The sequence below is a fragment of the Hibiscus syriacus genome, unplaced genomic scaffold (genome assembly GCF_006381635.1).
Source record: "Hibiscus syriacus cultivar Baekdansim isolate YM2019G1 unplaced genomic scaffold, ASM638163v2 tig00110944_pilon, whole genome shotgun sequence".
Lineage (NCBI taxonomy): Eukaryota > Viridiplantae > Streptophyta > Magnoliopsida > Malvales > Malvaceae > Hibiscus > Hibiscus syriacus.
In genome coordinates this window covers 121,518-193,606 of record NW_024062925.1, presented here as the reverse complement: position 1 = coordinate 193,606, position 72,089 = coordinate 121,518, and the positions used below count along the sequence as shown (strand labels likewise).

General features: G+C 33.2%; 1 protein-coding gene and 1 pseudogene across 1 annotated transcript; one reads left to right on the top strand and one right to left on the bottom strand.

Annotated features, from left to right (window-relative positions):
• Positions 1-42,047: 42,047 nt before the first annotated feature.
• Positions 42,048-48,551, top strand: LOC120147832 (annotated as a pseudogene).
• Positions 48,552-49,415: 864 nt separating this feature from the next.
• LOC120147845 lies at positions 49,416-50,873 on the bottom strand. Its single transcript, XM_039161121.1, has 5 exons — positions 50,759-50,873; positions 50,438-50,537; positions 50,233-50,308; positions 50,054-50,146; positions 49,416-49,748 (listed from the first exon to the last, which is right to left on the bottom strand). The coding sequence occupies exons 1-5, from the start codon at positions 50,871-50,873 to the stop codon at positions 49,416-49,418; spliced, it is 717 nt and encodes a 238-aa protein (XP_039017052.1).
• Positions 50,874-72,089: the final 21,216 nt, after the last annotated feature.

The window sequence follows — 72,089 nt, the reverse complement described above, 5'->3', positions numbered from 1 at the left end:
CGAACGTCAAACAGAATGCGATGAATCGCATAAACAGAAGTGATGATCGTTAAAATTCAAGAAAAAAAATTGTGAAAATCGTATAACGATTACACCACCAGAAACAGTAATTTGCTAAAACAAGAACGAGGAATACTAAACTTTCTCTTTCACATCCCAACCCATAAAATCAGACAAGTGTGACATGTTTATACCGATTACATGATAATGCAAGGCATTTGATACAGAAATCAAATTTCTTTTTAGAAACATGTATAATTATAGACAACCATAATACATAATACACGTTCGAACATCTTATAGGTAATTCAAAATTTTGTGGTGTAAACATTTCATAGGTAATTCAGAAACATGTTTGATAACCAATCAATATGTAGTTCAGAATACAAATCACACTAGCATAGACAGACATATAGAGATTTAGATATCCCACCACGATATTGATCTTAATTCAATTATTTCATATCCAACATTAAAATGATTATACAAAATTAAAACGGTTGTAGTATGGTAAGACATACTCCTTAAATCGTATAACAACAAATACTATCAAAAGCAAATGCTTTTGCGGTCGGAATCTTGATTCGAATGCTTAGTGGAGAGAGACTACACAATTGTAGGAAAGCTAAATAAATTAATAGTTGCATAATTTGAAATGAAATAGAAAGGGAAAAATGAATTTGTTTCTTTGTCCTGTTAATATATAGGGTTATGGGAAAAATATTTTTCAGATCGATAAAATCAAATTCAACTAAACTAAAGATAAAACTAAAAGTTGTTTTTAAAAATCAACTCTAAAATAAGCAGTTTACGGAATAAATTTTAGAATTAAAATGAAAAATTAATAATATAAAATAAACATTGAAAAAAGTCTTAGAGTTAAGCTGAAAATTAAATTTCAAATTCACTTGTGGGTTATACCATGAAAAGTGCCTGAAATTTATAAGATTGTCTCAAAAGTTTCAACATCTTTAGAACATATTTCTAAAATTAATATTTATTCAATTTATTCATAAAATCAAAATTAAAACAATATAAAAATAAATTATCTAGACTAAAATACTAACATCGATTTTTAATAAATCTCCAAATTTTTTGTCAGATTTGGAGAAAAAAATGAGGGTACGGCAGTGAAAGCAAAAAATGATTAAAGTATTTATTGAATGGAATATTCAAATGTATAAAAGTAGTATAAATCAAATGATTTTAGCGGTTAAATAGAATGTTATTATTTTTTGATATTTTGAGTTTGAGCACGATATTTATAGAAATGTATAAACGATAATTGTTAAATGATTGAGAGTCTTTTGAACATATAGTACCTTTTAATCGTATAAAACTAATAAAAAAGTATGAAAGTATCAAATTAGAAAACTCATCAAATTCAAATGCGTTATTATATTAAAAAGCCCCATTAATTTTTTTGAATAATAACCCCTTAGCAGATATGTTAGAAAAGTGCCCTCAAAATACACACGTATAACTAACTCGCATCCTACCCAACGAGTGAACATGTCTCGCGTTTTACATGACGTGAGATACTATGCACTTTTTAGATTATACGCTTTAATATGATTATTTAATATCTAGCGTTTCCCATAACATGAGGTCCACGAGATATTGGGAAATTATCGTTCGCATAAGTTTTGAAATTTAAAATTTGAAAAGATTCTCCAAACCTCATGCTTCATAGAATGTGAGACACCATTAACCTCGCTTTGGGGGCTGTGTGAGGACGGCTATAAATACGAGACCCCTTCTGAATTCCCCACACCTTCATTAAAAAAACAATATCTCTCTCAAATATTATCTCTATGATATTATTATGGCGGGACTACTGAGGGCTGATCTTCTGCATGTATGCGACTATTGGCGAAATAATCCAGCGATAATTTTTATTTATTTATTTACATTAATTTTTTTGAATTATTTTTTTGAATTATTTATTTTTTTAATATTTTTTACAATTTAGGTATTTATTTATTTTGAATTTGTTTATTTATTTGAAGGGATATGAACGTTCGTTGATGTGTTTTATCAACTATTTCTCGACCCCTGATGACGATATTAATCCATACTTGCACGAAGCCAGTTTTGGTTACGTTGGCACTATAATTGATGGTACGAAGTTGCATCCTCCATTGATAAACGTGTTGCTAGAACGGTGAATACCAAAGACGCACATGTTTCATTTTCCTTGTGGGGAGTCGACTACTACCCTTGAATATGTCGCATACCATTTTGGGCTACCTATTGACGAAAATCCAATTACCGGTATTACTCATGGGAATAGAAAAAACTTGTGTAAAGAACTGCTCAGACTTACTCTGACACCGGACAATTTGGATTGAGGGAATATAAAACATCGGATAATTTGGATTGAGGGAATATTTACATTAAATTTTTTGACGACAATTTTATGCATCTCCCTGCCATGCTGCTACAGAAATTAAACATGTAATTTTTTAAATATATGCTTATTTATTTTTAATTTAGTTATTTATTTATAATATTTAAATTTTGTTTTAGTTTATGTTATTGTAATTTTTTTAACGATAAACTTTTAATCTATACGCACCATTTTTATTTTACTGCGATTTGTTTGTGATCATATTTTACAAGCTTTTGGGGATCTTGATGCCTGATAAATTCCGAAACAAAGTACATTTGATATGGTAGTATCATCCAAGCGAACTACGAGCTGCTAAAAATAAGGGTTGGCATTTTTGTTCCGGGTGCTATGTAAAGTTGTTCATCTGAACAAACAAGCAATTAAAGGTTGTTTTATATTGTTACAATTGTGGGTTTGGTTTTGAATGACGTTTTTAGCATCGATTCCTACACAACCAACCCCATTAGAATTTTTACAACTTCAGAGGTAATTACAAATAGTAATATACATTTATATATTTATTACTACACGTTTTTTTAGATTTACAAATAATTATATTTTATTATGAATGATAGGTGGATCGTCACACTTACTCACACCCATCTACCAAAAAGTCTGCGTGATTTTAGATTGAACGTCGATAAGAAGACAGACAATGAAATCAATTTTATAATTTTAATTTATAAATTAATTATCAATTTTTTATTTGATTTTTTCTAGCATAGTTTAAAAATATTTGTGCAGTTCATGTGGTTGGCGTATAATGACGATGTTATTAGAGTGTTCACTCTGGATGAGATACGTCACAGTTCGTACGTTTGGATGTCGGTGATCCATTGATAGTCTATTAGATAGTCGAGTGGCATCCTGATGATAACATGTTGCGGCAATTTAGCCTTGTCTAAACAATTCCAGAAGTACCAACAAACATCGACATGTTATTGCATCGCCTAACGCGATAGGGAAAGACAATGTTGATTAAGAGGTGTATCATGCATATTAGGTGATGCAGTGGATGATGAGGTTCATTAGGCAGCCTGTTTCTGAACCCATCTTGGCTTATGACGTTTCAAACGATTACATGCTATAGTACGAACAAAATGGGATTCCACATATACTAACCAAGGATGAGCGAGCACAAGAAATTTATGGGCCTCCCCCAAACCGTCCACCCACACAACATTCCTCGTCACAACGTGGTGCTAGTCTATAGGGATTTAAATTGCTGTTGCGGTCATATTTTTGGTTGCGTTGCATTTATTGCGGTTGTATATATAACGCATGCATTCTGAACAAAACATGCCATAATGCACAAACAATGACCTACATGTGGTATGAACAAGTTAGAATCGTGCTACCTTGATGCCAAGTGATTGAAAAACATCCTTGAATTACACCTAGTAACCAATTTCTATTTGCCTCTTACTTTAGAGCTCTCACCATTCTCTTTCACTAATCAAAACAAACATAATGAGTTGTTCAGTCATTTTGGAACTTAAGGGAGTATCAGGAACAATTTCTAAAACTTAAAACTCGCCTAAAACGAATTTGAACTTAAGTTTCATAAACCTCACTAAAACCCACTCTTGGGAAAACTAAGCCAAACTTACAAATGGGGGCTTGAATGAAAGCTCAGAAGATGAAGAATGTAAATATTACCTTGGAATTTTGAATGGATGTTTGAAACTTTTAAAGTTTAAAGCTTTGTGTGGTGCTTAGAGATAAAGAAAATGAAGATATGGTGGAGAAGAAAACAAGAAGATGGTGAAAAAGATGAGCAATGGTTAAGACGTGATATCATCTCAAATTAATGGGATTCAGCCTGTAGTTTAAAAAATTGGATAATTACTCCCCTAGTCTCCCCATATTTGGTTCATGATTAAAAACATCCCTTTTTAAGCTTGTTGGGCTTATCACAAGCCCAAACCAATTCCACATGGGCCACTTTCATCATACATTAAGGGTAATTTAGTGTAAGTTCTAATCGAATAAACTCGAAACTTCTAACCCATATTTTGAGGCATTACAACTCTCATCTTCTAAGAAACAATTTCATCCTCAAAAGTTACCTGGATAGAAGAGGCGTGGATACTGAAGATGCATATCCTCTTTAGGTTCTCATCTATACCATGGTTCCTCCATAAAACCTTTATTAGCAGTATTCTCTTATTCATCAATTTTATGATATATTTGGAAATGATTTTGATCAGTTTTTTCTCATAAGTCAGGTTTTGCCTCACTTCAACTTGCTCGAGGAGTATGACATGGGATAGATCATATTGGTATCTTCAAAATATAGATATGTGAAACACATTGTAAACACACTCTAACTTTGAAGGTAAAGCTAATTGATATGCCACTAGCCCAATTCTCTCTAAAATTTTATAAGGGTCAATGAATCGCGGGGTCAACTTACCCTTGCACCCAAATCGAAATACCTTTTTCCATGGGGAAACCTGAGAAATAACTTGTCTCCTACTGTGAATTATATATCCTTGTGCTTCATATTGACATATGACCTCTGTCAGTTAGAAGTTTTCTTCAAACGACCCTGAATCAACTGAACTTTTTTTTATTTTCTCGGATCAAGTCAAGACATACTATTTTGTCCTCGTCGAGCTCTGTCTAACACAATGGAGTTCTACACTTGTGCCTATACAAGGCTTTATACGGAGCCATTTGAATGTTTGTCTGAAAGTTGTTGTTATATGCGAACTCCACGAAAGGCAAATGGTCTTCCCAACTGCTTTCAATGTCCAAAACGATGCACCTAAGCATGTCTTCCAAAATTAGAATAACGCGCTCGGATTTTCCATATGTCTAAGGATAGAAGGTGGTGTTAAAGTACAGTTTAATACCCAAGGCTCCATGTAGAGCCTTTCAAAACCGTGAAGTAAAGCAAGGATCTATGTCAGATATGATCGAGATAGAAACTCCATACAACCTCACAATTTCTCGTATATACAACTGCGCTAATCTTTATAACGTGAAATACATCCAAACCGGGAGAAAATGAGCAGATTTGGTCAATCGATCCACTATCACCCACAAGGCATCATGCTTGAACCTAGTCATTGGCAATCCAGTTACTATGCCTATAGTCACTCTCTCTCATTTCTACTGTGGTATCTGAATCGGTTGCAGTAATCCCGAGGGAACCTGATGTTCCACATTAACTTGATGACACACTAAGCACTTAGCAACAAATTCATAAACTTATATCTTCATGCTCGACCACCAATACAATGGTCATAGCTTATGGTATATTTTGTTGCTACCCGGATAAACAAAAAAGGGACTACAATGTGCTTCGTGAAGGATCTTATCGTGAATCTATCTGTCGGTTGATACACATAACCGTCCTCGAAAGTACAATACATTCTCATCACATAACTCAAAACCTGGGGCCTCACCTCGAAAGACTTGTTATACTCAAGTCTTCAACCGATTGTCTAAACTTTGTGATCTCTTAACTTCACCCACTAACTAAGGTTCGAATCGTAATTTCCTAACTAATAACCCGAATCGATCAAACTCAAATAAACTAGAAAAGTTTGCAACTCCATTACGGTATTTATGCTCAAAGTGTCTGCAGCAACGTTCATTTTACCCAGATGATAGTCGATCACACAATCATAATCCTTTAGCAGCTTTGTCCATCTTCGCTGCCTCAAGCTCAACTCTTTCTGAGTAAGCATATACTTAAGGCTCTTGTGATTTGTGAAGATGTGACACTTCTCCCCGAACAAGTAGTGTCTCCAAATCTTCAATGCAAAAACCATTTTGGTAAGCTCCAAATCATGGGTAAGATAGTTCCTCTCGTGAGGCTTCGACTAACGGGGTGCGTATGCCACAATATTTATTTCTTGCATCAAAATGCATCCTAAACCATTTAGTGATGTATCGCTAAACACAGTGAAGTCTTTAATTGATTATGGTTTTGTCAAAATGGGGACTTTCTTGAGGATTTCTTTCAACCAATCAAAACTATATTAGCGTTTCTCGTTCCATACAAAAGGAATTTTTTTCTTAAGTAACTTGGTCAACAGTGTCACAATCATGGAGAAACCCTTGATGAAATGATAGTAGTATCTAGCTAGGTCTAAGAAAATACGCACATCGGTGACATTTTTAGGTGGTTCACACTTTAACATTACCTTAATCTTTTGGGAATCTACCCGGATGCCATCGGCTGCTACCACATGTCCCACAAATACCACTTTGATCCACCAAAACTCATGTAACATCCTCAATACCAGGTTAGTGACCAAATTAAAATATTTCAGAATTTGGTGATTAAAGTATAATAATTGAATAGTTCAATGATTTATCTGGAAATATTTCCTAAAAGTTTTTAGTAATTATTAAAGGAATTAAAGGGCAAAATGGTCATTTGACAAGGAAAATTTTTATATTCCTTTTATAAGATAAGGGAACTACGTGGGAAAGGAGAGAATTCTCCAGAGTTTTCTTTCTTCTTCTTCCTCCTCTCGTATCTCCAAGCTCAAAGTTGAGTTTTTTTGCTTGTGGATTAATTATTGATTTTAAGGTTGGGTTATGATCATTAGATGATAATTAAGCTTAGGGAAAACTTAATTTGTTATAAAACAACAAGATTAAATATATAAAAGAGATTAAAGAAAATAAATTTTTAGATGAATTTATGGAAAAAGCCTAATAAGTGAAATTTGAGAAGGAATTTGACTTGTCATCACTAAGAATAAGATATTTATGAAGTTAGAAATGATTAATAACAAAGTTAAAAGTTTAGTAAGATTCTTAATTTTAAGAATCATGATGAGATATGGAAGATAGAGATGGTTTATATGAATATAAGTTGGTTTAAGTAATGGTAGTTGAGTTTAATGACATGATAGGGGCTTAAAATAGAAGAATTGAAGGAAGAGTTAAGGATTTTTAGGTGTAAAATACAAATTCTGGGCATAGTGTATCGATGCACATTCAATGTGTATCGATGCACTTTCAAATAAATGAACATTGAATGCAATTAATGCATCGATGCATAAGGAGTGCATCAATGTATCCTAACATCGAAGGTGAATTGTGTACCGATACACAGGTAGTGCATCGATGCACACGTTAAGGAATGCATCGATACACTGTAGAGTGCATCGATGCGTACCTTTATTAAAAGATGAAAATAGCTTTCTTTTAGCCTAAGAAATGATAGATTAGAATACATCAATTGGATACTGATATGTATCAATGTATGATTATATAGATATCGAGCACGAACAAGTTCCAGAACGATTATCAAGTTAAGATTCGATCAAAAGAGAGGAAAATCATAAAAGGGGATTGGAACTTAGTGAGGCCAAGGTGAGTGCATACAAGTTAGTTTATGATGTTTAATGGAAATAAGACTTGCGACGAGTTTATTTCCTATATTAGAATGCATGAATTTATGATCATATGCATATGTTTGATTTGGGTATATATGATATATATTATAGTATGTATTAAATGATTTGTGTGAATACATGTAGTGTGATAAGTTATAGGAATTAATATGAATGATCTATATGATTACATGGGAATGGAAATAGGTTATATGATAGGTGACCATACATGTTATATAGTAAATGTGATCAATTATAAGAATCAATATAATAGATTTATATGACTACATGAGAAGGGTGATGAGTTAAATAAGATTAGACTATAGATTAATATGAGAATAATATATTAGTGAAGGGAATTGAGTATAAATGATGATGCCAAACTATAAGATAAGTTGTATAGAGAAGAAGTATACTTAAAGAGAATTATGGTATAGGAGTTATGTAAAATTTAACTAAATAAATAGATTAACTTATTATACAAAATAATATTAGATATGTGATATAAATTATATGTTATGGTATAAATAATTATGAGAATAAATGGAAAAATGAGACAAGATAAGTATTTACTTATAGGATAATATGAGATTATAAGAATATATAGTATAACTTTATGAGGAAGAATCAGGTGTTATATGATTTAGGTATGGAAATGATCTATGTGTAAGTAAATTACGTAATTATGTGACTATGTGTGAAATGGAGTACACTAGGTAATTATAAGGTATGTGAATATAGGTATATAAGATAAGCCACATGACTATGAATTAGGTGAAATTAAATGGTGAGAATGATATGACAGAAAGTTATAAGAGAATATGTTATGAGAAGATATAAGAACAAGTATAAGCTATGTGATATGTTTATGAAGATGTTCTACGTGTAAGTGATCTACGTGTATGTGTGATTTATATGGAAATAAACTACTTGACTACATGTGATCTTATAAAAATGTAATAATAAGACATGTGACAAGAGATGTGTGATTACATGAAGGTATGATATAAGCTATGTGAAAGGGATCTATATGCCTATTTGATACGAATGTGTGAATATGTGACAAACATAAATATTAATGCCCATGTTATGTGTCTTGAGAGCTAGAGGTATAGTTGGCATGCCAAGAGTCTAGGTTCTACGCGGTTCTTCGGGATATATATATATATTCCTTGGAACATGTGTGATGTCTTTTGAGACACATACTTGATCATTTGTATATGTGTATGATTCTTAAGGAATTTTCTACGTGGTCCTTAGGGACATTTTATATGGCACTTCGGTGCAATTCTACGCGGCACTTCGGTGCAATTCTACGTGGCACTTTGGTGCATTAATACGAGCTGTGGTGACAACATTAGTGCACAACCTCTAGAGACTCACATATCAATAGTTCTCACATATGTACATGGGCTAATCAAGAAATGATAACAAATATATATTGTGATATGATAAATTTTATAGCAAGGACATGATGAGGTATAGGTATAGTATATGATTAAGAAGGTTAGGTATATGTGTTATGTGATTAATGATAATTTATATGCATGCATGTACTTCTTATTAGATAATCTTATATGATTTATATCATGATGTTTGTATTGCTTGGTTAATTGAATAATATGTTGAGTAAGAAAAAAATAGATATAAAATGATATAATTATAAGATATAAATGATAAGAATATTGATAGTGAACTAAGGTTAGAGATTTAAAAATAATGTGTGATATGTATATGTTATATATATAATGTTATATTGTTTTGATGTGGTATTATAAGATGATATGTTCATGCATGTGTAAATAGTTAGAGTTCTTTTATAATTTAATGTCTCACTAAGTCATAGACTTAGCGTGTGATTGTTTCACACATAAGTTACAGAAGCGAGAAGAGAAGTGAAGAAGAGCAAGACATGTCAGCATCTCCCTTACAAAATTTCAGATCAGAAAATAGATGATTTAAATGTGTTTGGTTATTTTGAATATAGTTGGCATGTACTAATTGATTGAGTTAAATATGCTCTGATCTATTTTGGTTATTGTGGTCAATTTATGTAAATAAACCGTTTTTACTTTAATGAAAGTTTTAAATTTTCTTTGAATTTTGTCAAGAGTCAAAGTTTGAGAAGTCAATGTGACACCTCAGACTCATATTCGGGTCGGGTACAGGTCTGAGGGTGTTATATTTAATGGTATCAGAGCTAAGGTTTAGCCGATTCTCGGCATAAACCAAAGTCCAAAGTGTCATAAAATGTATACATGCCAACATAGAGTGAAAAATTTCTGATATGATAGTGTAAGGAGTATGTTGTCTTTCTAATAGAATAAGATTAGTTTAATATAGTAGAAATCTGATTATGAGAATTTCAAAGAAAGCGAGGGGTGAACCTGATGGTAGTAGCAATTCACCTGCCATGGCTAAGCAGGAGGAAGAGCGGACACCTCAGGAAGTGCCTCATAAGATCAAAGACTGATTTCAGAAAGTTGAAATCATATTAGAATAATGATATAAAGTTTTCACAGGTTTGAATCGGAAAAGTGATATGAAGTATTCTTATTATTTCATAGATACGATAGAATATGGTAAACAAGTGTCACCATAAGAAAGTTAAAAGATCTAAGGATGTGGTTAGAATTTGTAGAGAGTTCGAGAATAAATGCATCAGTGACAAGCGTATAAGATATATACAGCCAGAGTTTATGAGTTTGAAATAAATGAATAATACCATGTATAAGTAAGAATGTGGACAGAATAAGGGTTTGCATTTTAGATGGAAAAAGTTAGCATTGCTAACCAGTTTATGTGATGGAAAATATATATATAAATATAAAATTTTGAGATGTTGTCAGGATAAGACAACCAAAGATGAGGTGGATCGGGATACAGTTGTATATTTTGATCATAATAATGTGACATAGTGAAGAAGATGAGGATTCATATGTTTGAGTAAAACTAAGGATTGATAAGAAGAGTTTAAGAATGTGTACATCAGTGATCAGTTTATAAAATAAAGGAAGTTAGAATGTTGAGTTGGAACAACGTAAATTACGTGGTGTATGAGAATAAATATGGATTTGATAAGTTAAGTAAACTATCGCTGAGATAATTCTGACTGAAATGAATGTATATGAATGGTTCAATGAAGGTTTATGTTTTAGATTAGAATAATTGGTGCTGACTAACATAATTATGTGATGATAAGTGTATTAAGTTAAAGGATTAGAAGATGTTTCCAGGGTAAATTAACTAAGTATGTGTGAAATGAGACATGATTATGTATTTTGATCACAAAAATGTAAGGTAATGGAAGAGACAAGAGAATAATAATGTATATGAATAAGAGTGTGGGTTGGATAAGTGAGTAAATTGCACTGGTTGGATTTCAACTGAGAAGATGAATATGAGTAGTCTGATTAGTGCTTATGTCCTAAATTGAAACATTGTTATTGATTAATTGTAATAGTATGGATAATAAAGTTATAATATTTGAAGAAAATATAAAGTTAAGTTAATCAAGTATGATGTGGATTTGGATATGGTTTTGATCATATAGATATGATGTAGGCAAGGAAATAAGTATTTGTATGTTTAAAAATGGGGCTTTGAGGAAGGAAATACAAGTACAAGAAATGGTAAAGAATGAGGTTCTATATAATTAAAGTGGATTATCAAAGTTATGAAGATGCGATGAAGATTGAAAATGATAGTATGTGAACATTAAAGAAAAAGTATGATATGTATAAGAAGATTTTGATTTTGAAGAAAATAAAGGGATAGGAAAAGATTGTGTGTATAGTAATAAGAATGATTAAGAAATGAGCAATAAGCTTGATTAATGTGCAAAGCACATAGAGATTTGATGGAAAAATCAATTGATCCATAATAGAATGAGGATTTGGGGTTGTTGTCCATATATGAATTATATGGACTTATAAAGATGTGAAGGTATATGAAGAATTGAGTATGGGAAAATGGTAAGTTTGCTAGTGGTAACAGGAAAGATTAAGGGGAGCAACATGAAAATATTAGAAGTCAGGATATTATAAAGGTATACAATGAAAATTTGAGGACGAATTTTCTTTAAAGGAGGGGAGATTTGTAACATTCTCAATACCGGGTTAATGACCAAATTGAAATATTTTGGAATTTGGTGATTAAAGTATAATAATTGAATAGTTCAATGATTTATCTAGAAATATTTCCTAAAAGTTGTTAGTAATTATTAAAGGAATTAAAGGGTAAAATGGTCATTTAACAAGGAAAATTTTTATATTCCTTTTATAAGATAAGGGAACCATGTGGGAAATGAGAGAATTCTCCAGAGTTTTCTTTCTTCTTCTTTCTCCTCCCGTATCTCCAAGCTCAAAGGTGAGTTTCTTTGCTTGTGGATTAATTATTGATTTTAAGGTTGGGTTATGATCATTAGATGATAATTAAGCTTAAGGAAAGCTTAATTTGTTCTAAAACAACAAGATGAAAGATATAGAAGAGATTAAAGAAAATAAGTTTTTAGATGAATTTCTGGAAAAGAGTTAATAAGTGAAATTTGAGAAGCAATTTGACTTTTCATCACTAAGAATAAGAGATTTATGAAGTTAGAAAGGATTAATAACAAAGTTGAAAGTTTAATAAGATTCTTAATTTTAAGAATCATGATGAGATATGAAAGATAGAGATGGTTTATATGAATACAAGTTGGTTTAAGTAATAGTAGTTAAGTTTAATGACATGATAGGAGCTTAAAATAGAAGAATTGAAGGAAGAGTTAAGGATTTTCGGGTGTAAAATACAAATTCTGGGCAAAGTGTATCGATGCATATTCAATATGTATCGATGCACTTTCAAATAAATGAACATCAAATGCAATTAGTGCATCGATGCATAAGGAGTGCATCGATGCATCCTCTTAAGAATAAAACATCGAAGGTGAATTGTGTATCGATGCACAGGTAGTGCATCGATGCATACGTTAAGGAATGCAGCGATACACTGTAGAGTGCATCGATGCATACCTTTATTAAAAGATGAAAATAGCTTTGTTTTAGCCTAAGAAATGATATATTAGAATACATCAATTGGATACTGATATGTATCAATGTATGATTATATAGATATCGAGCACGAACAAGTTCCGGAACGATTATCAAGTTAAGATTCGATCGAAAGAGAAGAAAATCATAAAAGGGGATAAGAACTTAATGAGGCCAAGGTGAGTGCATACAAGTTAGTTTATGATGTTTAATATAAATAAGACTTGCGACGAGTCTATTTCCTATATTAGAATGCATGAATTTATGATCATATGCATATGTTTGATTTGGGTATATATGATATATATTATAGTATGTATTAAATGATTTGTGTGAATATATGTAGTGTGATTTAATATGAATGATCTATATGATTACATGGGAATGTGAAATAGGTTATATGATAGGTGACCATACATGTTACATAGTAAATATGATCAATTATAAAAATCAATATAATAGATTTATATGACTACATGAGAAGGGTGATGATTTAAATAAGATTATACTATAGAGTAATATGAGAATAATATATTAGTGAAGGAAATTGAGTATAAATGATGATGCCAAACTATCAGATAAGTGTTATAGAGAAAAAGTATACTTAAAGAGAATTATGGTATAGGAGTTATGTAAAATTTAACTAAATAAATAGATTAACTTATTATACAAATAATATTAGATATGTGATATAAATTATATGTTATGGTATAAATAATTATGAGAATAAATGGAAAAATGAGACAAGATAAGTATTTACTTATAGGATAATATGAGATTATAAGAATATATAGTATAACTTTATTAGGAAGAATCAGGTGTTATATGATTTAGGTATGGAAATGATCTATGTGTAAGTAAATTACGTAATTATGTGACTATGTGTGAAATGGAGTACACTAGGTAATTATAAGGTATGTGAATATAGGTATATAAGATAAGCCACATGACTATGAATTAAATGAAATTAAATGGTGATAATGATATGACAGAAAGTTATAAGAGAATATGTTATGAGAAGATATAAGAACAAGTATAAGCTATGTAATATGTGAGTATTATGAAGATGTTCTACGTGCAAGTGATCTACGTGTATGTGTGATTTATATGGAAATGAACTACTTGACTACTTGTGATCTTATAAAAATGTAATAATAAGACATGTGACAAGAGATGTGTGATTACATGAAGGTATGATATAAGCTATGTGAAAGGGATCTATATGCCTATTTGATACGAATGAGTGAATATGTGACAAACATAAATATTAATGCCCATGTTATGTGTCTTGAGAGCTAGAGGTATAGTTGGCATGCCAAGAGTCGAGGGTCTACGCGGTCCTTCGGGATATATATGTATTCCTTGGAACATGTGTGATGTCTTTTGAGACACATACTTGATCCTTTGTATATGTATATGATTCTTAAGGAATTTTCTACGTGGTCCTTAGGGACATTTTATATGGCACTTCGGTGCAATTCTACGCGACACTTCGGTGTAATTCTACATGGCACTTTTGTGCATTAATACGAGCTGTGATGACAACATTAGTTCACAACCTCTAGAGACTCACATATCAATAGTTCTCATATATGTACATGGGCTAATCAAGAAATGATAACAAATATATATTGTGATATGATAAATTTTATAGCAAGGACATGATGAGGTATATGTATAGTATATGATTAAGAAGGTTAGGTATATGTGCTATGTGATTAATGATGATTTATATGCATGCATGTACTTCTTATTAGATAATCTTATATGATTTATATCATGATGTTTGTATTGCTTGGTTAATTGAATAATATGTTGAGTAAGAAAAAAAAATAGATATAAGATGATATAATTATAAGATATAAATGCTAAGAATATTGATAGTGAACTAAGGTTAGAGATTTAAAATAATGTGTGATATGTATATGTTATATATAATGTTATATTGTTTTGATGTGGTAGTATAAGATGATATGTTCATGCATGTGTAAATAGTTAGAGTTCTTTTATAATTTAATGTCTAACTAAGTCATAGACTTAGCGTGTGATTGTTTCACACATAAGTTATAGAAGCGAGAAAAGAAGTAAAGAAGAGCAAGACATGTCAGCATCTCCCTTACAAAATTTCAGATCAGAAAATAGATGATTTAAATGTGTTTGGTTCTTTTGAATATAGTTGGCATGTACTAATTGATTGAGTTAAATATGCTCTGATCGATTTTGGTTATTGTGGTCAATTTATGTAAATAAACCGTTTTTACTTTAATGAAAGTTTTAAATTTTCTTTGAATTTTGTCAAGAGTCAAAGTTTGAGAAGTCAATGTGACACCTCAGACTCATATTCGGGTCGGGTACAGGTCTGAGGGTGTTACATTTAATGGTATCAGAGCTAAGGTTTAGCCGATTCTCGGCATAAATCGAAGTCCAAAGTGTCATAAAATGTGTACATGCCAACACAGAGTGAAAAATTTCTGATATGATAGTGTAAGGTGTATGTTGTCTTGCTAATAGAATAAGATTAGTTTAATATAGTAGAACTCTGATTATGAGAATTTCAAAGAAAACGAGGGGTGAACCTGATGGTAGTAGCAATTCACATGCCCTGGCCAGGTAGGAGGAAGAGCGAACACCTCAGGAAGTGCCTCATAAGATCAAAGACTGATTTCAAAAAGTTGAAATCATATTAGAATAATTATATAAATTTTTCACAGGTTTGAATCGGAAAAGTGATATGAAGTATTCTTATTATTTCATAGATACGATAGAATATGGTAAACAAGTGTCACCATAAGAAAGTTAAAAGATCTAAGGATGTGGTTAGAATTTGTAGAGAGTTCGAGAATAAATGCACCAGTGACAAGCGTATAAGATATATACAGCCAGAGTTTATGAGTTTCAAATAAAGGAATAGTACCATGTATAAGTAAAAATGTGGACAGAATAAGGGTTTGTATTTTAGATGGAAAGAGTTAGCATTGGCTAACCAGATTATGTGATGGAAAATATATATATAAATATAAAATTTTGAGATATTGTCAGGATAAGACAACCAAAGATGATGTGGATCGGGATACAGTTGTATATTTTGATCATAATAATGTGACATATTGAAGAAGATGAGGATTCGTATGTTTGAGTAAAGCTAAGGATTGATAAGAAGAGTTTAAGAATGCGTACATCTGTGATCAGTTTATAAAATAAAGGAAGTTAGAATGTTGAGTTGGAACAGCGTAAATTAAATGGTGTATGAGAATAAATGTGGATTTGATAAGTTAAGTAAACTATCGCTGAGATAATTCCGACTGAAATGAATTTATATGAATGGTTCAATGAAGGTTTATGTTTTAGATTGGAATAATTGGTACTGACTAACATAATTATGTGATGATACATGTATTAAGTTAAAGGATTAGAAGATGTTATCAGGGTAAATTAACTAAGTATGTGTGAAATGAGACATGATTATGTATTTTGATCACAAAAATGTAAGGTAATGGAAGAGACAAGAGAATAGTAATGTATATGAATAAGAGTGTGGGTTGGATAAGTGAGTAAATTGCACTGGTTGGATTTCAACTGAGAAGATGAATATGAGTAGTCTGATTAGTGCTTATGCCCTAAATTGAAACATTGTTATTGATTAATTGTAATAGTATGGATAATAAAGTTATAAGATTTAAAGAAAAGATAAAGTTAAGTTAATCAAGTATGATGTGGATTTGGATATGGTTTTGATCATATATATATGATGTAGGCAAGGAAATAAGTATTTGTATGTTTAAAATGGGGCTTTGAGGAAGGAAATACAAGTACAAGAAATGGTAAAGAATGAGGTTCTATATAATTAAAGTGGATTACCAAAGTTATGAAGATGCGATGAAGATCGCTAATCAGAGATGAGTATAAATGATAAGAAAATAGTATATGAACATTAAAGAAAAAGATATGATATGTATAAGAAGATTTTGATTTTGAAGGAAAGAAAGAATAAAGGGATAGGAAAAGATTGTGTGTATAGTAATACATACAAGGATTAAGAAATGAGCAAAAGCTTGATTAATGTGCAAAGCACATAGAGAATGATAGAAAAGATCAATTGATCCATAATATTGAGGAATAAGGATTTGGGGTTGTTGTCCATATAATGAATGATATTATATGGACTTATAAAGATGTGAAGGTATATGAAGAATTGAGTATGGGAAAATGGTAAGTTTACTAGTGGTAACAAGAAAGATTAAGGGGAGCAACATGAAAATATTAGAAGTCAAGATATTATAAAGGTATACAATGAAAATTTGAGGACGAATTTTCTTTAAAGGGGGGGAGATTTGTAACATCCTCAATACCGGGTTAGTAACCAAATTGAAATATTTCGGAATTTGTAACATCCTCAATACCGGATTAGTAACCAAATTGAAATATTCCTTTTATAAGATAAGGGAACCATGTAGGAAATGAGAGAATTCTCCAGAGTTTTCTTTCTTCTTCTTCCTCCTCCCGTATCTCCAAGCTCAAAGGTGAGTTTCTTTGCTTGTGGATTAATTATTGATTTTAAGGTTGGGTTATGATCATTAGATGATAATTAAGCTTAAGGAAAGCTTAATTTGTTCTAAAATAACAAGATGAAAGATATAGAAGAGATTAAAGAAAATAAGTTTTTAGATGAATTTCTGGAAAAGAGTTAATAAGTGAAATTTGAGAAGGAATTTGACTTGTCATCACTAAGAATAAGAGATTTATGAAGTTAGAAAGGATTAATAACAAAGTTGAAAGTTTAGTAAGATTCTGAATTTTAAGAATCATGATGAGATATGGAAGATAGAGATGGTTTATATGAATACAAGTTGGTTTAAGTAATGGTAGTTGAGTTTAATGACATGATAGGGGCTTAAAATAGAAGAATTGAATAAAGAGTTAAGGATTTTCGGGTGTAAAATACAAATTCTGGGCAAAGTGTATCGATGCATATGTATCGATGCACTTTCAAATAAATGAACATCAAATGCAATTAGTCCATCGATGCATAAGGAGTGCATCGATGCATCCTCTTAAGAATAAAACATCGAAGGTGAATTGTGTATCGATGCACAGGTAGTGCATCGATGCACACGTTAAGGAATGCATCGATACACTGTAGAGTGCATCGATGCATACCTTTATTAAAAGATGAAAATAGCTTTGTTTTAGCCTAAGAAATGATATATTAGAATACATCAATTGGATACTGATATGTATCAATGTATGATTATATAGATATCGAGCACGAACAAGTTCCGGAACGATTATCAAGTTAAGATTCGATCGAAAGAGAATAAAATCATAAAAGGGGATTGGAACTTAATGAGGCTAAGGTGAGTGCATACAAGTTCGTTTATGATGTTTAATATAAATAAGACTTGCAACGAGTCTATTTCCTATATTAGAATGCATGAATTTATGATCATATGCATATGTTTGATTTGGGTATATATGATATATATTATAGTATGTATTAAATGATTTGTGTGAATACATGTAGTGTGATAAGTTATAAGAATTAATATGAATGATCTATATGATTACATGGGAATGTGAAATAGGTTATATGATAGGTGACCATACATGTTACATAGTAAATGTGATCAATTATAAGAATCAATATAATAGATTTATATGACTACATGAGAAGGGTGATGAGTTAAATAAGATTAGACTATAGAGTAATATGAGAATAATATATTAGTGAAGGGAATTGAGTATAAATGATGATGCCAAACTATAAGATAAGTGTTATAGAGAAGAAGTATACTTAAAGAGAATTATGGTATAGGAGTTATGTAAAATTTAACTAAATAAATAGATTAACTTATTATACAAATAATATTAGTATGTGATATAAATTATATGTTATGGTATAAATAATTATGAGAATAAATGGAAAAATGAGACAAGATAAGTATTTACTTATAGGATAATATGAGATTATAAGAATATATAGTATAACTTTATGAGGAAGAATCAGGTGTTATATGATTTAGGTATGGAAATAATCTATGTGTAAGTAAATTACGTAATTATGTGACTATGTGTGAAATTGAGTACACTAGGTAATTATAAGGTATGTGAATATAGGTATATAAGATAAGCCACATGACTATGAATTAAATGAAATTAAATGGTGATAATGATATGACAGAAAGTTATAAGAGAATATGTTATGAGAAGATATAAGAACAAGTATAAGCTATGTAATATATGAGTATTATGAAGATGTTCTACGTGCAAGTGATCTACGTGTATGTGTGATTTATATGGAAATGAACTACTTGACTACTTGTGATCTTTAAAAAATGTAATAATAAGACATGTGACAAGAGATGTGTGATTACATGAAGGTATGATATAAGCTATGTGAAAGGGATCTATATGCCTATTAGATACGAATGAGTGAATATGTGACAAACATAAATATTAATGCCCATGTTATGTGTCTTGAGAGCTAGAGGTATAGTTGGCATGCTCGAGGGTCTACGCAGTCTTTTGGGACATATATGTATTCCTTGGAACATGTGTGATGTCTTTTGAGACACATACTTAATCCTTTGTATATGTATATGATTCTTAAGGAGTTTTCTACATGGTCCTTAGGGACATTTTATATGGCACTTTGGTGCAATTCTACGCGACACTTCAGTGCAATTCTACGTAGCAGTTTGGTACATTTATACGAGCTGTGGTGACAGAATTAGTGCACAACCTCTAAAGACTCACATATCAATAGTTCTCACATATATACATGGGCTAATCAAGAAATGATAACAAATATATATTGTGATATGATAAATTTTATAGCAAGGACATGATGAGGTATAGGTATAGTATATGATTAAGAAGGTTAGGTATATGTGCTATGTGATTAATGATGATTTATATGCATGCATGTACTTCTTATTAGATAATCTTATATTAGGAGGAACTCATAATTGTCGTACCTTATCCTGAAAGTGGTCTTGGTAATGTTAGCATCCTTGACTTTCAACTGATAATACCCAAATCTCAAGTCTATCTTAGAGAACACACAAGCTTCTTTGAGTTGGTTTAATAAATAATCAATCTTAGGAATAGGGTAGCGATTCTTGATAGTCAACTTTTTCAACTGCAATAGATATAATTTGGTTATTTAACTCTTTTAACTCTTCGATATAATTTGATAGGGTACAATAGACACCGGAGCTGAGCTTGGTAAAACTTCTATGCTGAACTCAACCTCACACTCAGGTGGTAACCCCGATAACTCCTCTAGAAACACATCGGAGAACTCTCGTTCTATACGAATATCCTCATGTGTCAGAATAAAAATCTACATATCCACAACATGAGCCAAGAAGGCTTCGCACCCTTGACTCAATAATCTCTAAGCTGTATTTCTGTCAAAACAACTTTGGTAGTGCAACTCATACTCCCACTGGTTATCACTACCTTGGTCTCACCGTCCTTGGGAAGTTTAAGTTGTCTTGCCTTGTACCTCAAATTTTTGTCGTGCTCGGTAAGCCAATCCATGCCTAAGATCACATCAAACTCTTGAAATAGTAACTCCATCAAATCTACTAAGAATACGTCACTTTAAAGTTTTATGGGGTAACGACGGTGAACCTTATCCACCAAAACGTATAATCTTAAGGGAATAAAAACTTTGACCCTATTTCTAAATCTTCAACCAAAATAATCCTCTCTCGGATAAGGTCATAGAAAACATAACAGTGGGTGGAATATTTCTTTCTCGCATGGCATACTGGCATGAGGCTACTCTAGACTCCTAACCAACCTCTGATCTGGTGATAAATGGCATCGCCACCCTTGGAGGACCCTCGACCTCGCTAAACAGATAGAGTAGATCTCTGCAATGATGCGAGGGTCGAACTCTGGGTTCGGGGATAGTCTTTAACAAAATGGTCCAAAGACCCATAGCTGAAGAAACCTTCTGTCACTCCTTAACACTCTCTAGGATGTTTACATCCACAAGTCAAGCACACTAGGTGAGATAGTGTCTGCTCTAATCTGCTGGTTCTCGATCCAAAAATTGATGATAAGGGTCTCCTACGAGAGTCAGACTTACCTCCACGGTCTGAACTCTGAGTTGCTCATCTAGATGACCCTGATGGTAGTCTCCCTAATCCCTGGTGGGCCCTACCCTCTTCGCCTATGACTGAGATGGCCTAGAAGTCTCTATAACCTTTCAGCTCTGACCTACTTAGTCCCTCGTCTCCCGAGCTTTTTTCACAAAACCCTCTCAATTGTCTTTTTCTGGCAAGTTAACTTCACGAAGACACAGGGAGGTTTGATAATTAATGGTGAAGAGACCCTTCCTGAACCTCCTACAATGATGATACTCGATCAAAACGAGCTCTAGCGCATATATACTAAGTCTAAGAAACTTCTTCTCGTACTTTAATATGGTCTTGTTGCCCTGAGTCAGGTGCTGAAATTGATCCCTTAAATAATCATTGTGAGATTCTCCAATATACTTCTCCCTAAACTCTATCTGGAAAAAATTCCAGGCGGGTCTATCTGGCTCAATCTCTAACTTAATGGTTTCCCACCAATCGATCGTGTCACCTTCAAAAGGACAGTGATGCACTTAAGCTTACTCTTGGGTGTGAGGTATAATTGATGAAAAGTACAGAGTGTATCTCTGAGCTATTGGTCTGTAGAGATGGGGTCGTCATCCCTAGATCCATAAAAATTGATTATCTTGTACCTAAGAGTCGTGGTCAGGTCATGAAAAATTATTACCTCGTCGAATCCTACGTCTGTAGGCATCTCGTGCTCTGAATCTTGGGCATACTCGTCATCGAAATCTCCAACCAATGAGGCATGACTCTCCTCATGGCCCTTATGACTAGGTATCGTATCGTCAGTCATAATCTAAGTTCTACAATTAGAAAGAAAAAAGAGGTCACTATCGTCATTCCAAAAACTTAAGTATTCTTGACACTCTAGGGGAATGTACTCACATAAACACTTACTGAATTTGACCCACGGTTCCTAGGAACGACTAAATCTGGACACTCTGATACCACTAAATATAACACGCTAATCCAGTTCGACCCAAAGATCCATGGATTATGATGCCATACGGAACCATCAAAGTGGTCAACCCAAAATTTTCTTTTAAAACATTTATAAATGTCAAAATAATTCATCATAATATAAGTGGAATCAAAATAAAGTTTACAAAATATGGGAACCTCCTAATACGTACAAATACAACCATAGTATAAATCAAAATAGAGTTATAACTTGATCATACAAAAAGGTTTATATAAATTATATGCCCTCTAAAATAAACTCAATACATACTCTACAAACGTATGATATGGAATATATAGATGCGATAGGCTCCTCGACGATCTTCTACTAATCCGCGCATAGAAACACATTTCCTATGTTGAGCTCACAAGCTCAGTGCGACAAAAATAACAATGCAATACTACATGTATTCATTTCATGAATATGCTAGTGTGCATAGTCATTAACATGTAAAAGTACATAACATCATGAGATAGGCCAAGTGTTGTGGTTGGAGAAATTTACGTGCATCTTGGATGACACACTAGTCTATCTAGAATGGGATAGATTTAGGGCAAGAATTAAAATTTATGCACATTGGAACTTGTAGCTTTAGTCTGTCTTGAATACTCAAGAGGTCGGGGTGAGGACCAAAATTTACGTGCATCGGAAGGTCATATTCCGGACCTATTCAAGCGTGGGGTATGATCTAAAATTTAGGTGCGTTGGATACGTACATATATGATCCATAATTTACATGCATCAGATACGTACCAAGTCAAACAATATTTGGATATTTTATAAACAGAGGACAATCTTCATAATGCTAGGGTAACTCGGGTGTCCTAACCGTTTCTCGAGTGAGTAGCTAATCTTATGACATTCTAACTTACTTGGTTTCTAGGTGATAATTTAGTTAACTTCATGGTTTTTACTTGTATCATATACTTGAAACTTGTACGAACTCAAAACACCTCAAAACACCCTAGCTCGCACCCTCGATCCAAACGAACTAAATTAGCCAAAAATTAGCAATGGAATCGATATTGTGTCAACAATATCGATATTGACCCTTGGGTATCGATACTCATGAGAGTATCGATGCCAAAAATAGCTTCGATGTTTTGAAAATGCCTTGGTATCGATACCCCCATGAGTATCGGTACCAAAAATGACCACTATAATCTAAAACTTGCCACCAGTATCTATACTACCGTCTAAGTATCGATACTGGATCCCGAGTATCGATACTCCTTGAGGGAGTATCGATACTACCCTTACAAGTTGCCTTGTTTAAGTATCGATACTTGCGACCTGAAGTTCCCTATTTTGGGCAGAAAAATGAATCCAAATCTCACCCATACATTTCCCTTAGACCAATAAAGCTTATTTAAGCGTTATTTGTGGTCTTAGAGGTCAAAATGTATCATCTTTCATGCTTACAAACAACAAATACATATTTCACCATAAAATTGCCTAGCATGCTTTCATGAACAAAAAAATATCATAATGCACATACAATGGCCTACATGTGGTATGGACAAGTTATAATTGTGTTAACTTGATGCTAGGTGATTGAAAAGGGTCCTTAAATCACCCTAGGACTAATTTTTGTTTGCCTCTTGCTTTAGAGCTCTCACCTTTCTCTTGCACTAATCAAAACAAACATAATGAGTTGTTAACTCATTTTGGAGCTTAAGAGAGTATCAAAAACAATTTCCATAATTTTAAACTAGCCCAAAACGGATTGGAACTTAAGATACATAAATCCCGCTAAAACCTACAATTGGGAAAACTAAGCCAAATCTTACAAATGGGGGCTTGAATGAAAGCTCGGAAGATGAAGATTGTAAATCTTACCTTGGAGTTTTGAATGGATGCTTGAAACTCTTAAAGTTCAAAGCTTTGTGTGGTCCTTGGAGAGAAAGAACAAGATATGTTAGAGAATAAAACAAGAAGATAGTGAAATAGAAGAACAATGGTTCAAACGTGATATCATCCCAAATTAATGAGATTCAGCCTTTAGTTTAAAAAATGGGATAATTACTCCCCTAATCCCTCCACATTTGGTTCATGATTAAAAGCATCCCCTTTTAAGCTTGTTGGGCTCATCACAAGCCCAAACCAATTCCACTTGAGCCACTCTCATCACACATTAAGGGTAATTTATTCAAAGGACCAATCGAATGAAACCGAAACTCTTAACCCATATTTTAGGGTGTTACAATGTTCCTACCACCAACTAGTGTGTAAGCCTTAAACATCTTCCGAAGGTCGCTTGTATTTGATAAGGTCAACATGTAATGTGTTTCCGTACCGGTATTGCCCACGAGAACTTTAACTTGGAACAAAGACATTTGTCATGTTGTAGTTTTTTAAGCTCCGTTGAAATCAAATCGTACAACTCATCTTTCTTAATCTTGGAATTGAAGGAAGTGTAAAATAAGTTCATGAATATAACACTGTTGAAAAAAATCACACCATTAATATTTGTTTTACGAAGGTATTTCATCCAAAATGGACACTAGTCTTGTTTTTATAGATATATTTTCTTTGAATCCTACTCTTTTTAGAATGCGAGACTTGCCATGTCAAATAGAAAGTTGCTTCAACGTCAGGAATCCTTGAGGAACTCGCATTTTATAGAGTGTGAGTTTCCTACCATGCCAGGAATCTATGCCACGTTAGAAATCTCTACAAAACTCATGTTTTGCACTGCACTAGATTATTGATTATAAATATCCCCCTTCTACTGATATTGTAAATTTTAACACAATCTATACTTATAAGAGACTTTTCTTCTAGTGGCACAACTTGTCACTAAACTTATTCCAATATTGGTGCTATAAGTTATGCCACCCGAAGAGAATGACTTTTATAAAAAAAACATGACATTCTTGACAAAATGCTTGTTTCATAAATTTCGCCTTTTCATCAAACCAACAATATTGATAAAAGACATTCTCTTCGGGTGGCCTCCTCTGCATATTGTCTTTTATACGATATATTTATAAAGTCGATTAAACATAAGAAACTCTACAAAGAAATCATCTTCTGGTGGATTCCTTTATGAATTTTCTCGCTTGTGACACTAATTTGACAAATGACACATCGCCAGTCGTCTTATCGCTCGAGAAACTAATCGTTTCTAAGAATATATCCTCTGCTGGTGGCATCATCGACTTATCGCTTGTGACGTGGATCTGCCAGTGGTGGGCATTGCTTCTAATTTCTATTTTTATATCCGATCCACTCTCCATCAAACCCACGATGTTTTTAAGAAGACATCATCTTCTGGTGGTATCCTCTACTTAAGGCATCAAGCCCACAAATGACACACTTCCACTCATTCTCTCAAACTTATTATGTATTTTCATTGTGCTACTTTTATTTCAAACAATTTTTAACATGATTATCACACCACTTAAAATGTATCATATGTGTCGATACTAGCTATGTCTATCAAGCCATTTTAGCTTGTTTTGTATGCACAAAACCAAGCATTGGATCCATTTTGAAAGCAATTTTTGTATCTTCTTATTGTTGCATAAAACAAGCTTTGGTACTATTTTCATCACAATTTTAAATCCGCCTACAATATCGCGTATATCTTTATATTAGCGTCAAATGGAAGGTAAATTCTAATACTACGCAAATAATCTTATAAATTACAAAAAAAATTAGATTAAATACCCGAACTTGACCACCGAACATGTCTATAAGCACTTTTGGTTTGCTAGAAAATCTAAATACCTCGTTTTTTGGAAAACGCAATGTGTATTAAAAACTTTTCAAAATAAATTTCTTGGGATTGTTCAATATCTTGTGGACCTCGCGTTTCTCAAAACGCGAGGTATTAAATAACCATATTAAAAAGTGCAGAGTATCTCGTGTCCTGTAAATGCGAGATATGTTCGCTCGTTGGGTAGGACGCGAGTTAATTCTACGTATGCATTTTAAAAATATTTTTCTAACAAATCTGTTAAATAGATTATTCTTAAAAAATAATTAATGGATATTTTTAATATAATAATGCTAAATTCAAGTACCACTTTATACAATAAACCATTGAATAAATAAATTAATAAGAAAAGAGAGAGAGAGAAAAAAGGATAGCATTCGGACCCAGGTGTCGGCTAGAGGTATAAACGAGCCGAGTCGAGCTCGAGTAGTGCTGAGCTCGACTCGAATTGAAAACTCACGAGGTTAAAATTTTCAAGCTCGACTCAAACTCAAAATCCTGAACTGAAGCTCGTGAGTAGCTCGAAAAGGCTCGAAATGAAGAAAAAATTTCTTAAACTTAACTCGATTGCAGCCTAGAACTCAAACTTGAACCTTAAATACATGAAAATCTTATTGTATTTTTAAAAACAAATCAATACATAAATGTTAATATTATTAATAATTTATTTTCTAAAAAATAAAATCTTAATATATTATGTTTTTGAGTTGCTCACGAGCTTTTCGAGTCGAATATCAAGTAGCTCGTTTCGGCTCGTTAAGAACTCGAGTCGAGTACATTCGATCCAATTATTTATTGAACCTTGATCGAGTCGATATCGAGCAGATCACGATCTGTGTCATCTCATTTACAGTCTTAGTATCGGCGGATGAGGAACATACTCTTTAGCCTTAATTCGGAAACTAGGGATGGGCACAGGTCGGGTTGGGTCGGGGTTTTTGGTCAACCCGACCTGACTCGAGAACAAAAGAGCCTCCACCCAAGACCCGACCCAACCTGACCAAAACAAGAGTTCACCTGACCCGAACCCGAACCCGATATATAAGTTAGAAACCCGACCCGAAATAATAAAAAAATATTATTTTTATTCAATAAAAACAATGACTTAATTGAAACAAAATTATATACAGAGAGGTATTATTGTAATTATTCCTAAATATATTCCTAAATATATAATGTAAAATTATATATTTTTTCGAGTCGGGTCGGATATTTTTCATCCTAAACCTGAACCCGACCCGAACATCACACTTAAAACAACGGACCCGACTCTGATTTTTTTTTAAAAAAATTAACTCGATCGGATCGAGTCAAAATCCGTCAGGTTGAGGTTCTATACCATCCCTACCGGAAACATTTGTTAACCTTCTAATTATTAAAAAAACTTTAAACTAATTTAAAACAAAAAAAAACAAATAAATTAAAAATAACAGAGGATGACTGCAATATTAACGGCGTCAAGGACGAGATGAGACAAATGACCTTCCCGAGGTAAAAATAGATATTAATAATCTTTTTGCAAAATAAATAAATGATTGATTGGATGCTTTTTTTTTCTTTAGCAGATTTATTAGCGGTCTTGTATAGGTGATTTTATCAAAAAAATCATCCTGACAAGAAATAATTACTTGTTAGAAATTCTTTTTAAAATTTTACATATCTAGCACAGTTATTGTCAAGGCGTAGATCATCATCCACATTTTTTGGGGTTTCGTCTGATGTGGCGTCGCTTCATGAAAAGCACTGATAATCATCCTCACCTTTCATTATTAGTTCTGAAAATATTAACCTTTCAATTCTTCCCTCGCCTATAAATAATGCACCTTCAACCTGAAACATTACCACATCAATTCTTTTATTTTTGCTTCACAAATTCCTTCGATTTTTGTTGTAAGGTAAAATAATTTTTTATTATATTATATTTTATTTTATATATGATTATTTAAAAAATTATTGTACTAATTATTTTATATTATTTTTGGGGTTTTAAAATTAGAAAGTGAAGATCATACGTTGAGATATTTTTTTCGATATAGTAACAATATAAAATCATATTACTTAAATTATTGTGAAAATTTTTAAATTTTTTTATTGAGTTATATTTTTATTCATATATTATTTATTTAATTAGGCGTATTTCAATTATTTTTTTCAGATATAATACTCTCAATATTTCAAAATGTCAGAATGATGTGTATTTCAATTATTTTTTACTATGATGAAGAAATTCAAGAAGATGAAATCCATGTTGTGTTATCATCAAATCATTATGTCAAAATATCCTTAAAGAGAAATGTAACTATTGAGGAGCTGAAAACGAATATTTCAAGGAAGATTCATGTTGAAAGTACTAAAAGACTATCCTCACTTCAGTACATATTTCTAACCACATTATTTTCATTAACTTATACTGCGTTTGAACTATCCAACGATGACGATGTTGCTATGATGGGTGATTCTCAAAATTATTATTCATACATCGATACAGAGATGTATGTGAAATTTGTTGAAGTGTGTGATGTTCGTGGTATGTCATTATACTCCCACTATGAGTTGACTGAACAAGCTGATCAAATTGATAGTCAAACTTAAGTAATATGTAATGATTTAACTCGATAATGGGAAATCCACATCATGATGTCATCCCATCAAGTTCAATGGTGAGACGTTCATCAGCAACTTCTTACAATCTGTGTCGAGATGGCTCCACAAACAATCCGTATGGCAACATCGTGTCTAATTCAAAAGAAAGACATTCATCTGCCAATTTCTTTGACATGAATATGAAAATGCCTAATTTTGTTATTTAAATACATACCTTTGTGACAACTTTCTGATCAATAAGTAGCCTAATTTCTTACAATTCATCAGGTAAATCCTGATGATCTTTTCTTGCAGTTGACCACCTATTAAATGAAATAAGTTTTATTATATACTAAATAAAATTATTAATATACGAAATCAGTATTGTAATTACCTCAATAATAACGGGAATACCAACAAGTTTTTCACCATCGGACATAGAAAAGGGCATACGATACCACACCCAAGACTGGAGCAGAATGAGACATCTGTCTATAACATTTTTTCTATAAATAGCTCGACACATTTCCCTATAAGGAAATACCAAAATTGTCAAGCCCCAACTCAGTGTGCCAACATGATGAAAATCAACGAGGTGACGCAACCACATACAATGAAATTGGTTACGCGATTTGTTCTGCATTAGAAAGACCAACAGGCGCGTGTCAAAAATCTCAGAAAAGAGCGGATCACACCCCACAAAGGCGCGGAATCAGAAAGTATACTAGATCGGTAAATTTTGAAAAAATAATGTCTGACAGATAATTATTACATGTGGATGATATTTTGTGAAAAAAAAGCTCCCAATATATTTACTTTTTTATTTTAATTCTTAATTCCGATTGATTTTACGGCAACAATCTAAATAAAAATCATATCAGAAAATATATAGTAATACCAACACGACGTAAACAGTGATTTAGGATATTCTGAAACACGTTTACCTTAATTGGAAAATTAACATATATACTACCATTTTACTATAAAGTAACACATATCAGTTAATGAAATTTATTAATTATCGTTATGTTTTGATATCTAAAATAATAATGTTTACAATGTTATGCATCTAAATGATTCAAATTTCTTTAAATATTTATTTAAGAAAACTGGTATACAATAGTGTTCACTATTAGGTTTTAATCGAATTAATCGATTCAACCTAGTTAGTTCGGTTAGTTTTGATCGACCATCGAATTAGTTCAATCGAAGAACGGTTAATAATTTTTTTAATATTCAGTTAACGGTTAATTCGGTTCGAAATCGGTTTAACCGAATTAACCGAAATTATTATATTATATATATATATATATATATATATATATATTATAAACATATTTTAAACTTAAACCCATTAAAAATTAATACTCAATTATTTTTTTAATCACACTAGATTTATTAAATTATTAATAACTAATTAAATTTTAACTCAAATAAAAAAATATGCATCTATTATATTTAAATTAATCCAATTATAAAAAGTTAAAAAAAAATTTGGTTAATTCGGTTAACGGTCCAAAATAACCGAATTTTATTCGGTTCGGTAAATATTTAAAAAAAACTTGATTCAATTAACGACTAAAGAAAAAAAATTCGATTAATGATAATTTGATTCGGTTAGTAATCAAATTAACTATTTGAACACCCCTATAATAATATAGTTTGTGTGCTTATTTTATAATTTACCAACTTGATATGAGATGAGCAGCAGTAAATTCTGGTTGAGTTTTTTTAACTGTTCTAATTTGATTAAATATTTTATTCTTTTATATGTAAATATAAGAAGATTTCATCCTATTTAAAGTTTAATTTGATTTTTTTCGTAAAATATTACACTTGATTTGATCTTACACTCGTATACATAATTTATTTTATTAGATGAAAAATATTAAAAGTTTTTTTATAATTTTTCTTAATATATATAAAATATAATTATATTATTTTCAGATCGAATTAGATATTTTTCATTTAAAACCTAAAAAATGATCTAGTCTTATCTTAAAAAACACAAGACCTCAACCTATTTCTTTTTCTTTTTTATTTATAGAAAGACATTAAACATATAGCAACAAGTGGAAGCTCGTTAAATTTGTCCCCATACAAGAATCAACGTATGATTATATATCAAATGGTGTAAACATAAAAAAAATTATATAGTGACAAATATTTTGAGGAAGAAAACTTGTAATCCATTTATTAGAGAATTCGTTTACGATGAATCACCAATGAATGTTGCAACTTTGATGCTACAAGAGTTCACTAAAATTCAGTAACTAAATCGTTCAATAATTCATGTTTTTATAAAAAATTGTATATGCGATAATTTCTTTTATTATCTATTTGGGATCTGTTTGATAGACTGTAATTAATTTTTTTTAGAAAATAATTTACGTAAAACGAATTACTTGATAACTATTTTACATGAAATGAATTACGTGAAAATTATTTTACGTAAGATGAATTACTTAAAATTATTTTACGTATAATGAATTACATTTTATGAGAAATAGTTTTCGGAAACTATTTTACGGTGTTTTGATGATATTGTGTAGATCATTTTCACTAATTGTTTGATACAGTATAATTAATTTTACAGAAAATGATTTACATAAAATGAATAAAGTTCGGTTCAGTTAATATTTCTTTTAAAAATGATTCCATTAACGATTAAATAAAAAAGTCCGATTTATTTTGTTAATGGTAATTCAATTTGATCGTGGTTGAATTAACCATTTAAACACTCTTAATTTTAATTATTAGTATTTTATGAACGTAATACTAAATTATTATATTAATATTAAATATATAAATTAATATTACTCATTATTAATAATTTAATAATATTATATTTATAAAAGTAATAGAAAATACTAATAATTTATTATATATTACTAAATTAAAAATATAATATCATATATTATTATAATATATCTGAGTGTATATTAATATAATATTAAAAATATAATATTATTAAAATTATATTATATTTATATTAAATATTTTAATAATTAATATTTTTCTTAAAATTATATTAAAATATTAATTTAATATTAAATGTATAAAATAATATTTTTAAGTGCTTATCCTTTAAAGTGAAAATTTAGTAAAATTTTTACAAAAAATTAGATGGTAAAACAGCAGAAAATAAAAAGGAACTAGGAAAATGAATTATATCAAGAAAATCAATTACAACTATCAAACACTAAAAAATATTTTATGTAATACTAATCACAGTTATCAAATACCGGAAAATATTTTACAACTATCAAACACATGATGTAAACATTTTTCGAAAAATATTTTTCAACTATCAAATACACTTTTAATTTTAAACTTTTTATCTTGATTAATCTGATAATTAATATTCAGTGAAGATTAATTTTGAAAAATAGGTTTTTAAATAATGTTTGATAATAAAACTTACAAACATCAATCAGGATTGATTCAAATGATAAACAACTTTTAAGTTATTGTATATATAAAAAATTTCTATTAAGAGATACACTTTTTAAAATCAAATGTACAATCTGAATTAGATGAACGGAAGACAACCAAAGAAAAAAACATAAAAACTTGGGATGTAAAAAGTTGACCCGATCTGTAAAATTGACTGAAACCGACTTGAGTCAAAACTGTTTTTAACCTACGCTGTAGCGATCCAAAACCGACTCGAGTCTGTACTGGTGTTTACCTGAATCTGAGTTGGACCTGAAAATTGTGGATCTGAACCCAAACTGAGAACGACCTGAACCCGAATTAAACTGAAAAAATGATACCTGAAATCGACATGCATCCGACTGATATAAATCCGAACCCGATATTGACCTGGTAAATAACTGGTATTACCCGATCTGTTTTCAACCTGACATGTTTTTAACTTGACCTGTAAATAATCCGACTTGTTAATGACCTAATCTGATATTTACCTTGATATTTACATGACTTTATATATTATCATGGACGAAATTATAAGACTTTAATAAAATTATGAGTTTTTTTAGTTTATGATGTAATTAAAAAATTAATATGATTGTTTTTTAAATTTTATAATAAAATATTTATTATGATAATTAAATTAATAAATATACCTATTATATAAAATTATTTAATAAAAATAATAAAATTATTTAAATGTAAATTAGATAAAACATGATTAATAATGCAAAGGAAAATTAATATAGTTTAATTTATATAAATTATATAGTTTAATTTATATAAAGAAAAAATAATATTAATAATGAAAGTATTTATTATGTAATATATATTAACGTTTTACATTATTAATATAAATAATTTTGACAATGAAATTATAATTCATTTGATAATAAATGAAATTAGTATTGAGCGTAATTGATTCTCTAAAATATAATATAAACTATACCGTTTAATTTTTGTAAAGAAAAATTATCTAACAATTATAACATAAATAAAACATAATATAAAATATAAATTTAATTGATAATGATAATTTAAATAACATTTGATATAAAATTTGAATAACATTTGAGTCAATTCAAGTTGAATACAATAAAATGAAAAAAAAAGTGTTTTTTTTAAGCTCTCATATCTTATAACAAAAATTTTTATAAGGCTAAAAGTTTAACTTTGCTACCAGAAATTTCTTCATCGAACTTTTATATCGAAATAGCTGCCAACATTGTTAAATTACGGGCAACTTTTAAAGCTACCAACCTAATTTAACATGAGTAGCTATTTCGAAAAAAATGACAGTTTCAACAATCAATTTAAGTCCGACCAACAAAATAAATTACAAGGCAACAACAAGCAGCAACAGGCAGAATTTCTACATTAAACAAACATTTAATCAGCGGTAAAGTCAAAGGGAATACGATGGCCAACAGTGCCAAACATTTACGACTTTATCAAACCCTTACATAAACAAACATTCAACATTGTTTATAATAACAAAAATAATATCAAGCAAAATCAGAATGTGTTACTTTGGACAGAAACATCCTACAAAAAAAAAACAAAAGCATCAATAAAAATTTGTTTCAGTTACTGTTAAGCATAATAAATACAAAAAGTAATTAATAAGTAAAAGTTACCTGTAAATGGAAGAAACAAGACTGAATATTAAATTCCAATTGTTCCACTTAACGTTAACACCCTAAAAAAATAAAATTAAAATAATTAAGAATCAGTTTGAAATATTGAGATTAAAATTAAAAATAAAACAATTATATCATACCTTTACATAGCAGAGTCATTAACCACAGTAAGGTAGTCTTCATCCTTATCCTCCGGCTCAAAACCATTCAACCAATTACGGGTTGTAACAAAAATCTCAACATTTTTTGGTAAGAGTGAAGCTCTTAATTTGTTCAAAATTCTACCCCCATACTAAAGGACGATTCAGATGTAACTGAAGTAATTGAAATAGACAATATATCTCTCGCCATGCGTGAAAGTACAGGATATGAAACACATTGATTTTTTCAATACTCCAACATATCAAAAATCCAATTCTCCAATACAAGGGACAAGGGGAAAACTGGTGTACGAGTCAAAATCAAATCGTCAACTTCTTGAAGCAACTAAATTGGCATCAAAATTATGAAAAACAAAAGACAAGAAATTAGTAAATGAAAACAGGAAATAAATAAGTTAAAATTCAACTATAAATTATATTAACTAACCTGAAATAAATTTGATTTTCTAAATGTTCGAGGCTGATTGGAACTTGAGCCACTTCTGTCCATGATGTGCTACTTTGGACAGAAAAAGAAGATGAAGAAACACAAGGTGCATTTTTTTTTGAATAAAGTACATATAACTCAAGAAACTCATCATAAATGAGACTTACTATAACACCCCTGACCCATACCCGACATGGATACGAATCCGAGGTGTCACATTGACTTTTCAAAACATATGAAATTAACGAATAAGAATAATTTATAAATTATAATCAAGATAAAAAGGTGAAAACATTAACTCATATAAGATAAACTTATCACATTCATGTTTGCATAAAAACTTTGATGGTTTATAAAATACAATATATATATAAGTTTACAAAATCGATCAGAGTATTTCAAATTAAACGTATAAGACATGCCAACAGTTTACAAAATGAACAAAAACCTACGTTTAATTTGTTCTGATCTTCTGAAGTGTATGCTATCCTCAACCCAAATCAATCTTCAGCTTTCTTCAAACCTACGCGTGAGAAAACACACGCTAAGTCGATGACTTAGTGAGGTAATACTAATAGTGCTAACTTATTAACAGAGATCTTATTTTTTTATTCAAAATGTTTTGCAAAGAACTTTATTTATTTTCATATCAAAGATATACTATAAATAGTTACACTTTGTAGGTCTTTGTTTCAAGTGCCCAAAGTATACTATTGAGAACTCTATGTATTTGAGTAATATGAGTTTATGCACTAATATTGTCACCACAGCTCGTAATTTGCACCGAAGTGCCACATAATTGTCCCGAATGACCACATAAGTTTGTACCGAAGTGCCACATTTTTGTCCCGAATGACCACATAATTATCCTGAATGACCACATAAAACCCTTGACTGTTGGCATGCCAACTATACCTCTAATCTTCATGCATATACTTTGGGCTATTAATCACATAATATTGTTCAATCCTTATTCAAAGTGTTTCTTATTCACATAGTTTCTTTCTCATAGAGTTTGTTCACATTCACTGGTTCAAAGTTCACATTCACTGGTTCAAAGTTCACATTCACTTGTTCAAGGTTCACATTTCCATAACATATTATCATAAAACATAGTTTTTATAATGAAAATTGAATAAAACATTGAAATATAACATAAAATAAATATAAAGTTTTCGATCGAGAACACGGAGGTTGGCTTATCGCAAGCCTTCCTCAACTCTATTACAAGAAAGAGAAGTTGCACTCACCTTTACCTCACTAAAGTCTAATCAAATTCCTTTCGAATCGATACTCAAAAATGCCAAGCTGACTGGAAGTTAATTACGTTCAAACACTACACAAAACAATCTAAAATCAATATCGTTCTTTAACTCAATTATATCGAATCAAAAAAACTTGGAATGCAAAAAACCCTACATTTTTATTTCATGCTTGGAAGTATCGGTACTACCCTAATGGTATCGATACCACCCTTCAAGGGTATCGATACCTCCTCATGGCACTGATACCAAAACGATATTCGATGTTTCAAGGGTATCGATACCTCCTCAAGGTACCGATACCAATCTGGCATTCGATGTTTTAAGGGTATCGATACCATCCTTCAGGTATCGATACTACCCTTACAGTATCGATACCAATATCAACAGGTATCGATACAACCCCCTACAAATACTCATATTTAACTCAGGAGATATCCGTACTGTTCATAAGGGTACCGATACTCGAAGCCCATAATTGCCAATTTAATCCCGAAAACTCTCATAAACACATATCTTAAGCCTTTGAACTCGCCTTAATACTTCCACACCCATTAATATTCATTTACAACTCTTAATTATCTAAATTCCCAATTGAACACTTGAATCTTAAAATCATACCCATATTTCAAACATGTTATTAACCAATTCTAACACTCCTAGCCCTTTAATTGGCCTATTGACAAGTCAAATATCCAATTAAAACTTCAAAAACTACACTATATTAATAATTCATCTAAAAACCCATTTTACAAATCCATCTCTAAAACACTTATCTTGTTGTTTTAATGCTATATAAGCTTTCCTTAAGCTTATATAACATCCAAACTTCCATTAGCCAACCAAAATTTGAAGAAACCAATAGATTTGAAAAACTTACCTTTGGATGAGGGAGTGCACGGCAAGAAGAAGAAAGAAAGAAAGGATTCCAGATGTCTTCAACCCATGCTTATCTCCTAAATAAAGGAGATAATAATCTTTTATTATCAAAAGACCATATTGGCCTCTCAAATATAATAAATTTGCTCTTAACCCTACACGAAAATTCGACCATAAATCACTAAACTTATCACTTTATTCTAATTTAACCACTAAGTTTAAAAGTCTTTTATTTTGGCCACTGACCCGATAATTGGGTTGTTATAATTACCCTCTGTTGAACCTCATCCTCAACATAAAGAACATTGTACAACTCCTTAAGAAATTGTAATTTATATCGAGGATAAAGTAAAATAGCAAAAGACAGAATCATAGAGTGATCATACCAATATTTCTCATATAGTTCAAGCATGGGTCATGCCATTGCAGAAATACCTTCACAAGGATCATTATGAGCATCACACAACAATTTCTCAATTGCAACAACGGTAGCCAAATACAAGTTAGAAGTGGGATACTTAGAACCAGATAACAGAGTAGTAATTTCATAAAAAGTCTTACATTTTGGTTACTGACCCGATAATTGGGTTGTTACACTTACCCTCCGTTTAACCTCATCCTCAACATAAAGAACATTATACAACTCCTTACTAAGTTGTAATTTATATCGAGGATCAAGTAAAATAGCAAAAGACAGAATCATAGAGTGATCAGACCAATATTTCTCATATAGTTCAAGCATGGGTCCTGCCATTGTAGAAATACCTTCACAAGGATCATTATGAGTATCACACAACAATTTCTCAATTGCAACAACGGTAGCCAAATACAAGCTAGAAGTGGGATACTTAGAACCAGAGAACAAAGTAGTAATTTCATAAAAAAAGCTCAAGAAAATCACAGATTGTTTGAGTTGTTTCCCATTCATGATCAGTAATGATATCCAACTCATTTTCCCTATTAACAAACAAGTTAATTCCTAATCTAGCCTCAAGTGCCCTATGAATCATCAAGTAAGTCGAATTCCAATGAGTAGGAACATCCAATACTAACTTACCAAAGAAAGAAGAATCACAGTCTTTAACAGCTAATTCAAAGGCACAAAGTCGAGAGTCAGAAGAATCAATAAACTTAACAATCTGACGTAATTTATTAATAGAAGAATCAATTACCTTCAAACCTTTTTGAACTATAAAGTTCAAAATGTGGGCAGCACACCTTATATGGAAGTACTTACCATTGCAGGGAAGAGGAGAAATGACATTCAAATCATCTTTCAGTCTCTTAACCATTCTATCATTTGCAGAAGCATTATCAAGTGTAATGGTAAATGTTTTTTTTTCAAGACCCCATTCACATATAATTTTTTCACAAACTTAAAGATAGACTCAGCATCATGAGGAGGAGGAAAACGTCAAAAATTAAGTATTTGAGACTGAAGTTTCCAGTTATCAACATAATAAGCAGTAAGGGCAAAATAAGAACATGAAGTGCAGACAGACCAAACATCACGTGTAAAACAAACATGACTTGAGACAGAATGCATTGAATCAAGCAATAATTTTTATGCTTTTCATGCTCCAACATGTAATACTTGGTAACAGTACACCTAGATATATCCTTAATAGAAGAATTAAGGTAATGATGTAAATCCCTAAGTTTGTTATTCTCAACAATACTATATGCATAACCATGATACATAATAGCCTCAGCAAACAATTCACAGTATTTGTTTTGATCAAAAGAAGCTACACTTCCAGGATTTTCAGCAAGAAAATCCTTATATGCTTAACATTTCTCAATATATCTTCTAGGATTAGATGTACCAATATAAGAATTAGCTTTATACCTTTTCAATTTGCAATACTTACACTCGGCATAAATAGAACCATCATAAGATTTGGTGAATGTGTAGTGGTCCCAAACATGAGAGGTTCTTCTCCAAAATTCGGATGAACCAGTGGACTTCCTCTTAGAGGATTTATTTAAATCAACTGTTCAGACAGTATATCATTTACATCCCCTTGTAAAAAAATTAGGGATAGTATGGTAAAAATTAAACTTTGATTAAACCCTAAATAAAGGTAGCTAACAACCTTATACAACTAATCCGAATGAACAACCAACAACATAAACAAGGATTACAAAGGAAATAAATCAACAGTAGCTACAAATTACAATATATTTACCTCTTTTAGAATGTTATTCATTCTGATTTGTTGGGTTTTCTCCTACAAAAGAAATGAATAATATATTAATAAACAATATTAAAATTAAAAACAAAATAATAAAATACTAAACATACTTGGATAATTCAACTCGTAGGAAAGGCTGTCCATGAAACCCTTGAAAAAAAAAATAAGGATTCGAATATCAACAGAGACAATAAATGAAGATGCTCGGTTAGGGTTTTTAGGTTTGGGTTCGAGTTCTAGGTTCGAGTTCAGATTTTGGATTCGGGTTCGGATTCGGGTTCAGATTCGGGTTCGGGTTTGGGTTTGGGTTTAGGTTTTAGTTTAGGGTTTAAGTAAGGATTGAGTTACAGAAGATGAATAGGTTTAGGTTTGATCGAAGAAAATAAAATGATTTTAGGGTTTAAGTGTTTGTAAAGATCAAAGAATGGTTTGGGGAAGGATAATGATGATCTATTGTTTGGGTTTGGGGTTTGATCTAAAAACAGGAGATTATATGTGTTTTAGTGCTTGTGAAGATCAACGGATGGTTTTTGTGAAAAACAAATATGAACTGGGATGAATACGGATGAACATGGGAGAAAATTTTGGGTGTTTGATCGGAAAATAAGAAAACGTATGGGTTTTAGTGTTTATGAAGATCAAATAAGGGTTTTGGTATGAACAAGGATGAACAAGGATGAAATTTCGTGTGTTCGATCCAAAAAACATTTTGTTTTTGATTTGGTTTTTTTAAAGATCAAATGAAGATTTTTTCAAAGAAAATGAAGAACACAGATGAACTTCTAGAGAGAAGGCAGAGAAACGGAGAGTTAGAGAGAGAGAGCAAAATGGGAAAATGAATAGGAAACCGAAAATGAGAAAAAAAAACAAAAAAAATTGACCTTATATAATCGCTCCGTTCGGGTCGGGTTAAGGATCCGCTTGTTTTTTTAATTTCATTTCGCATTGTACCGTTGTCCCCTTGTTTTGATTTTATTCAATTTAGTCCAACTTTAATGATTCAATTTAATCGTTATATTTTAAATTATTTCAATTTCATCACTATATAATTTTTATTAATTAACTATTTATAATTAATATTAAAATAATTATATATTATAATTAATATTAATATAATTAATATAATTAATATTAATATAATTAATATTAATATTAACTTATATTAATATAATATAGTTTATAATTTGTAATTAATATTAATATAAAATATAGTCTATAACATTAATATTAATATAAACTATATGTTATAAATTATATAGTATAGTTTATAAACTATAGTTAATATAATTAATATTAATATAGTAAAGTTTATAAACTATATACTATATTAATATAAATTATAGTTAAGATAATTAACATTAATATAAACTATATAGTACATTAATATAAACTATAGTTTGTAAATTATATACTATAGGTTATAAAGTATAAACTATATAGTACACTAATATAAACTATTGATTATAAACTATAGGTTACATATATATTTATATAACATATAAATAGATTGTATATATATACTATAGGTTTATATATAGTTTATATACTATACATAGTTTATACATACATGTACTATAAGTTAGATATATAGTTTACATATATACATATACTATAAGTTACATATATTAATTATTGTTTATGTATAATATTTAGGGTTTAATGTTTATGGTTTAAGATTTATGATTTTGGGTTCATGGTTTATGATTTAAGATTTAGGGTTTAAGGTTTTTATAAACTATATACTTTATTACTTTATCCAGTTTATGCATATTGTTTCTATAAACTATATAAATAATTTATTTTATATGGTTTATATATATACGTTATTTTGTATATATATAGTTTATATATACTATACATAGTTTATACATACATGTACTATAAGTTACTTATATAGTTTACATGTATACATATAATATAGTTTACATGTATACATATACTATAGGTTACATATATTAACTATTGTTTATAGACTATAGGTTAATGTTACATATATAATTTATATAAACTATTGTTTATATAAACTATATATGAATTATCAAATTTGTCTATACATATATAGTTTATAAAGTTTAGGGTTTATATTTTAGGGTATAGGGTTTAGGGTTTTTATAAACTATATACTTTATTACTTTATATATTTTAAAGTATATAGTTTATTCATATTGTTTTTTTAAACTATATATATATATATTCTATAGATTACTTATATTAATTATACATACATATATTATATTAATATAAATTATAATTTATAAAGTATATTTTATATAGTTTACATATATAGTTTATATATATATATATATACTATATTAATATATATATTTTATAAAATATATTAATATAAATTATATTTTATAAACTAGATAATTTTTATAGTTTATACATATATAGTTTATATACATAGTTTTTATATATATATATAGTTCACATAAACATAATTTATATATAGCTTATAATAATTATATAGTTTATTATATAATATAGTTTTATATATAGTTATATATAAACTTATATTATATATATATATATTATTTTTTTAATTTTTTAAATGAATGCAATTTACTATATTTTTCATTATTTCTTCACATTTTGCATTTATTTCAATGTAATTTTTTTGTGTTTTTTAATTTATTTCAATTTTAAGTCTTTCACTTTTACATGTATTCAATTTATTCCTTAAAATTATATTTGCATCTTTATTTGGCCCATTGTTAGTTGTTATTTATATTTTTGTAACTGGCCAATAACTTATTAAATGTGTTTAATTTAGTCTTTTTTATATTAATTTAAATCTCACATTTTAAATTTATTTTGATTTAGTCTTTTACCTATGTGTGTTGTTTAACTTATATTTTAAAATTTTATTTGTAATTTTACATTTCTTCAATTTTTTCATTAAATTTATATTTTTTACAAAATTGATCAATGAATATTATTTTTCTTAATTTATTCGAAATCATATATAATTATAATTTGTAATTCAACAATCATGAAAGGTGACAAAATAATTAATCCAAAAATAAAAACGACCCGATCTGAACTCAATCCGTATATGGTAAACATCCGACCTGAATTTTATCTGTCAATGACGTGACCCGATCTGAACGAGATCCGACTGAAGTTTACCTGAACATGAATTAACTTGGTCTTTATCTGCTTCGGACCTGAATTGACATCGATATAAACTGAAAATGACCTGACCTAAACCCGATTTGAATATGATGTAAAATCAACCTGAAAATAACCAGAATTAATTTGACCTGTAACTTGATTCGAGTCAAATCATCAAATTAACCTAAATTAATCTGTATCCAATTTTATTCGACCTATCAAAATCCAAATGAAACCTGTTGAATTACCTAATTTTACAGGCTTCCTACAAACAACGTAATGAATATAACGAATGAGAAAAAAAGATCACTTTTTTTATTCTATGAAATAATTCTTCTCTCTGTTAGTAATTTAACAGTTGCAAGCATTTTTTCCCCCTTTGGAACATCTCTGTAATTCTTTAGGGACTGTTATTTATATAAATATTATTATTGTTATCATAGGAAGGAGGTGAGGGTCTGGGTCTATTTTTGCAGAACGATGTGATGTTACAAACAGAGCAGGGACCTCTTCTGTCTAGCTCTTCACCTCCTCCTCCTTGCTATCGTACATTGGTAAAAGGAAAAAGCTTTTTTTTTTTTGAAAAAAAGGAAAAAGCTTTACTTTGGTAGTAGGGGGCAACAAAAGTATCATAAAAAGTTTTCTGATTCTCACTGCATCATTTCCATGTTGGTGAAGGCAGCTGTAGAACAGTAGAGAGAACAAAGAAAAGCTGAGCCTTTTTGTGTTTTTTTTTTCTTCTTCAAAGAATTGGGCTTCATTCTCTTTGGCTCGAGTATCTTGAGGTATATGGTATACTATTAAGGTTGGTTTACTTCAAAAAAGAAACAAAGGTTTTTCTTCTTGTTAAGAAGGTTGAGCAATGACAATGGCATTTCGTTTGGTGTTTGTCTTCTTGGTGTCTCTCTTCTGTTTGAATTTGGCTTCGGGGGATTCTGAAGATGGTTAGTGTTTCATTCTACCTTAACTTTATAAAAGGACCTCCTTTGTTTATTACTCCATGGCTCTCTATGCTTCTTTTCTGGGTTTTGTTTGGGTAACTGAAAATATCTAACCATTAACAAGTTGGAACCTTTTTCTTAACATGTTTTGGAAGTTGGTCTTGTTTTCTTCCTTTAATGGCTGCTGGTTTCGTTTATCATTACAGTTATGGTTCATGCTAAAAGCGACAATCTTTTGGTTTAAAACTTCTCTTTTTCTCTTTCAAAAGGCTTTGAAGATAATTTTGATTCTTCACGTGCCGTCTGTCTCTATAGTTTACAATGGAGCTAACATTCCTTGCTTCTGTCTATGCAATGTAATGTGATGAAGGAGCAACACTGTTGGAGATAAAGAAGTCGCTTAGGGATGCGGACAATGTTTTATATGACTGGACCGACGCACCTTCTTCAGATTATTGTGTTTGGAGAGGGGTCACCTGCGACAATGTCACCTTCAATGTCGTTGCACTGTGAGTTTCAGACACTGCAATTTGGTCTCATTGTTTTGTTCTTTTAATTGTCTTTGCCTTTTGTCATTCTCGATGGTAAATTTTTGTTTATTTGTTCGATAAACTTTTGATTTTCCTTTTTTTTCATTCAGCTGATTTTTGTTTATTTGTTTTGGTTTCTGGCGTTGTAGTAATCTATCAGACTTGAATCTTGATGGGGAAATCTCACCAGCCATTGGAGACCTCAAGGATCTTATTACTTTGTAGTGTTCTTTTTCTTTGCCATCTCCTTGAAATCCAATATGTTTTTCGTTTGAAAAGAATTTTGTGCATGAAATTTGGATTGATTTGAATTGGGATGTGATAAAACTTCTATATTATTTGATCAGAGACCTTAGAGGAAATCAACTGTCTGGACAAATCCCCGATGAGATTGGCGACTGCTCGTCTTTGAAAAGCATGTAAGTGCTTTAACAGGAAAGAGTTCAAGATTCTGATGTTGTGAATGGTTTTTGATGAAGTTCAGTGGCTTGTTAGTTGGATTGAACATTGCTTGTGTTATCAGGGACTTATCCTTTAATGAGTTATATGGAGACATACCTTTTTCAATCTCGAGACTGAAACAACTAGAACTTCTGTAAGTTATGCTCGAAGCATTTCTTACATTAATGTAACAATTGAATTCTTGGTTCGTTAGATGTATTTGAATTTCTTCTTTTCTAATTAATGTTCAGGATTTTGAAAAACAATCAGTTAGTTGGCCCAATCCCTTCAACTCTGTCACAGATTCCGAACTTGAAAGTTCTGTAAGTTATTTCGTATAGTTTCTTAACATCGTTGTATATTTTCATATAGTTTTTATTCATGCCGTGACTTATGATATTGGTTCCAGGGACCTGGCACAAAATAGACTGAGTGGCGAAATTCCGAGGCTCATCTATTGGAATGAATTGTTACAGTATCTGTGAGTGCAAACTGTTGCCACACCCATTCTTTCTATTTTAAAACAATTCAATTTGAATATTTTTCCCATATTAATGATATCATCTCAAGAATTCTTTATCCTGGGTGTTTTTAAATCTTTTCTTTTCTCATTGTTTTAGTGGTTTGCGAGGAAACAATCTAGTTGGTACGCTCTCTACGGACATCTGCCAGCTAACTGGTCTATGGTACTTGTAAGTTTCCTTACATTATTGAACATCCTTTGTTATGTCTTTTTACCTTCCTGAAAGTAAGGCCTTTTTCCGGTCTAACTTCTTCTTACATTTTTTTTTTGTAGTGATGTGAGGAACAACAGTTTGACCGGCAGCATTCCTCAGAATATAGGAAATTGCACTGCCTTCCAGGTCTTGTATGTACTCGTCTAGCTCAAGAGGCTAAATGCTTTCAAACATCTAGATCAGTTAACTAAAGACATTTTTTTCATGTGATTGGTAGGGATTTGTCCTACAACCAGCTAACTGGTGAAATTCCATTCAATATTGGGTTCTTGCAAGTAGCTACATTGTATGAGCTGAAATTTCCCATTTCACAAAGACTGTTGCTAAAAAAATTTAGTTTATTAATTGTTCTCATGTTGATTTTTGTGGTTAGATCATTGCAAGCCAATCACCTTTCGGGGAAGATTCCTTCCGTTATTGGTCTGATGCAGGCACTTGCTGTATTGTAAGTGCATGTTGTTCATAAACTGCAATGAAGTCCGATTCACTATCATTCAAATTCTCTCTTTGTTATGTGATAGAAAATCTTATTTCATGTCAATTTGCAATTGTACTATCCAGGGATTTAAGCACTAACAAGTTAACTGGACCTATACCTCCAATCTTGGGGAATCTGACCTACACTGAAAAATTGTAAGTTTGTGCTATGAAATTCAAAATACGTTGAAGTAGCTGCTAGTGTATTTCTTGAAAGATATTTTGATGGGAATACACCATACACTGTAGATATTTGCACGGTAATCAACTGACTGGATCAATTCCGCCGGAACTGGGTAATATGTCAAAGTTGCACTACTTGTAAGATCACATGGTCTTTGTTTATCTTGCACATTGCCAATGCCAATTGGCATCTGCCAAATATTTGTGCCATGTGATATCTAGTTGGCCATGTAACATATCGGTTATCTCGGTATTTCCTTGTGCAGGGAACTGAATGATAATCTCCTCACAGGGCATATTCCATCAGAGCTCGGGAAGTTAACAGAATTATATTATTTGTATGTTAGACTTTCCTGGTTGTTGAGTTTATGTTTGTTCTTAGTGTGTCATAAGCACTGATACATTTTCTTTTACAGGAATGTTGCTAACAACAAGCTTGAGGGACCTATTCCTAGTAATCTTAGCTCATGCACAAATCTCAACAGCCTGTAAGCACCGATCTTATTATTCCAATGCCATAACTTCCATTCCTCTAAATTTGAAAATCCTTAAACTTCGCTATCTACTGATTGTTTTGATGACAGTAATGTGCATGGGAACAAGTTGAATGGAACAATTCCACCAGCTTTCGAGAGGCTAGAGAGTATGACTTATCTGTAAGCTTCATTCTTGTTATGTTAATGATTTATTTGGTAGCACCAATCTACCAAATGGAGCCTAAATGATTGGTTCCATTGTTCATCATCTAACATATTTTATCCTTTTAATTTCCTTAAATCTTTTTTTTTTTCGCTGAAGCTCGTCACACTATCTTGTTGTCTTACCTCAGGAATCTCTCCTCTAACAATATCAAGGGCTCTATACCAATTGAGCTCTCTCGAATTGGTAATTTAGATACGCTGTAAGTATCAAGTGCCCAAAGGTGTTCATCTTTTATCGTTTTGTTGGTTCTTTGTTTTTTTTTTTCCGAATCAAAATGTTGGTTCTTAGTTGTTTGTTTTCTCCAGGGACCTTTCTAACAATGAAATTAATGGCTCTATTCCTTCATCACTTGGTGATTTGGAACACCTTTTGAAGTTGTGAGCATTTCTAGAAAACGGGATCTTGTTTAAGTGCTTCGCAGAGATTTTTGTCTTATTATTGTTTCTATTTTCTGTAGGAATTTGAGCAGAAATCGTTTGACCGGATTCATTCCGGCAGAATTTTCTAATCTTAGAAGTGTTATGGAGATGTAAGATAGCTTAATCTTTCTTTCATTACTAGACCCTTTTTTTCCATTTCTAACTTCTGGTCTCATCCTTGTACCTTATAGAGATCTTTCTTATGATAACCTATCAGGCATGATTCCTCAGGAACTCATGCAGCTTCAGAACATGTTCTTATTGTAAGTTGATCTGTTGACTCCATTTCTGAACCTTTAGGTACTGCACAGAACATGCATTTGTATATCTTTATAAGTATACATGTATATATTTATATGAAACATCAATAGTTCTGCAAAGAACGATATGCATGTATTCTTATATTCTGTTGATTTTAAACTGCCAGGAGACTGGAGAACAATAGCTTGTCGGGAGACGTGATGTCATTAAGCAACTGCATGAGTCTTACGATCCTGTTAGTCGACGATTCACTAGATTTTTAAATTTATTTTCAGTACAGCTTTAGTTAACAATAGACGGTAACACTGGCATCATATGACCCTATAAGTCTTATGAAACCGTGCAGAAATGTCTCCTACAATAACCTTGTTGGTGTTATTCCCGCAAGCAATAACTTTTCAAGATTCTCACCCGACAGGTTTGATGTTTATAATTTGAATTTTGAACATATGTATTTCTGAGCAGAAAAGCTTGGTTTAGATGCTGACTTTTCCCAAGTAAAAGCTAACTTAGAACTGACAACTGTTTAAGTTTTATCGGAAATCCCGGGCTTTGTGGCTATTGGCTCTCTTCTCCATGTAATGAGTCGCATCCTATAGAGAGAGGTAAACATTATTCATCTATTTTGAAATGATAATAGTGCCAATATTTTTAATATCAAGTTCTTTGGTTCTATTTGGATGAGTATTCATTTTGCTCCTTACTCTTATTGATGCAGTTGTGTTATCCAAAGCAGCTATACTAGGCATTGCACTTGGTGCCCTAGTGATTCTTCTGATGATCTTGTTCGCCGCTTGTCGTCCCCAAAATCCTCTGCCTTTTCCAGATGGATCGGTGGATAAACCAGGTGCCTTCTTTTTTTATACATAAACAAATGCAAGCTTTTGACTCGAAGTCTTTCTAAAGATGCTTTATTGACTAATGGACTTATTAAATGCAGTTACTTACTCGAGGCCGAAACTAGTAATCCTTAACATGAATATGGCTCTTCATGTTTATGAGGACATCATGAGGATAACCGAGAATTTGAGTGAGAAATATATAATCGGCAATGGTGCATCAAGCACGGTATACAAATGTATGCTTAAGAATTGCAAGCCTGTTGCCATCAAGAGACTCTACTCTCACTATCCACAGTGCTTAAAAGAATTTGAGACAGAACTTGAGACGGTAGGGAGTATTAAGCACAGAAATCTGGTCTGTCTTCAAGGATATTCACTTTCCCCTTCCGAGAACCTTCTTTTCTACGACTACATGGAAAATGGCAGTCTTTGGGATCTCCTGCATGGTAAGTCTGTTTTATCTTTGCTAATGTTTCGGGGTTAGAATATGCTGGTAACATATTCTTTCTATATTCTATGGTAAAAGTAGCACCTTATTAGAACCTTACGAATGGCCAATTTAAGATATCCTTTTACCGCAGTTTCTACTAAGAAGAAAAAGCTTGATTGGGTCACGCGTTTAAAGATAGCACTAGGAGCAGCGCAAGGGTTGGCATATCTTCATCATGATTGTAGTCCCTGGATCATCCACAGGGACGTCAAGTCATCTAACATTCTGTTGGACAAGGATTTCGAGCCTCGTATTACTGATTTTGGCATTGCGAAAAGCTTATGCATATCGAAGTCTCACACTTCCACGTACATAATGGGTACCATTGGTTATATAGACCCCGAATATGCTCGCACTTCTCGCCTGACTGAGAAATCCGATGTCTACAGCTATGGGATCGTGCTACTTGAATTGTTAACTGGAAGGAAACCTGTAGACAATGAATCCAATCTTCATCATCTGGTTAGTTTTATATCCATGATCCATCGTTTTGATGGGATATTCTTCATTTTGGGTTGATTACATTATGATTATCATTTCATTCGCCTACCAGATTTTGGCAAAGGCTGCCGAAAATGCAGTCATGGAAACCGTCGATCCAGAGATCAACGGGACATGCAAGGATCTCGCGGCAGTCAAGAAAGTTTTCCAGCTAGCCCTTCTATGCACCAAGAAACACCCGTCGGATCGACGACGATGCACGAAGTGACACGGGTCCTAGGAAGCCTGTTGCCACCAGACACCCCACCAACAAAACAGCCAGCTTTGATCCAATCGACAGCACTTCCGTCAGCCAAGGTCACGAGCTACAAAGACGAGTATGTAAATCTCAAGACTCCACACTTGGTCAATTGCCCATCAATGAGCACCTCAGATGCCCAACTGTTCCTAAAGTTTGGAGAGGTCATATCCCATGAAACCATCAATGTAGGATCAAAATATTCCAAGAATGAGCACAGCAATGAGGATAAGATCATAGTGAAATGTGTATAAAGACACTATGGTATCTCAATTATTGTAGGTTAGAGTAAAAAGGAAAAGGATGGGACTTGAAAGTTGGTAGCAGGCAGTACCACAAATTAATATGATGTTGTATAGATTGTTTTGTGGAATTATGTTGGTAATTTTGTCGTTGTCTCCAATGGGGTCTCTCTGACACCGAAAACTCAGCTTCTGGCTCGGTGGGGTCTGGGTTTAAGGCCGAGATGGGTGGGATTGCAGTGGCAGGTCTCATTATATGCATGACCAGCAATAATGCACCGAGGGGCCTTTGCTGTGATCTGCCTCTTATGAACCTTACCTCTTATCTGTTGTACATCTCTTTGAAAACATCACCAATGATTTGCCTACATGTCACCATCTTATAATTATCTTCTTCTCAAGGGTTGTGCTTTAATCCAACAACCGGACAGGGTCTTTTTCAGACCGTAAGATCGGAAAACTGTGATGGTCTTCGGTTCGGTTTGACTATTTCTGAAATTAAACAAAGCCGAATGGCCAAGTTTTTCATCCATTTCTCAGCTTAACAGCCAAGCAAATAAATTATTAAATTAAAAACTGTAAGAACGTATAGTTGACTCTGTTAAAATAGGAAAATTTTTTGGAAGCTTGCTCCGTTTTGTGCTCAACACTTCCACAAAAACACACTTACATATATTTAACTGTTCTAACTTTGTATAAAACTAAAAAACTTTAAACTTATACAAATAATGTTATATATATGGATCCTAACCTGAATTATATATATATATATATATATATATGGTAAATGTGAACCACTTGTGAAACTTAAATGCATATTTTATAAAATGCTATTTTACTTAAAATATAAACCAGATTCGAACTTGATACGTGTCTTGCTCAGTTTTTGTATATTACGTTTGTCCAAATATTCATTTAAAATATGAACCCAATATTCAAAGCCCGAGCCTTGTCTAACTCTTTCCATAATTATAAAATGCTATTTTACTCTCGTTTTATGTAATTGACTCTTCAGTGAGAAGGCACATCACAATTCCATGGAGAGAACATGAACGATAAAACAAACATAAAATATACCAAAAAGTATACTCTATTATGATGTAAATGCTGAACAAATGTTAAGTTGTTTACACTTGGAAAATTTTAGCACATAACAATACCTGGAAATTTTATCTTTACGTCACGTAGAAGTCGGGCAGCCATCGAGCCGTATCTTCTTGCCTCACTTTCACTAGGCTTCTCATCGGGGAGTCTTGTCAATGGGAGATCGTCGATCAAAGAACTACTTCCACGGTTGTCCTCCTCGTCTTGATCAGTTTTGCTTGGTTCAACCTTGTTAACTTGGAGGTCAATATCCTGAGTCGTTTTCTCCAGAATCTGTGTTAATGGCACACTCTGCCTTCTCTGCAATAACAGCAGGTACTTTACCCCCATAATGAAGAGTTGAATACTCGGATGTTGGTACTTACTGTCCATCTGCATAGAACGAGTAAAAAATTAATCAACTTCAATGAGTGGCAGTTTCACAACAATGAAGATTGGAAGAATTTCTTATCCGAGGCTCAAACCCGTGGATAGTTTCGAGAATGGAAGAGTTTGAGAAAAGTTCAATTTGAAAAATAAAGGACCACCCTTGAATTGATCATCGGCATCTCAATACACAAATGATCGTGCCGGTTGTTCATAGCGGCAGTCTCCAGTCCGGGTTAATATCAAGCACAACAGATGGTAGATCATGCGGCATTCCATTTCAATTTTAAGAAAGTGTATAAATTGTGTACCTTGGCTTTTGGGACAATATTCACGTCAAAGAAATTTTTCCAAGTTTGAAGCATTTGCTCATGGACGCTAGTAGAACGGATCTCATGACCCAACTAAACAGGGCATTTAAAAGCAAAAACGAGTTCGAACACCGAATAAAACAGTTCCAAATGAAATTTTGGAGAAGGTATAGCAATACCATAATTGTGGTTTTGGGGCCTGATAATGCGATAATTGTTTGTAATAGAGGTTCCACAAGATGCTCTGCATAAACCTTAAAAGGCAAAGAAGCATCAGTCCTATATATGCAACTATTCTACACACAGTTTCACGTTACTACAAGAAAATTACCAGAATGACATAAAAATAAACTTTTCGGAAGAATCTATGCTTCTGGAAAACTTACGTCTGTGTCGATAAAGTAGTCAAATGGTGGAGCAGCAGATTTTATATGATGTTCATTTCCCCAATCCAACTCCGCAACCTTAATTGATCCAAATGAATCTAAAACAAACAATACTTCCCAAATGAGATAAAAAAAAAAACAATTATGTCTTTAGTTTCTCCAATACCATTGCTATGTAATTGCCAAATAATTCCACTACGACTTAAGCCAAATTGTTCGGACAAGATTCGTTATGGCACTTTGGTGGGCAAAAGGAAAAAAAAATGAAAATTAAACGAATCATGTAAACTAAATTAGAAGAGCTAAAAAAAACTCGCACCTGAATTAGAATTCATCTGCATGACCCTTGAGCTATTGCGTTCTACATTTCTCCTCAACAACGGCATGACCTCAATTTGGTCTGTGGAAACTACATGACATCCTAGCAATGCCATTCCTGGAAATCACGGTTGAGTCGGATTAAGTAATGTCCGAGCAAATAATGCAGTTATAAAAGACTTGTTGAAAGTCAATTAAGGGGTTAAGGAAAGTCAATTAAGAGGTTAAGGAAAGTCAATTAAGGGGGGCACCGAATTCGGTGGATTGGGCATCAAATTCGGTGCATTAAATTTCTATTGAAAATGGAAATGGGCAAACTGTATTTTAGTCTCTGTACATTTTAGGGTATTTACAAGATTAGTCCTTAAGCTTCAACTATAAATACTCTAACCCATTTAGCTTCAATATCATCCCAAATCATTTCTTTCTCCCAATATTAAAGAGTTTAGAGAGTTCTCTTGTGAGTTGTGAGTGTTTTGTAAACACCTGTAAATTTTCTCTCTTTAGTAAAAGATCTGCAGCAGTCCGGAGACGTAGGCAAAATTGACTGAACTCCGTTATCAATTTCGGGTATTATTTTTCCGCTTTTATCTCGTATTCTCACTAATATGGTTATAGGGAAATTACTCGTACTCGTTTATTTCCCAACAACTGGTATCAAGAGCTTTTGGTGGTGAATTTTTTCGGTTTTTCTATGAGGTTACTATTTACGTGAATAGTGAATTTTGTGAATAGTAAAATTTTGTCAGCGATACGAATTTTTTGACGGAGGTGTTTTAATACACGGTGGTTCGCGGGAATTGTCAAAAACGATCCAAAATAAGCCATATTCGAGGGGGAGCGATGGATTTGAGAAACGAAGTGGATGAGCGCAAGATGGAGCTGCTTATATGCAAGGGAGCAATGAGTGAATGGGGTGCACTCAAGACCTTCTTGGAAGGACTTAGACTAGGGGCGATGCTCGGGGGAGAGCAAGGAGATGCCCAGAGACTTTCGGAGGCCATAGCTGTAGTTGGAAAACTGACTGAGCTTGTAAGAGTCAAGCCAAGTAGCAATGTGTCGTCCAGGCCCATGCCCAGGGATAGTGGCAACAGTGGGGGAGACCGGGAAAAGGTGCAGCAGGGAGATGGTAGAGAAAGCTCTTCGAATGGCCATTGTGAGTCATCGATTGTTCGTAGCCAAGGAAAGCCATCGGGAAAGAATGACAAGGCTAAGTCCGGTGCAAAGAAGAAGGCGAGCAAGAAAAAATTGAAGTGCTACTTCTGTGATGGTCCTCATTTGATTAGAGGATGTCCCGAGAAGCGTCGCCTTACAACCACCATGAAGAGGATGGAAGAAGGAGAAGTAGCAGAAATTGGCGCGGTCACAAGTGTTAAAGCTACCAAGCCAGGAAAAAGACTTGGCCCGATTGATGGGATCAATGCGACCAAGCAAGGATCGAGCCGTGGAGAAACTGCAGGTGTCAAAGCAGTCGAGAAGGGACCCAGTGCGATGGCAAGAGATAAAGCCGTCAAGCCGATGGTGCAAAGTGAACAAGTCCGCTCACAATATGCTAGGATGGAGGCGTGGTCCAAATTGAGGCGTCTCAGGCATAAAGGGACACTTAAGGAGTATGTGAGTCGATTCAGAAAACTTATGCTCAAAGTCCCGAGTTTGACTGAAGAAGATGGGTTCTTCACCTTCATGTTCGGATTGAAGCCATGGGCGAAGAAAATGTTGGAGCGAAGGGAAGTCAATGAGTTGTCTAAAGCCTTGACAACCGTTGAGTCCATCAAAGAATTTGGAGTCAAGAAGAACAAGACTTCCAAAGCAAAGCCGAAAGTCGAAGGTAGCGGCAAGAGATTCTGTAATGAAGGCAAGTCAGAGGATGAAGAATGTTGTTCCTCAAGTGGAAGAGAAAGTCCACTCAATGATAAATCAGATGGTGAGTCTGGGGAAGATGTGTGCAGTCTTGGCACAAGTTCGAGTGTCAAAGATGCTAAGCCAAGGGTAAGAGTCAAGCAAACGAGGGGGCGCAGACTTAAGATGATAGAAGTGTTGCAAAATTACTCGAGAGGAGCCAAGTCATCTAAGGTGATGAATGAACCCAAGATCAAGTTGTCCAGAGAAGAGGACGAACCCAAGATCGAAGAGGCGTTGGGAGTTGGCTCAATAAGGTTCATTTCTTCCAAGACGAGTAGAATCCAAGTGCAAGAAGAGTTGTCCATGTCCAATGAGTTTGCCGAGCATGTTCGTGTAGAGAACATGGCTTCAAAGACCATCTTAAGAGAAGGGTTAAAGCAGGGGTTGCCGAGGATGTTCAAGTGAGGAACAATCCTTCAAAGACTAGTGAACAAGAGTCGGAGGGAGCCAAGACGATAAGGGACAAGGAAACCACGGAGAAACTGCCTAATAACAAGTGGGTTTACAGGACGGTGACTACGGAAAAACTGAAGTTATGTTCAGCTTCAGTTGGCATGCTAGAGTAACGAGACTAGAAATACTGCTGCATCGATCGAGGTGTGAAGACAGATTAAAATCAATCTTCAAGTGGGAGATTGTTGAAAGTCAATTAAGGGGGCTAAGGAAAGTCAATTAAGGGGGCTAAGGCCCCCCCGAATTCAGTGGATTGGGCATCGAATTCGGTGAATTTAATTTCTATTGAAAATAGAAATGGGTAAATTACATTTTAGTCCCTGTACACTTTAGGGTATTTAAAAGATTAGTCCTTAAGCTTAACCTATAAATACCCTAACCCATTTAGCTTCAACATCATCCCAAATCATTTCTTTCTCTCAATACTAATGAGTTTAGAGAGTTCTCTTGTGAGTTGTGAGTTTTTTGTAAACACCTGTAAATTTTCTCTCTTTAGTAAAAGATCTGTAGCAGTTCAGAGACGTAGGCAAAATTGGCTGAACACCTTTATCAATTTCGGGTATTATTTCTCCGCTTTTATTTCGCATTCTCACTAATCTGGTTATAGGGAAATTACTCGGTTAATTCCCAACAAGACTTCCCCCATAACCCGACCACGAGTACTAATTGTACAAAATTGGCACAATCCAATTCACCATTATTAAAAACAATATCGTTCCTCATTTTTAAAATCGACCACATAACGGCTCTTGGGAAAAACCCTTAAACTTTTGATCGGGGTACAAGATCAAACCAAACTGAAAATAAAGCTACAGGGTACTCCGAAATTGCAAAGAAAACCTCCTAATATCGCAAAAATTTAGCCCATAATCCCCAAGAGACTTTGCAAGAAAAGAATGGGTGAGAAATTATTTCTTGAACCAACCCACAAAACGGACAAGATGGATCTTCTATACCTTGCATCCCACGTTTTATTAACTATACTTTGACAACAACCTTCTTGTGCACCACCTACCAAACAAAAGATTCAACTCGAGGAGGAGCCACACCAACCCACACATTTCTTTCCCACGGAAAACTATCAATCGAGCTTCCAAGAAAGATTTTAAGACAATATTTCATTGAAAAACACCTATCACCTTCTCCTGTCCATACAAGACTATCATCAATCAATGGCGTAGGATTAAAATTATACAACAATGCCATAAGCTGATTCCATTACAGCAACTCCCAATCGACAAGATTTCTCCTCATGGCAATATCCCAAAAACAACCTGACGAGTTAAATTCCTGAAATCAATAATCTTCCCTCCTTATTGTTTGATAATGTGAACAAACGAGGAAAACATACCTTTAATGGAACTCCGTCCAACCAAGCATCATGCTAGAACCTGATTGAGTCCCCTTTGCCCGCCTTCCGTAGAAAATTACTCTGCAAACATACCTCAAATTCATTATTTGAACAACAATTCTTCATGACCCCTTTCCATATCCAAGAAACTTTATAAGAGGCCGAACTTTCCACCCCATAGAATTTGGGTCAATATTGTTTTTACAACATATTATCCTTTTCCACCAGGAGTTCTTGTCACTCGCAAACTTTCAAGTCTATTCTCCCAATAAAGCTCTATTCATAAGCTCTACATTTGGAACCCCGAGCTCTCTCAAAGCCTTAGGCTTGCAAGCAGACTCCCAATTTACCCAATGAATTTTGTTTTTAGCGCCCAAATCCCTCCGAGAAAACTTGCCATAATTGAGTTAAGCCTCTTCAGAACACACCTCGGCAGTTTGAAAATCGATATGAAGTAGATTGGTAGGGAGCAAAGAACCGACTTTATCAATAAAACTCTACCAGCGATGGATAGTGAGGCTGACTTTCACCCAGTCAATTTTTTATTTTTTTTATAGAACTTTTGAATAATCGGATCCCATAGTGAAACTGAATTTTTCTTCACCCCAAGAGGTAACCCCAAATAGTCCGTTGGGAACTAACCCACAGTGCACCCTATTGTTGCAACACAAATGGCTCTGTCATTCACGTTGATACCGAATAACCTGCTCTTTGAAAGATTAATCTGCAACACAGACATCAATTCAAAGATCATAAGCACTCTTCTCACATTCTTCAACTCCCCAATTGAAGCATTACATAAAATTAACAAATCACCAGCGAATTGAATGCTATCTTAACCAGAGATCAATTTACTTTCAATTTATATATTGCATATTTGTCATGGTTTATAGCCTATTATCCTTCAGGATTTATGTGAATATATATAGGGGGTCTTGATGAATTTCTGTTAGTGCAATAGTTCTGATATTCATGATTTGTCTAATTTTACCTCTTGTTTACAGATTACTTCTAACTTTTATTCTCCAAACATGAATGTTGGAAATGAAAACTTTTTCCTACTTCTTAAACAGCTTGACGAGTGCATATCGTAAGTTACATTTTTACTTGGTCCATCTTTGCAAATTAGTTAACAATTGCTTAATAATTGTCCCTTTGATAAGCAATTGTGATCAAAATTTCTCATTGATTTTTTTTCATTGTAGGTATGTTGAAAGTAATCCGCAATATGCAGAATCCAATGTTTATTTGCTAAAATTCCGTCAACTGCAGGTAAGGAGTTATCGTGGCGATCTATGGATTGTTTTTAGTGAATGAAATGTATGCATATAAACAGATAATTTTAATAAAATATATGGAAACTTGTTTTGACCAGGGTTTCAAATCGCGGTCGCGTTTTCGGTTATTTCAAATTTACCGTGATTGCGACCGTCGCGGGTAACTCGGCCGGCGGCGAAACCGCTATATCGCGGCCGAAATCGCGGTTGCGAACCATTTTTTAAAACCCTGGTTTTGACAGTCCTGGGCCCTGGGTATGATCCGCTCTCACGTGCTTTCTGTTCTCAGAAGTGCTTCTTCTCAGGTAAAATATCCACCTCTAGGTCAAATTTAAATACATGGATATGCTTTTCTGGATGGATTATTGCTTCCAAAATGATTGTTCTTTCCATCATCAGGTTCAGGCAGCAATTCGGAGCAGTGGTGGCAACAAAGCATCTCTTTCTGAGGGTGTTGAGGCATCTGTTATTTATATCCGTTTCAAGGCAGCTGCTAGTGAGGTAATGGTCTCCTTTTCTGGTTTGAAAGCTGTCACATGTATAGAAATATGACTCTCCTTCAGAAGAGATCACTAATAGTTTGCATTTGCAGCTTAAGTCTGTATCAGAAGAAATTGAAAGCAGAGCATCAAGGAAAGAATATGTTCATGTTCTTGCTGAATGCCATAAATTGTGCTGTGAACAGAGGCTTTGGTGAGTGGATGATTTATCGCTGGCACACTCATACACCACTTAATGTAGTATTTGAACCAATTCTTGATGTTTCCGTTAATATATGCTCTTTTAGATATAAGGCATAGTGCAACTGCGAATATCTGAATTTGCCAAGAAAGAGGGTTTGTCATCGTTAACTAGATCAGGATGTGCTTACCTAATGCTAGTATGGTCAACTAACTGTCCTTATGTTTAGTACCTGTATATGACTATGATTCTTGGAACTTCTGATCGGCTGAAGCAAAACTTTTTACTTAGGTCATGCACTCTCTGCACATTCTATATGTTTGATGCATCAGGGACAATATCTAGCCTGAAACTTCAAGTTTCTTACACTGGTGTTTGTAAATTGAAGATGGTACTACTTTATATTAACCGGGGTCTACATGTTGTCATGACTGCAGGTCTGTCAACTAGAGCACCAACTCTTTGATTATTTTTTCCCTTCTTCTTCAGAGGATGTTTCAAGTTTAGCACCATTAATAGATCCTTTGTAAGTACCCTTGTTGCCTATATTGTAGAGCTTTCTTTTCTCTTTCACCACATTCATTTTGTTTCCTTACTACATGCTTAATGACTTTATGGAAATTAATTGAAATAATAGTACAGAGTTTGACGTAAGAATAAATCTTTTGCATGTCTTACTAAGTCGTATTTAATTGCAGGTCTACATTCTTATATGATACATTGCGTCCAAAACTCATTCATGAAACAAATGTTGATTTTCTTTGTGAGCTGGTTGATATCCTCAAAACTGAAGTATTGGGAGAACAGCTTAGCTGAAAAAGTGAGTCATTGGCTGGGCTGCGCCCTACATTAGAAAGAATTTTGGCAGACATTCACGAAAGGTTGACTTTTCGTTCTTGAACACACATCCATGATGAGGTCTGTTTATTTTTTTTTGGATAAGTAAAGATTTTATTCATCCAAAAGGAGCAGCAAGCTGCTACAAAGAACAATATAACACTAAGAAAAATCCCAATCTAGACATAGCCTCCTATTTACATCATCAATCAAGTTCATACTGCATCTATACAATTTAATTCATATAGAATCTCTAATTTTATGAACAATTGCATCAACCGAACGATTAACACCTCTAAACAGCCTATGATTACGTTCCTCCCAAAGAAAATAGAAAAAACCAGTCCAAGCAAGTTTTAGGATACAAACAAGAAGGGATTTACCCCTCAAATTCAAGGCCAGCCAGTGCAAAAGAATCATCCCAGCAAAGAATCGACTGGTTATGAAGACCACAAGTCTGCAAGATTACATCCCAAACCTCTCGGGCGAAAGAACATTCTAAAAAACAAGTGATTCCGAGATTCCAGCTCAACTCCACACAGACCACAGATATGATCAACCTGAATTCCAAATCTGGCTAACCTATCCTTTGTAGGAAGCCTATCCAGAATCACCATCCAAGCCACAATGGAAAATTTTGGGACATGAGCAGGAAACCAAATCAATTTGTGCCATTCAACCTTGTCCCTCCTCTCACGGATATGGTCCCATATCCATGCACCTCTAATCTGAGACAAAACAGCAGCAGAACCAAAAAGTCCCCAAGCCTCCTCCCTCATTTTCACCAGCTTTCTTAGGATCCAGCTAAAATGAGGCTTACAGTTAACTGTCCAAAAATCCATAGCCTTGAAATAATAAGATTTGAGCCAAGCAATCCACAAAGAGCCCTCATCAGCTAGAATTTTCCTGATGAGCATGAAGCAGCATGCCCTACTCCAGTCAGAAAGTTTCCTCAAGCCCAGACCACCCTCTGATCTTAAAGAACAAACCTGACTCCAACTCACTCTAGCCCCTCTAGCTGAAATATCACAACCTTTCCAAAAAAACCTCATGCATAATTTTTCAACATCTCTGATGACCCCTCTGGGCAAGACCAGCTGCCTGCTCCAATAGCCAAAGATACTAAACAGAACCGACTTAACCAACTGTAGCCTCCCCCCTAAAGTTTAAGTGCTTGCTCGACCATTTATCAATTTTATCCTTGATTCTCACAAGTAGAGCTGAGCAGTCTTTGCTAGAAAGTTTTTGAGTAACCAAAGGCACACCCAAGTACCTAACAGGAAACTGACCATGCTTGAAACCAATAGCTATACAAATCAGATCCAGACTACACCGAGGCACCCCGCAAGCAAACAATTCAGATTTCATAGCATTAAGCCTTAAGCCAGAAAGTTCATAGAATCTGTTTAGAATGCTAACAACACCCAAAACAGACTCCAAGGATCCATGGCAAAAAATGAAAAGGTCATCAGCAAAACAAAGATGAGTAAGTGAGATTTTTTTGCATTTTGGATGGAACCTAAACACTCCATGCTTAGCAGAAACATTCAATAATGATGAGAGGACATTCATCACTAGAACAAAAAGATAGGGGGATAAAGGATCACCTTGCCTCACTCCTCTAGCACCCCTGAAATACCCTACCAAACTGCCATTTAAAGAAATAGAGTACCTAGGAGTTGTAATGCAAGCTTTAATCCAACCACAGAAAGTTTCAGGTAGGCCCAAGGCTTGAAGGACAGTCAATAAAAAGTCCCAAGAAACATAATCAAAAGCCTTTTGAAGATCAATCTTTAAGGAACATCTAGGGGAGAGATTTTTCCTAGAATAACCCCAAACAATCTCTTGTGCAAGCAATGTATTTTCAGTAATATTTCTACCTTTAACAAAAGCTGACTGACTAAGGGAAATCATATCAGGAAAAACAAATGCTAGCCTAGTAGCCAAAATTCTAGTAATAGTTTTATAGACAACTGAGCAGCAAGATATAGGTCTAAAATCTTTGGTCATACAAGCATTTAAAGATTTAGGAACCAATACAATGGTTGTGGCATTAAAGGCTGGCAGGAGGGAAGATGAGTGGAAGAAGAATCTTACTGCATTAAGGAAATCACTGCTAACAGTCTCCCAGGCTGCCTTGAAAAACCAAGATGTGTAACCATCAGGCCCAGGGCTTTTGTCATTACCCTGCCTGAAAAGAGCTTCCTTGATCTCCTTATCAGTGATCTCTCCAACAAGGTAATCACTAGCACCCTCAGGCAAAGAATAAGCCAGCAAAGATTGTAGCCAGACCACAGAACAACCCTTAGCAAAGGGATCATCAGTACCAATGAGATGCTGGAAAAATTTTAGCAATTTAGCAGCCATGCCATCAAAAGATTCATGCAAACCCCCATTTTCATCTTTGATAATTCTGATTGTGTTTCTCTTCTTGTTAGACTCAACTCTCTGGTGAAAAAACCTAGTACTTCGGTCACCTTCTTGCAACCAATGCACTTTTGCTCTTTGTCTATAAAATTCAGATTCAGCTGCTTCAAGTGCAATCAATTCAGCCTGGATCTTTTTCTCCTCAGCCACTCTTCTGTGGCCAACATTTGCAAGATTAAAGATCTGAATATTTTCCAGCTTAGCTTTCTTCGCAGCCACTCTACCAGAAATTTTAGAAAAATGTTTCTTATTTAGATCCCTTAAGAGAGGCTTAAGCCTTTTCAATTTGCCAAACAAGGTTAACATAGGGTCACCAGCAAACTGTTCCTGCCCAGAATCCTTAACAACCCTCAGAAAATCTTCATTATCAGTCCAACAATTGAAAAACTTGAAAGGTTTAGGCCTATGGATTTGGGCAGTCTTCTGAGTCCAAATAATCCCAGGGCAGTGATCAGAAACCCCTTGAGCCTGAAACTCCACAAAAGAGTCAGGAAACTCTAGCAACCATTGAGAATTAATGAGGATTCTATCTAACTTTCGTGCCAGGAAAGAGTCTTCTTGCTTATTGGACCAGGTGAAATGAAGGCCAGAAAATGGGTGGTCCTGCAGCTCCAAGTCAATCAAACAATCTTTAAAATCCTTCATATTAGAAGTGCAATACCAGCCCAAACTACCAAAATCAGAGCTTTCTTGAGCATTGGCAGTAACATTGAAGTCACCTCCAATGAGCCAAGGTGAGGAACCAATTACAGAATCTAAATTATTCAAATGGTCCCAAAGTTTTCTTCTCTCCAAGCTGTTATTACTGCCATAGATAGCAGTAACCACTAAATTATGCCCAGCCACATCACCTACTATAGACAGGGCTTGATCACAACCCTTTAGGAAAGAAAAAGATAAACCCTTCCTCCATAATATCCAAATTCTGCCACCATCAGAAAATTCATAGTTAGAAGTAACATTCCAATCCGTAACTAGAGCATCAACAGCCTTAGAGTAATTACAACTTCTCACTCTAGTTTCCATGATGCAAACAACATCAACATTTAAAGCCTCCATTCTCCTAATCACTCTACTTAGCTTGAGGCCATTATTTATTCCCCTAACATTCCAAAAACACAAAATCATTTATTTGCAACAGAAGGGTCTCCACTACAACTGACCTCTAAACCTTTGGCCCTATCCACATGGTCTTTCTTTTTTGCCTTAATTTCATTTAAAAGCATAGCAACTCCCAGAGATGCTGTCCTAGCTTTCCTAGTGCCTTCAAAAACTGCACCCCCAGCAATAGCCTCCATTTTGCTAGAAGAGCCAGAGTTGTCATTCCTTTTCCCCCTAGCCTTGTTTTTTTGATTTAATCCTGTAAAGTGGGGAAGTCACCTCCACAAGCAGCTTTAGTCATAACCTTATCACCAATAATCCCCATGTCAACAAAACCAGAATGATCACTCTCCTTGAGTTCATTAACATCTAAACCAGGATTGTCAACATTTCCAGAATCCTGAAGAATATTTATAGCATCTCCCTTTAACTCTTGCATAGGGGCATAATTACAGGCATGAAAAGCCTGAGTCAGAATAGGCATCAAATCATAAGCACAAGGTTGTGTATCAACCTCTGAACAATGAGGATGACAATCAGATTTTCCCCTATCTCCATTCAAAGTGTCGATGTTATCCTCCTGAAGAGCAAGAGCAGATATAACTTCAGCACCACCCACTTTCAGGCTAGTAACCATTTGCTGCTCCACCCTAGCCTGTATTATATCAGAACATAGAGAAAGCTGTGGGAGGCCAGAGGGACCAGCAGCTCCATCTTTAACAGAAGCAACAGAAGCATTCGGATTCACCTTCCTTCTCCAAACTGGAACCTCTTTAGTATCCTTAGCCTTCTTTGAGGCCTTGATTACTTCAGCACAGCTAATAGCTAGGTGACTATATTTTTTGCAACTCACACAAACTTTAGGGAGCCATGGAACATACACTCTAACTATTGTTGTGGAGCCATCCCTTAGAACAACCTGAACTACCTCAGGAATAACAGCCCCAGCCTCGACCTCAACACAGACTTTGGCGAATTCTAGTCTTTCTTTAGAAGCAGTGACAGAATCCATATACAATGGAATGCCAACTGCGCTAGCTATGTAACTGAGACCCGTACGAGAAAATAACTCTAAGGGGATATTGAATAATTGAATCCAAATGGGCATACGCTTAAGGTCAAAGTCAAGTTTCTTCAAACTCGGTTCCCATTTCCTAAGCACTAGAGGCTTATTTTGAAAGTTCCAGGGACCATTTTCGAGCACCCAATCTCTCAAATCAGCATTGGAGAAAGAAAAAACGTAAAGGTTAAGCCCAGCGAGACTAACCTTAACATGCGCTGATTTCCCCCATAGAATTTCAGCTATTCTCTGCATGGATCCAAAATTGGGAGCATCTCCAATAAACTGCCCGACCACGGAGCAATCCCATTCAGCAATTCCCTCATCAATAACCGCAACAGGAGGCTTGACGGTAGAAACCCCCTCCACTACCTCGGGCGGGAAGAAGTCTAGGGATTGCTTCTTAGATCCTCAAAAAAGCTTTTTCCAATCAAGATCAGCAGACAAAGGTTCCATGAAATTGAGAAACGAAACAAAAGGAGAAGATGCACAAAAATAGAAAACAGAAAACAAAACCAGCGATCAGTAACAGGGAGGAAGAACTGAGTGCCCATTAGACCCGCTATCGAGCGCCCAGAGCAACCCCATTTCTCAATGAGGTCTGTTTATTGCTTATGTATCCATATGTCTGTTTGTGTACATCTCATAAATCAATGGAAGCTAACAACTCATTACCTTATTGAGGAATAGGAGTCTTTCTTGGCTACTTGATATTTGTGGTAGTTGATTGGAAATGAAGTCTTGGTTTGTTTGTCTGATAGATAGTACTAGAAATCAAATGATTGACAGTGACTTCCCTCTGCATTATTGAAAGCACAATTGTTTTAGTTGCCCATAATTTGAGATTGAAGCGAAATTTGCATACAGTTACCTTCTATGCTTACAATGTTAGGAACAATTATGTCGTGCTTTTTACTTGGAGTGTGCATGGCTGGGAATGCCACAAGTCGCAACACCAAACTTATTTTCAACCCATATTTGTTATTTTAGTTGAACCATTGCCTTCTTTCTTACACAGATTGCAAATTATATCCCATTTGATGAAGATTTAGATTACCCTGCAAAACTGCAGCAGTCTGAAGATGTGAAGACAGAAACTACTTCTGTAAGTTCACTAACACTTTCCCTTATCCCCGGCTTGTAGATAATGATGTCTTTAAATCTTCATTTTTCTGGAAAATTTTCAAAATTGCAAACCAATTTTTCCTGCTAGTCAAGGTTGCTCTTTCTAGTTCAGGCCCTTGTATCTATGCTCTTTGTAACCATTATTATAGAACTTCCTACAATGTGTGTGTTTATTCCTTCCCTTCTCTGCCCAGACATAAGTGTTTAACTCTATGTTTGTGTGTCTGTTTAGAATTTGTTGTTACATTACCCCAACACGCTAACAATAATACATTGACTTGCAACTCCATTGTTTCCATTATTTTAATGAATGAAACATGTGCAACATGTGGATGTGACATGTCTAGAGCCTATATAGAAATAGTTGCAACATGAACTGGAAAAATTAGTATACGTGGTGTCTCATGGTGAATGGGAACAAATTAGTCATCCAGTTGTATTAGCCATGTGTGTGGTTGTTCCGAATAGCATTTAACGGCCAAAATTAATGGTCCATCACGGTCTGACCCAAACTGAGTTACGGTATAAAACATTAGGCACTAATCTGGAACAAAAAAACGTTAGACACCAAACTGTAACCAAAGACATTCGTTGGACACCCTTTTTATATTTGGACCTTATTATAAATGGTTAATTTTCAATGTAAAAACAAGTTTAAAATGGTCAATGAATTGTAAGAAAAATTGAATTTCAGAAAATGAAAGTGATGACGATTGCCTGGTTTGACTACAGCAAAAGCAATGAAAGAATCCAAATTAATGAACACCGCAAATAACTAAACCCATAATCCCCAGAACCAAAGCTCCAAGCATGCTTTCGATTTTCGCAGCCGAAGATCTGTAAACAGAAGGAGACGTGTAATACCCAAAATTTCATCTAGTGACCAACATGAAAATTTTTAAAGTTTTATGGCCAAACTATAAACTTGGGAAACGTTTAGAGACCAAAGTGTAATTTTAAAAAGTTATGTAATCTGGTTTCGTAAATGAATAGTTTACCCCAAGAATGAAGTTTATGTGGGAATCAGATTTTTCGTACGAATTTTGAATTAAAAGCTATAAAGGGATAAAGTTTGAGAAAAATCTGGATAATCGGATCGAATAAGATTTTTGAGATATATTGAAGGATGATAAGGCAAGGTCAAAATTTCATTTCCGTATCTTAATTTGAAAGGATTTAATGTGGATCATTGGATTTAAGATAATTTTTCCATGTTAATATGAACCGTTGGATTTAAGTGACTAGATTATCATTTTTGAAAAATTTAAATGAAAAAATTAGAAGATGAGAAAAAGTTTGTTCAGTGATGATGAAAGCATGATAATTTAATAATTATCATGAAATTCAAGGGTAAGTTGGTAGAGATATTTAATTTTAAAGGTAAATTGATAATTTTAAGGGTAAATTGATAATTTTACATTAAATGAATTTTTAATTCATTTATTTAATAAAGAAAGATGAAAAGATGAAGAGTTTTCAAGAGAATTATTTCATCTTTCTCTTCAAGTGTTGTGAGTCTCAATAAAGGGTAAGAAAAATTTTCTTTTCCATTTTGAAGTCATTTTACTTGATTGTTTGATTAAGCTATTAGATAAAGAATTAATCTATTTGAAATTCTCTATCATTTGGTATAATTATTTCATAGAAATCATGCTTGGATGATGAATTTTATGATTTAGGAGGATGAAGAACAAATTTGATTTTGGTGATTTAAAGCTTGATTTTTATGTTATTAAGGTTGTAGATTAATTTCCAAGCTTATGTGATGAGTGAAATTTATTGAAATTGCATATATAAGTTTCGGCTAAGCTAGAATTCATGGAGATTGGTTGAATTTTGATTGAATTTGGTGTTTGGATGATTGGAATTGCATGAATTTAATCATATGAGCTTGAATTCATGCATGAAATTAAATGAAAAGTACACTCCAATTTCTTAATTAGGTAGGGACATGAGAAAATATTAGGGGGGAAAATGTACAAATTTTTTTAAGATTTATAATTGACATTAAATGAGTTTTACATGCTTTGGAAGTTAGTTTGGATCAAATTGGAACTTTGAGATAGTAAAACGACTATTTTGCAAGTTTTGAGAATTACGAGACATTGAAATGAAAATTTTCAAATATGAGAATTTAATGTTGAAATTTAATATTTGGGTTCTGAATTTAAGTTAACATGTTGATATAAGATCAAATTATAAAATTGGTAAAGTGTGATGGTTGCATTTGAATGGATTACAAAATAAGGGATTGAATTGCAATTATGCAAATGTGAAGGTATTTGTAGACACCCATTTTTTGTCAGAGTTAAAAAATATTATTAAATTATTATTATTATTATTATTATTATTATTATTAGTATTATTAAGTGTGTTTATATTTTTGTGCAGGCCAAATGTGACCCAATTATAAGCAACCCAACAGACCCAGATCAATAACAGTACCAAGCCTCTCCACCGACGAGTCACTAAGGCTAGTCACCTCTGAGCAAGTTGAAACATCATCATCACCATGTCGGCCACTGAACAGCAAAAACAAACAAACAATATCAGCAAAGTCAAAAGCATATCACCTAAATCATACCTAACCTGTCAATATCCTACCAAAAACGAAGAAAATGCAGATGCATCCATGAAGATTAGGTGGAGATATCAACCATAAAATAGGCAGAGGATTAGAGGGGGAAAAAAAAGAAATTATCAAGGGAAACAGAAAAAAAAACAGAGAGAAAGATTAAGGGGAAGATAAAAAAAAAGTGATATATTGTAATCATTAAAAAAATCATGTAATCATCCGAAAATCATCACTACACAGCAAAAAAAAATCAGATTCATAAGCAGCATTTTTCTCAAAGGTATCTTTACATTGCATGCAATTATTTATTTATTTATTTTGATTTCATTGGAAATATAGGATAAAAAAAACTTGTTTTACCTTCGGTGAGTGGTGGCCGATCGGAGAAGGGATCGTCGGTTCACGGTGACAATTGAATGATTCGAGAGTTATTTTAGGAAGCTTTTGGTATTTTTTTATTTCTAGCTCTCGGTTTAGGGACTAGGAAAATAGAGGAGACTTGAAGTTTCGTTGGAATAAGATCCGGCCACCAAGGTGCGGTGGCCGTCCGGTGTTCTGGCGTGAAGAGGAGGTGCAGCCGAGGAGGTTATGAAGAAAGGAGAAAAAAATGAAATGAAAGAGAAAAGAAGGAATGATATTTTTGGTTTCACGTTACGGGAAAGAAATAAAGGGAAGAAGGGGTTTGTTTGGGGCAAATCATGTGTCAGATCCATGGGCTTTGGGAGTTCATTGCTTTATTCTTAAAATAGGGAAAATCATGAAATAATCCCTTTAATTTAGGAGCATATTTACACTTTAATCTCTGATTTCTCTATTTTTTTTTATTTCGAAATTAGCTGTTATATTTTATTTTTTTTTATTTTGATCTCTATACTTTACTATATTATATTTTAGTCATTTTAATTTTATACTTTAGTCTTCTAAACTATTTTATTTTGAGTTTTATATTTTGATATCTTTTATTTTAATCCTTTATTTTATATTTTAATTTAATTTTATTCAATTCCTTTAATTTCATTAATTTAATTTTTAATTTTAATTTTTGCTTTTCATTTTTCAATACTTTAAATTTAATCATTTAACTATTATGTTTATTTTATTTTAAGTGTTTATTTATTTTATTTTTAGTCACATTATTATATATTATGTTATTATTTGACTTTGGTTATGATGTTTATAATTATTGTATATTAGTCACTGATTTTTTTTAGTGTTATAATATTCTCCTAGTATTCAATTTGGCCACAAAATTTGATAAATATCCTATTTTAGTCATGCTATTGTCATAATATTATTTTTTTTAGGTTTATTTGCATGTTGATTCCTCACTAAATATTATTTAATTCGAATATATTATGTTACACATCTTTATTTTGCTCAATATAATTGATTATCTCATGTTTTATTTTGAAATTTTGGATAATTTATATTTTAATCCTAATTATATGGTTATATTATATTTTAGAGTTTTAAATCGTGTTATTTTTACATTATGAAATATATAAATTATTAAATTGGTTAGACATTCATTTTTTTCATTTTTTTATTAAATTGTGTAATTCTAGCGTGTGAGCAATTTTCATAATAAGGTCTCTGTTTTTTTTAATTTTATTTTTTTAGTCATTTGTTGTAACTTACTTATATTGTATTTCGTGCACTTTATTTGAAAAGTTCATATCTTAGTCATTTAGCTGTGTGTAGTTAATATTTCATGTTCGTGTATTATTTAATGCCCATAATAGACATTTGACCGGTTCACCCATCATTTTGAATACAGTAATCTCGTGAGTCTCTTTTTCACACATGTTGTGCATATTTAATTTTTAAAACCTTGGGATAAACAACTAGGCTAGTGTTTTTAATTTTGGTGGCAGCCATTTTCATGTCATGGTGCGTGATAGTAATAATCCAAGCAAGAGTTGTTTCTTAAAATTTCACCACCATGCGGGGTCCATCATTATTTTGAAAACATCCATCCCAGTTTGGATGTATTTGTTTGTTTGGTCTTATTATTTTATTTAAGTATTGCTTATATCCTTTGTTAATTATATGTTTAATATTTCATTATTTATGTTGAGTTTTAGTTTATTTGATTTAATCTTTATCTCGTATGAATTAATATTATGATATATTTGTATGTATATATATATATATATTACAAATGATTATTACATGTTAGTTAATCTGATTTATTTGTAAAATATCTAGTTGTCAATATTTTATGTTATTTATTCAAATATATTTCAAGAAATAATCACTTCGAAGGAAATTAATTAACTTCAATAAATGGATCATAATTTAACTTGATATTTCAATAAGGATTTCCACCATTACGATAATATGTAAGCGACACAGTACCAATTTTGGGCGCTGTGGGGGTGCTAATCCTTCCCCACGCGTAACCGACTCCCGAACCCGTTTTAATCGAATCTTTGGTAAACGCATACCAACTTTTGTCTTAAAAACGATTTTTCTTAAAATTGTTTTTAAAAGATGTTTTTAGGTATTCGACCTACCTAACCCAAAGGTTGATGGCGACTCTATCCAATTTTATTTAAATTAATTCCAAATCACCCATTTTCCAAAATTAAAAGTTGAAACTATTTATAAAACAATTAAACGATTGTCCCGCCGGAAAAACGGTTACGACAGCTTGGCGACTCTGCTGGGGATCAGATTTTTTAGAGAGTCAGTCTGTAAGTCGCTTACACATTGTCGTTTGGTAGAAATTATGAGTTTGAGTCTTTAGTTAACTTATGATCCTTTTATTGAAGTTTTTAATTGCTTCATTTTATTATTGTCTTACTAACATTTTTATCTTTGTTTTCAGATTTGTCCAAAGTTTTTTCGAATGGTGTCATTTTCCTTTTGAGTCAAAGGGTTGAATGTTCCTCCTCACGCACGTCACAAGCATTTGCATAACATAAGCTCTATACCCGAGCTCCGAACCTTTCTAAGTGGGGGCGAAAGCGACGCCTTCGTGAGAATTTATTCTCCGTGCAGGCCTAGCAAGTAACATTCGGGATTCATATACCTTATGTTTTCGTGAGAATTTATTCTCCGCATAGACATAAGGTAATGTATCCTTTCGAATTGAACTCGATCCGTTTAAGCCTAGAATGGGTGAGGATTGAGGGTTTGGCAGCCCAAGGGGCACTAACATCAAGGATAATTCGAGTACCTTTTTCTGTTAGAAACGGAACCACGCATATAGTGAACCGTAGAACGATCACCTGAGGTATATATATATATCGAACCTATGTCTGTCAGTAGGTACCCAAAATAGGTGTACACAAAGGAGGAGCGTTTCTGAACCTTTTCTTTTTTGCTTTAAATATTGTTTAATAACAGCATGCGAACTAGATACCATGTGGTTATGATTAATTTCTTGAAAAATCATTGTGGGTATATAACATGTTTGGGTAGATATCATGACGGGGTAGGTGTTATATTCATCTTTAAATGACATTTTTATTTGTATCAATTTTCTTACTTGTACTAATTCATTTTCATTTTTTTTGTTATTTGCATTGCATCATTCAAGATTAAGGGTGTTGATCTTCAGTTAATCGTCAATTTGGAAAGCTTTCAATAATGGACGAAAAGTATTTAAATCAAGTAGTTCAAAACTCTATGGTACGACAGTGGGCTGAAGCATTGCAAAGATTGGAAGGGGACAGTTTGCCAGCTGATCACGTGTCAGATTTAGCGGGTTATGCTTCCGTTTCTCTTAAAAGAAATGACATCCAGGACTTACGAGACATTTGGGAAAAATGGGAGTCGAGTAAGAAGCGGCAGTTTTACCAGTGTAATGGGGATATTTCATATCTGCTATATGTTGATATTGATGATGAGCTGATCCGAGCCTTGATTCAATTTTGGAATCCAGGGTACAACTGTTTCACTTTCAATAAAGAAGACATGGTTCTTACCATCGAAGAATATATTGCCTTGTTGCGCATAGAGGATGCTCAAGAGAATCAGATTTATTCCAAGTCCATCAAAACTCAACCCTTCAGAATCAAATTAGCCAAAATCGCAGGAGTGCGTGAGGAATGGGTGGTTGCTCGTACCAAACAAAAAGGTGAAAGTGAAGGCATTTCTTGGATTGCTATTAAAGGAATCATTCAAAGTCATCCTGACGAGAAGGTGCGATTTGACCTCTTTGCACTAGGTATTTATGGCTTAGTCATTTTCCCGAAGGCCTTGGGATTTATTGAGGCTGCAGTTGTGGATTTATTCGAGCAATTACAAAAATAGGTCAACCTTGCTCCTGTGATTTTAGCAGAGACTTTTCGATCCTTGAATGCTTGTCGAAGGCTTGGAGGTGGTTGATTTTCTGGATGCGCGCAATTACTATATGTCTGGATCCGTAGCCACTTCTGGAAAATTGAAAAAATTTCATATCATCGGTTTAGTACCAGTTACTCGCCTTTGAGAGAACTTCTAGAGAAAGATTGGCCAAAAGGAGTTACTAAAGACATGTGGATAGATGCCCTTAAGAATATGCAAGACAAGGATATCGTTTGGCGCGCCCCTTGGCAAATACAAAGTGAGTTCCTCTATAAGTGCGGTGACTATAATTGGGTGATGTTGCTCAGTTTATGGGGAGCAATTGGATACGCACCACTTTTGGTTATGAGGCAATATGGTGGCCATCAATTTATCCAGTCACTACTGGACTGCACTCATCTGAGTTTGTATTCTACGGAAACAATTACAAGAAAAACATCTCGGATGCAGTTAGAGGATGGAAGAAGACTTTCTGTACTAGAGCCGATGCAACCAAGGTAATGCTAACGCCAAATTATGAGGAATGGAGGTCTGTAAGAAAGAATGAAAATATTATTTTACCTGAACAAAGTAAGGATATAACTATGGAGGAACGAATTTAATTAGTCCCATCGGAGATAGAGATCTTAAGAGCAGAATTCGAAGCTGAGAAAGAAGGTTGGTCGAAAGAGCTGGAAGAGATTCGACAAGATAAATTCATGTTGAGTATTGATGTTGACTTTCATGCCGCACAATTTGTAAAGCTAAGAAAGAGAAAAGAAAAAGTAGATTCGGAGTTGAAAAATATGAAGAAGGGTTACTACAAGCTGAAAAAATCTAGGATAACAGTTGGGTCAAGTAGAGCATCAACCCAGTTAACCAAAAAGTTAAACGCAGAGAAACATCGAAATAGAGATTTGAAGGAAAAAAACGATCGTCTACTCAAGAGCTTGGAGAAAGTGAAAGAAAAAATAGAAGAGCTTGAGCTTGATAAGAGGGAGCGGATCATAAGATACAAGGCCGAGAGTCGCAAAGCTATGAAAGAACTAAAAAGGGAGAACAATCGAGTCAAAGAGCTAGAAGCTGAGAAGACCATCACGATCAGGGGATTTGAAACTAAAATAAATAATATACTTTTCGAACTTGATATTAGAGGACAAAAAATTGAAGAATTTGATATTAAAAGAAAGAGGTGGGAACTAGAAAAGAAACACTTCAATACTAGGATCGGAGCAAGACAAGAGACAATCAACAGCTGGATGAAAAGGTGTGGAGATAAAAATGTACAAATACAGAGTCTCAATCGAAGGATGCAGAAAACAAAAACGAGACTTGAAGAGGATCTGGCTCAATGTCGTGCTAAAATTACAGAATTCAGTGATTATATCCTGCAACTCGAAGAATCCTTATTCCGAGGAAGGATTATCATGGGACCAAGTAACCTTCAGGAAAGTTATGAAGAGAATGCCTTACTGTGAAATCGAATTCGAAGCCTGGAAAGCACACTGCAGAGTTCTCAAGTATGAATCACTGAGCTAGAAGGAAATCTCCAAGGAACTATTGAACAGTGGCAAATATCGAATGATTTCTATGAAGAACAGAGTGCAGATAGAAGCAACATGGTAGTCGAGGCTATAATACAGATGAGTGAAGTTGTCAGATACATTGGGGAATTAGCTGTCGAAGCAAAGGTCATCGAGCATCACATCAATCCGGTTTTTGAGTTTGGGAAGAAGATGTCTTGGTTGATTAAAGAAGTTGTCGAACTTAATCGGATGGCTAGGCCGTATCTGTAGAAGTGAACTATTGTGTAATAAAAACTTTGTGTTCCAATGGAAGTTGTTCTATGATAATTAACTTTTTGAGATCAATACATTTTGCATACATTCATTCTGCATTGTATTTATTTTAAATATTTTGCATTAATACATGCATTCATTCATTAAAACACCAAAAATAATGTCAAATATAATTTTCAATCATTGTAGTTATTCTGGCATTCAACTCACACCCGTACGGTACTCGGAATACAACTAAGAAAATGGAAGCTAGAATGATTCAACTTGAGGAAGAACAAAAACAAGCTCAAGAAGAAATGAGAGAGAGATTAAATAAGATGGAAGCAGAGATAACAAGTTCGCAAACCGGTCTACTACAAAGGATGGAAGAAATGTTTAAGAAACATGCTATAGGTAGAAGGATCACGGATGGCCAAATAACGTCATCTGAGCAAGATTTATCACATCCTCCAGGGTTTGAACCAGGGGCATT

What these genes read in the sequence shown, in the direction of transcription:
- LOC120147845 (XM_039161121.1), bottom strand. Translation starts at nt 50,873, where the DNA reads ATGGCATTGCTAGGATGTCATGTAGTTTCCACAGACCAAATTGAGGTC. An exon ending in GCAGATGAATTCTAATTCAG is followed by an intron (nt 50,538 to 50,758) that starts GTGCGAGTTTTT and finishes TGTTTGTTTTAG; the next exon opens with ATTCATTTGGATCAATTAAG. An exon ending in TACTTTATCGACACAGACGT is followed by an intron (nt 50,309 to 50,437) that starts AAGTTTTCCAGA and finishes TTTGCCTTTTAA; the next exon opens with GGTTTATGCAGAGCATCTTG.